At 44.1% G+C, this 58973-nt stretch overlaps 3 protein-coding genes and 1 pseudogene across 5 annotated transcripts in view; 3 read left to right on the top strand and 1 right to left on the bottom strand.

Moving 5' to 3' along the window:
• The first annotated feature begins 883 nt into the window (after positions 1 to 883).
• Positions 884 to 4975, top strand: LOC128444368 (DEP domain-containing protein 7-like; annotated as a pseudogene).
• A 709-nt stretch (positions 4976 to 5684) lies between these two features.
• tcp11l1 (t-complex 11, testis-specific-like 1) lies at positions 5685 to 12269 on the top strand. The gene is made up of 10 exons (XM_053426832.1): positions 5685 to 5958; positions 6574 to 6708; positions 7887 to 8019; positions 8125 to 8245; positions 8408 to 8628; positions 8909 to 9045; positions 9314 to 9492; positions 9618 to 9799; positions 9907 to 10079; positions 10686 to 12269. The coding sequence occupies exons 2-10, from the start codon at positions 6582 to 6584 to the stop codon at positions 10895 to 10897; spliced, it is 1485 nt and encodes a 494-aa protein (XP_053282807.1). The 5' UTR covers positions 5685 to 5958; positions 6574 to 6581; the 3' UTR covers positions 10898 to 12269.
• A 1272-nt stretch (positions 12270 to 13541) lies between these two features.
• Positions 13542 to 41039, top strand: hipk3a (homeodomain interacting protein kinase 3a). 3 transcript variants are annotated; one of them, XM_053426827.1, is made up of 18 exons: positions 13542 to 13923; positions 17126 to 18135; positions 18361 to 18552; positions 18659 to 18840; positions 27181 to 27304; positions 30537 to 30656; positions 31106 to 31192; positions 31410 to 31594; positions 31870 to 32035; positions 32494 to 32617; positions 32738 to 32832; positions 33638 to 33792; positions 33995 to 34156; positions 34245 to 34604; positions 35179 to 35340; positions 35424 to 35698; positions 37309 to 37460; positions 38069 to 41039. In XM_053426827.1, exons 2-18 carry the CDS (start codon positions 17128 to 17130, stop codon positions 38624 to 38626), a joined length of 4107 nt encoding a protein of 1368 aa, XP_053282802.1. In that variant the 5' UTR covers positions 13542 to 13923; positions 17126 to 17127; the 3' UTR covers positions 38627 to 41039. The 3 variants fall into 3 exon arrangements, with proteins under 3 accessions (XP_053282802.1, XP_053282801.1, XP_053282800.1); XM_053426826.1 differs by lacking the exon at positions 13542 to 13923 and adding an exon at positions 15159 to 15300 and having other exon boundaries at positions 33641 to 33792; XM_053426825.1 differs by lacking the exon at positions 13542 to 13923 and adding an exon at positions 15159 to 15300.
• A 3366-nt stretch (positions 41040 to 44405) lies between these two features.
• syt9b (synaptotagmin IXb) overlaps positions 44406 to 58973 on the bottom strand; it is a 33318-nt gene continuing 18750 nt past the window's right edge. The window contains exon 5 of the mRNA XM_053426351.1: positions 44406 to 44699. Coding sequence (XP_053282326.1) covers positions 44406 to 44699 — 294 coding nt within the window. The remainder of the gene's footprint in view (positions 44700 to 58973) is intronic.

Here is a 58973-nt window from a genome sequence, read left to right as displayed (position 1 = left end):
GTACAAACGTCCCTGAGGTAAGAATCTGGAGGGGAGCTGGTTTCCCACAGCGCCCCCTGTGTCCAGGCTGTCAGGTGAACAAGCAGAACAGATCACTGTGTGTTTTAACTATGTGTAAATTAAATTCTATGATAAAAAATAAAAAACTAGACATACAAATTGAATCTAAAGGACCTTTAGCTTGGGAACACCTGTATTATAGGACCATGGTTTTTATATATACGGTGTGTAGTCCATGTGTGTACATTAGATGCTTATCGACTAGCAGACAGGGAAATGGAAATTTGTCCAAAAAAAAACTATTCAATACTCGAAATTACACATTAAATTGTATTCATTGCTTTGTATTATCAATGTGCAGCAGTTATTGCTTTAAAATACAATAGTAATTAGTACAGGATGCAAAAAAACTTTGTGTATTTACTGTTTTAAACCTGTTCAGCACTTATGTCCACAATGGCCCCTTTAAACCCGCTTTATGAATCAACTTTAACTGACTTTTACTTGACTTGACATCTTTACTTTGGGGCTCAGAGGCTGTAAAGCTGGGGAAGATCTTTTTCTGCTTCAATCTCTGAATCTAAGTTTTCCTTGAGCACCTGAAGGCAGGATGACTGACCATGTGTCGTTTTCATCATTCATGAATAATGTACATTTATCATGTGTTCCATCATACGTTCTCATGTGAGGTCAGCACGTGTTTGAGTCAGAACAGTTTGCACCATAAAACTCTGAATAAGACTCCTGTAGCCTGTGAGTTGAATGTGATTTAGTGGTTGCTGCCATCTAGAGGTTCAAATTAAATACAGCACCAAACATAGACAGGAGGCCATTGTGCATCGTCACGGATCCTGCACGTGCGGTCCACCTCCATCTGCCCAACATGGCCTCAATCAAGGAGAGAGCTGCGGCCCTGAACCTCGCAGAGAAACTGTGTGTGCGGCCTCCAGGTGAGTTCATGACTCAGAGAGCTGCAGCACATCAAGGCCTGGTGGCAATAAGATAGTCTCACTGCCTTCTTACTTTGAGAAAGTGTGTTTACCTCCATGCTCCTCTGTGTCCCTCAGGTTGTGGAGTGTCTGGTAGAGCTGCCGGCCTCCAGTCCTCCTCCCTGTGGAGCGGCCTCCTCGCTCACCTCAGGTCCTCTGTGACCGTGAAGCGTCGACGGCTTCACCTCAAGTCCCACAGCGACTGTTTCCTCGGCTCAGAGGCCGTAGATGTGGTGACTGAGCATTTACAAAACATCCAGGGCTTTGATGGTGTGTGTGTGTGGGGCAAGAAACTGGATTCTACTCTGATTTAGATCAGCTAATTGGTGATCTGATAGCTCAGTATGACCCAAAACCATAATCTTAATTTTCTTTCTCTATATCTACAGGTGCAGACGTGTCTCGGAACAAAGTGGTGAGCGTGTGCCAGGCTCTGTTGGAGTGTAACGTGTTTGAGGCGGTGGGAACTAAAGTGTTTGGGAAAGACAAGAAGCAGGATTCATTTCAAGACAGCAAGAGTTCCCTTTACAGGTACAACATCATATATTCCTGTTTGAGTGATGTTCTTTCATTACATCACAGTTATTCATTACTTTTAAAATGTCACACAAAGGTTTTTAAACGTGCTCATGCCTTCAGTTGATGAGCTGGAGGGAGTCTTGCCGGTGAATGGGATTCAGAAACTCTTCTGCAGCGCTGCATCAGACAGGTACAGAGTCCATAACATGTCCTTTCAGCTACATCTGAGCAGATGTGTCAAAACTAGAATTTTTTTTTATTGCTAAGTAGGTTTTCACCTACAAGGAATAAGCTTTGGTGCATAGGAAAGGTAAAGCATATTAAATTAGAAAACTTTACAATTTCTAAATCTCTGAAAGACGTCAAACCTTTATCAACTCGTACCACATCATGTAGTCTAACCTGCACCAGAGTTTTCAGGAAGCTTCCCAACATGTCCCCTCTGAGTCGTCTGGGTTTTGCTCCTCAGGCAGGAGGAGCAGGTGCGTGTCACCGGGTCACATGTCCTCCCGTTAACTCCTGTCAACTTCAATAAGACGTCCACCAGAGCAAAGCAGCCGGATGCTCATGTCACCGGCCGCCTCTCAGTGGAGGCCGTGGTGGACAACCAGAGTGTGAGTCCCAGCAAACTGCAGACGGACTCTGTGTTACCTCAGTCATGTAGGTCACATGTGTTTTATTCACCATGGGAACAACCAGGTCATTGTGTTTTTATTAATCTTATTTCTTGTCTCTCTTCTCTCCTCAGTGGTAGACGAGGTGTGGCATGAGCAGACCCTCCTCAGGCTGCTGAGCCTGGTGGAGCTCCCCCTCCTGGAGGGGGTTCTTCAGAGCAGCCAGAACCTGTCTCCCCCCGCTCCGTCCCACCCGCTGTCCCACAGTAACCCAGACCTGATCTACAGCAGCAACCACCTGGACAGACAGATCTTCAAGGCCTTCAGGGAGACTCAGTGTGTTACAGCTTTGAAGAACATTTTCTGTCTAAATTAAGAGCACATTTTAATTTTGCATACATCTCTTTCTAATAAAATTTTTCTTCCTCTTTTCTTCCTCTTCATCAGGGAGGACAAGTGGCTGTGTGCAGCTCTGGACTGTCTGGACTTCCTGTCTGATCAGCCTGTGGTGGAGCTGAGCCGGGAGCTGCCTCACTGGTTCCCTCAGGACCAGGAGAGCTGTGACCAAGCACCTGCTGGTTCCATCAACCAGGATGGAGGTAACGTTTTCCGATGTGTGTCAGCGTGTGGAATCAGTCATCTCTGCTGAGGATGTAGATCTTCTGTATTAAATCTAATGTGTGTGTGTCCACATCAGGCTACAGCAGTGATGAGCCTCGTCTCTTCCTCAGTGGTCTGGCCCAGTGCAAACTGCTGGTGTACAGGACTCTGGTGAAACACTACAGTCACACAGACCTACCTCCACTGCTGCCACAGCACATGACTGACTTGTACACCGCCGTCACGGACCTGCTGGGTAAGAGTCTCATACCCATGATTGATTGTTTATTGCAAACATTTTATAAACATAAAATATGTATGTAGGAAATTAAAAGATTACACAGAGTAACAGTAAATTTAATCTTTACAAAAGCTGCTTGAGCGATGAAACATTCAATTATTGCACACAAAAAAATATCTATATCAATACATCAATAATTAAATTCATCAAATAAGCAGGGTGCTTCTGTAGGTGTTTCCCCACTCATCTACACAATAATTAAAATATGGTAATACCAGAGAACAGGAAAAGCTTTGTCACTGACTTAAAGCCTGTTTATACCTCACATTAATGAACCTTGGCTGATCCAATCAGTGCTCTCGTTGCTCAGCATCAGTTTCCCTAAAATCAATTTTGTCTTATTTTTGTCCCAGTGAACGCTAAGTTAGACAAGGCCCTGGAGGCTCTGCAGCTGTGCTTGAAACTGCTGCCACCTAGCTGCAGAGACGAGCTGCGCAGGCTGCTCACGTTCATGACTCTGGCTGCTGATCCACAAGCGATAAAACTGGATAAGGAGGTGAGAGCCGGAATCTTATTTTTGATAATGCACAATTAAAAGTGGTTGATGTGACGCAGCCTCTTGAGAAGCAGCAGGAGAAGTGGACTTCCCACCTCAGCTCTTCTTCCTCTTTCCTGTATATTTGTACGTTGAGGTTTAAGATGTGCCGTTGACCCTCAGATGGAAAACAGATTAGCAGTGAAGAAGTCTTTCTCCAGAGCCATCGTCCGCAGCAAAGCTCTTTCAAAGGAGAACGAGGACCTGCTTCTGGTCTTCATGCTCAGCAACATAAAGGAAATCTTCAAGGTAAAACAGGAACACCGTTACTGCACGGACATCTTTAATCGATAAATCATAGGATCCTGTTCCACCAAGACATTTTTTCTTTCTGCTCCAGATACCAGGAGCTCTGCACAAAGGAGTGAGTGAGAAGCTGAGCAGCCTTGTACAGGGGACGCAGCCCGATGTGACGGGTAAATGCACCAGTGTCCATCACCATAAGATAAGATATGATGATCCGTTATTAGTCCCACGAAGAGGGGAGTTGCTGATCCTCAGCATCAAAGAGAACAGTCAAGAAATAGACGTCAGTAAAAGTAATAAAGAAGCAAAACATGTAATATAAACATAAGGAAATATAAATAAAGCAGAAATAGCATTTAAATACTAAATAAACACTTATAGATTAGATCCTCATTCCTCTTTAAACACGAGGATGGGGCTGTTTGCACTTTCACCATAAACTCTAAACTCTAATTATTATCAATATGATCTCTTTAATGATCTGGAACAGCGCCAATCAAACATTGAGTCAATATGGCTTTGTATGTCTTCATTAAATATGAGCTGTTTTCAGACATGAACTCCAGAGAAAGTTCGGACCCATGTTGTCGACGTTCTCCGAAGTTTGCTTTTCACATATGAACAAGGTCAAGTCGCCAACCTGACCGAACCTGATTATCATTTCAGAATTTTGTCAGAATTCACACTCTAATAAAAATTACATAAAATGATAGAAGCCATCTTTGAATGTATTTAATATGCTCTTTATTTTGGTGCATGTGACATCTTCTAACATGGCGGAGGAGGCATGGTTTGTGACTTGTTCTGCAGCCTGCCACCAGTGGGCGATCAAGACCCTTTGGCTTCACTTTCATGTGGTCCATCTTTATTTTAAGTCAATAAATGGACAAACATGTGCAGCATAACGTGACCTCACTGTTAGCCCTGTGTTTTCCCTCTGTGGTGATTCTGTCCTCCAGGCTCCACGTTGTGTCAGCAGGTCACCGGCAGGACCTACACTGACGCCACGAAGGAGACCACCAAGCAGGAGCTGTGGGCTCTGCTGGACGGCATCAACACCAACACAAAGAGCTCAGCCAAGGAGAGGAAGCGTCTCTTCGGACAGTTTTACCGAGCCCACCCGGAGATCTTCAACCAGTTCTTCGGTGACTCTGCTTTGAGCATGCTCTAGATTTATGAGGCCGGTGATAAACTCTGTCTCTAATATTATAGACTGTCAATTCCTTCAGCGGCTGTAAAGTAGTTGGTGACTTTTACATGTTTTGTTAGTTGTTGTCTAGTTAGGTAGAAGCTAACTGACCTAAAAGAAATGTTTACACTTGTATTTGCTTCCTTATCAAACAAAATAAATAAACCGTTGATATATTCTTGGCTCCTCCGGAAATGTCTCATGTCTCACGTCTGTCAAAGGCTTCCTCTGGGGACAGATTTGTAGACCAATTTATTGGGGACAAAATTCGAACATTAACTAGTTATGGTTTGAATTGGTCAAATTGTCCCGAGCATGTCTCCTCCCTTCGTCCACAATGGTTCACCCACCATCCTAAAACAAAGTGACTTGCTTTATTAACCAGAGTCTGTTTTTACCTGTTATTTATTTATTAAATGGAACTAAAACTATTAACTTCAATAAATCTATTTTTATAAAACTAAATATCAACTTAAAACAAAATCGACTAAAATAAAATCAGCACCTTACTTTTATTTTAACTTAATTATTGATTTATCATAGTCATACTGGTTGGGCTTCTTCATTGTACTGGTGAGTCTGTTTACTTGCACGTGACAAATAAAATGTAATATGATCTACATCAAAATAAGTTTGTGTGCGCCCGCGCAGTTGGGGGCTCGCCTGTGACGTCACGGTGACCACTCCCAAACCCGGAAGTGTCGGCCGGTCTGCCGCAGCATCGGAGGAGCGCAACGCAGCAACGTTCGGAATCGAACAATGGCGTCTCTCTGGTGACTGACTGTAAATAAACGTGCGTCAGCGGTGAAGTGGACATGAGGGAGCAGCGGGTCCGTTAGGTTTTGTTGTTGTGTCGTCGTTGTTATTGTTATTGTTATTGTTGTTGACAGTCGGGAACGCGCAGATTTAAGCTAACGTCATAGTTGATCTGACGCAGCTCGATCCTCGGAGCTAACGGACACAAGGTGAGTAACGAACCCGCAGGTCGGGCCTCGGCTTCAGTCACATGACCGTGATGCTTTGTTGTGTTTACATCTGTGGAGCTCTTCATCCTCCATCTTCATCCTCATCCTCCATCGTCACCCCTCACACACCAGTGACATGTGATAGCATCCCTGTGTCGGTACTGTGACCTGAGGTCCACCGACAGGCAGACAGACAGGCAGACAGATAAATAAATACTTTATTGATCCAGTAGCAAACAAAACAGGCAAACACAAGAGGATTAGAACAGTGAGATGAAATTCTCATCACCTGAAACTACTACAAAGCTCGTACTGTAAATAAGTAATATGCTAATGTAGATCCTGACAGTACACATAATTTCAAGTATAAGGGCATGGGAAGCGTGAGTTACTGAGGCAGAGTATCGAAGCCAAATATAAATACAGATATAAAGATAAATTACTGAAGCTAAACAAAGTTATGCATTTGACAACCTGTAAAAATGATGGTATGATGGTGATGATATGAGTGTCAAAACAGTGAAAGAGTAAAACTTAAAATCAAAGACTAGACATTAACCGTTACAGACCAGTACATTGCACTACACAGTATTGACCAGTTGCTTCACCCCACAGACTCAAACATGCCAAAGGAGGCAGATCACCAGGAGGAGGGAGGAGGAGACGACGAGGGGTCGAATGAGGAAAGGACTGAGGAGACGCCGAGGAATAGAGAGCGGGAAAATACAGCCTGCGGTCAAACGCCACCAGGTGAGAAACAGGCTTTAACTGAGAGTACAGAAGGTAAATAAACACACAGACACCCCCACCGTGTGCTCATGAGGACAAACTGAGGATTCACACTCTCAGAAATATCAGTCCCATGAACATGCCGGGTTCTTTTCATCAAGATACACCTGCAGGCTCTTCAGAGTGTGTACAATGTGATGGACGTGTGTACAAATATAGACAGAGTGGTGGTAATGTTGACAACAGAGGATGAAACCTTACACCTCTGTCATGTACAGCTGCTTATCAGTCACTTATATTGTACAGTAACAGTGAGAGCATTGTGTTTTCTAGCTGTGGCCATGGTTTTCAGTGCAGTCACATGGTTGCACACAACACATTTTATGGAATTGAGACAGAGGGCTTCGGATGTCAGGCTAACAAACACATGCAGTCTGTGGCACACCCTCAGTGTTTTGAATGGGGTCCAGATATCAGCTTTCCTAGCCTCAGTTGGGGTCATGTTTAACGGCTTGTGTGTTGGCACATATATCTTTAGATTAGAACAAATGAATAAAGAAACTTATCCCACAGAGACAGAAACCTTTACTTTATTACTCAAAGTTCTCACAGAATGTTTGAAGTGAGATGAATAAGGCAGGAGCAACCCTTTAATCTTAGAAATGCGTTTCATTGTCCTGTTTGTCTAAATGAAGACGTTACAAATGTGGGTTGGAAACTGTGACTTCTTGTTAATGCTCATTTGTAGGAATACAGACTTTGCTCTAAGGCAGGTGGACTGAACAGAGTGTTAGTGGATCTACACAACATTACCACTAAATCTACTTGAACATTTTCTTAACCATAGAATGTAAATAGAGATGGAAGAAAGGAAGACTCCAAAAACTGCAGCCAAAGCATCTTCATTGCCCCCTGGTGGCTCAGTGCAGTACAGGTCATAAACCTCTCTTCCTCTATCTAAACATGGACCAGACTATAAAAGACAGAGTAATCGTTTAACCTTTTTTTCTCGAAGATGGTTTCTGTAATTTTCACACAGTTATTAATCATTAGTTATAATTGACAGGTGAGACTGACTCACGATTGGTCTTGAACGTGTATCGACAGGTCCTGGATACCACGGCTCTGAATGACCTCCCCTGTGCTAGACCTCTCAATACAAATTGATTTTAATAAGATGGTTATTTCCTCCCTCACAGCGAGCGCTGTCAAGTTCGTGTCTGTGGAGCAGCTGATGCACACGGCCAAGGGAGTCTCCAACATGACTCTGGCTCATGAAATAATGGTCAACCAGGCGTTTCAAGTCAAACCTGCAGCGCCACCTGAAGGAAGGTGAGGATAAGACTTTTATATTGTGACTGTCGCATGAGCCCTTGTCCTCGCATGAGGTTATTCACTCCTGGAATAGTAACGGTGCATCCTTTGCCCTCTGCACAGTTTGGAGCAGAGATTGAAGGAGGTTATGCACAAAGCATTCTGGGATACCTTGGAAGAACAGCTGAAGGAGGATCCACCGTCGTACAAACACGCCATCAAACTACTCGCTGAAATCAAAGAGGTGAGGCACGGGATTCAGGAAGTAAACCGGTCCCAAATCCTCAGGGCTAATTCACACTTCAAATATGATCCTGTAGAAATGTGTCACCGGAGCAGGCTTTTCTTCATGTGGACATTATTCATCCCTTTTTACATTGAGTCATCCTCTCTTTCGTCTCAACAGATTCTTCTGTCTTTGTTTCTGCCGAACCACGGCCGTCTGCGCGCCCGCATCGAGGAGGTCCTGGACCTGCCCCTGATCCAGCAGCAGGCGGAGAATGGAGCTCTGGACATAAGTAAACTGTCCCAGTTCGTCACTGGGATGATGGGCTCGCTGTGCGCCCCCTGCAGGGACGAGGACATCAACAAGCTGAAGGAGATCACAGATATTGTGCCGCTGTTCAAGTAAGACCAGAGACCAGAGAGGCAGTGATATCAGCTCTGTGTGTTCCAGGCCGCAGTTTATTTTTAGAGTGTGCAATTTCATTCCAGTCCATTTCCGTGCAGAAGTTAGTTCTGGGGTCGACGTCAGTTTAGACGATGGTAAAAGACGAGGCCGGCGGGTCCCACATATTAATCCAGACTGAATGAGAGTAGATTCACAGTAATAATCATCAGTTGTTATGATTGTTGTGTTTATGTTTTCACAGTGTTGGTTTATTTTCTGTTCTCCCTCTTTTCTAAGGGCGATATTCTCAGTTCTTGACATGATGAAGTACGACATGGCAAACTTCGCCCTGAGCAGCATCAGGCCTCATCTGATGCAGCAGTCGGTTGAGTATGAGAGGGGCAAGTTCCAGGAGTTTCTGGAGAAACAACCAAGTAAGGAGGCTTTTACATTATTTATCATTTATTGTATTATTTATGCTGCCAGCATTTCATAATGGACTGTTTGTAAAATACAGAATTAACCTTCGTAAAATTGAATATCTGAATTAGTACAACTTCCTCTAGCTGCAGTTTTTTACTATTAACAATTTGTTAAATGACAACCTCCAGAAAGACAAAGTTAGCTTCATGCTAGTAAACAGATTCCGACACTTACTTGATTTGGAAACAGTCAGTTGTTAACATGATGGTTGTTCTCCAGATGCCTTAGACTACACTGAGAAGTGGCTGGAGGACACAGTGAAACACCTGAGAGAGGCCGAGCAGGACGGTTCCAGTGCTGCCTCCTCCAACCCCCCCTCCCTCCTCCCTGTTAATGTCCACAATCAGGCCTATCTACGCCTGCTGAGGTGGGACCACGCCTCCGACGCCTTCCCAGAGGTACACACCCTCGATCCCGGAGCTTATTGCTGCACCTCGGTTAATTGTTCATCTCTTTAAAGGTGTTCTTGTTCTTTTTTATTTGCCACCACAAACTGTATTCCTCCTCCTCCTCCTCTCGATAGACGGTGTTGATGGATCAGGCTCGATTCCAGGAGATGCAGCAGAAGGCTGATCAGTTAGTCCTGCTCTCCTCTGTGCTCCTCATCGTCTACACCACAACGGGGGAGGCCATCTCAGGCCTGCCGGGGCTGATGGAGATTCTTAAAACCGCCATCAACGTCATGATTGCAGACATGCACAAACCGTGAGGGCAAATACTTTAGTACTTAACCTTTTAACGCTGCTGGTATATGTAATGAACTGTATTCCAGTGTTTCCCCACTTGCATAACTTCCTCCTGTCTGTCCCAAGGTCTTTCAGCGCTGAGGAGGCCTTAGCCACCATCGGAGAGAAGATGTGTGTTGAGCTGAGTCAGTGTCTGAGCCAACATGGCTACTCTCCTTTCTCCGCTGACAGAAAGAGCATTCTGAAGGGACAGATCTCTGCCATCATCCAGCCAGACAACACAGTCCGCAAGCTGATGGGTAAGAACACGGACACCTTCTGAGAACAGATCAACTCAGCCACAGAAACACCTGGTGCCACACTACTCAGGAGGTTTAGTGCCGATAAAACTGAGAAGTTTGAACTGCTCGATACGTTTTAGTTAGAAAAACTCCGGGGCTGTTTTTTAGTGTAGATGATGGGAAACAATTGCTGTACACACTCACCACTTGCTTATTGGGTCGCTTTGGTCATGATGTACCCTTCGCTGATTTGAGGGCTCCTATCACATGACCCCCTTCCAGAAGAAAACAACCAGTGTAGAACTCAACATGGAGAATCAATTACAAGTGTTGTCTTTGCTAACTGCTGTTGTGCAGATAAATTATGTTTTTTTTGTACTGACAGAGAATTCCTCTTCCTCTCTTCTTCATCTTTCTCTCCTCTCCTCTTCCTCTCCTCTGACTCTCCTCACCTCCTCTGCCTCTGACTCTCATCTTCTCCTCTGTTATTCCTCTTTCTCTCCTCTCCCTCTTTCTCTCTCCTCTCCTCTTCCTCTCATTTCCTTCTTCCTCTTTCTCTCCTCTCCCTCTTTCTCTCTCCTCTCCTCTTCCTCTCATTTCCTTCTTCCTCTCCTCCCCTCTCAGAGTCACGGGTCCAGACCTATCTCCTGGCTTCCCTGGAGTCCAGTCAGCAGAAGACCCCCGTTCATCTCCCAGGAGGTCTGGCTCCGGTCAGCAAGGAGATGAAGGAGCTGGCTGTCCAGTTCAGTTGCCTGGTCAACTTCAACAAGCTGGTCTTCTCCCCGTTCTACCAGAAGATCCTCGCAAATATCCTGACACCCAGCACGGAGACGTAAACACAGACCAGTGGTGAACCCTGGTTTAGTTTTGCAGTTTCTCCCTCACAAGTAAACCTTTCATTCTAAGATAAAAGAGTTCACACCTCAAACTGATGTAATGAAAAATCCCTGACCACCATCTCTGCTGCATTAACTCACAGTGTTGTGTATTTTACAAATCTCATGTACCTACGTGCTTTGTCAAATGGTTACCATCCTTAGGTACGGTATGAAATATCTAATGATATATAATCATTAATAATCGTAACACTATTCAAATATAAAGGCTACAAGTCAAGACCTTTTACATATCAAGTGTTTCAGTAGGACACCAGTCTTCACAGGTCAATCATTTCCAGAGTTAAGTGTTTGTCCTCTTGCTTTTAGACCTGGGAGCTTTCTATCTACGTTCAAACCCAGGAAACCGCCTCTATCTGCCAATAAGTAGTTACTGAGCTTTCTCAGCCTGTTGTGTTCAGACAGAAACACGTGTTTATGTGTAGAAGGAATTTGAGGGGAGAATGCGAGCACCTGTACGACAACGTCATCTACATTCATCGAACCAGCCGCAGTTTAAAACCCCGTTGACCTTTTGAACTGCATGTTGAAAGCCTCTCTGAGGGTCTGGACATTTGCGCTGGCTCATAGGGAATTAAAAGATTTGCTGTGCAGCAGGGGCCAATACCACGCAGTGTCTAAATGTTATCATGACGTTCATACAAAGCCAGGCTATAAATGAATAGAGCGGTACGTACGATGCTGTCACCTTTTTAAAATTCCTCAAACACAAATAGGAGCGTGGAGGGTGTGTGCACTTTTGATATCCACTGGATGTAAATGAATAAGATGCTTTGAGAAGTGAAACCAGACTTTTGTTATGATCGAGCTTGAAGTGTTACTGATCTTTTTTTAGTTTACTTCACTCACACTCACACCTTTCACCTCTGATAGTGTTTAAGATATTTAGAGTATTAATATTTGAAATACACGTTGCTTTGCCTGTAGGTCTGACAAGTTTCTAATGCTGAATTTTAGCTGGTTTTATTATTTCTTTTCTTTTTACAGGTAATAACACATTACCTGTTTGTGTGCTTGCTTGTCTGCAAAAATGAAAACAGTTTTTTCTCAAGTGTGTTGAGTTTAGAGACAGCATTTTAAAAGTAGAGTCCTGTCCTGAATAACAATGATGTATATGTGTCCAACAGCAAATATGATTTTATTTCAAAGCTTCAGCTACTCAGTGTTATAGCCTGTAGCTTGTGATAACACCTGTCTGTCCCCCTGACTCGTTTTGTGTTTGTTTTTGAGTTTTGTTTGTTTATTAAGACACGGTGGAATCGTCATGACCTTTCGTGAATCCCAATTAAAAAGTGAAACTGACCCAGTTCAACCCTGTGTGTGTTTGTCTTTTCACATTGTTAGACATGTTGACATGTCACAGTAGGAAAGTCAGACGGAGTGGTATGTGTAGCTCCAACTTTTCTCTGTGCCAGTTTGTGATATTTAAACAATATTAATCTTTAAATAAACACAATATCATAGAGAGATCTGTATCATGCAGCACAATATAAACACAATTTCCTAAAACTCGTCCTCTAAAAATACACAAACGGAACAGACGCCCCAGCTGCTGTTGAATTTCATCAACGCAAATACTCATGTGTTTGCATTGATGACATTCCTGAGGCCGACTGACACAGTGCGGTGAACCTGCAGTTGTTTTGGGACCTGAGGCCCCGACAACTGTGTGAGTATAATCCTGTGCATGTTTACATACTGATTTACTGGTTAGATTTAACAACTTTTACTTTAAAGATTAGGTTAGACAAAGAATTATGTTTATGTTCTTCCTCTAAGTTCTATATAGTTGATTCTGTTTTGTTTTTATTTATAGTTGTTTAAAATAAGGTTTATTGTTAAATTGTTAAATGTAAAGACTCAATTAAATGTCTTCGTCATGAGGGTTTGATAATAACATTTAAGGAATAATTGCTAATCTTAAAAAATAATATTTGTAATCACTCTATATGATTAGATTTGGTATGAAATATTTTCACGCCCTAATGAGATGTTTGTGATATAATTTATAAGAACAATTATGATGCTATTTTTTAAGCCAGTACAACATCATTATATTTATTACATTACATCTCATTTAGCGGACGCTTTTATCCAAAGCCACGAACAATAAGTGCATTCAACCATTTATGTCATTATCTATTCAAATGCAATGAGCACATAACAATTTTATCTGGAGCATATATTCATTTTGCATTTTGTGGCTGCTGATGAATAGATGTGCACGTGACGAAACACTTTTTATTCTAATCTATAATAAAGAGGAAGAGTAAAAAAACAGAAGGCCGGATAAAGTGTGAAAAACTTTATTTGTTATAAACTTTACACTAATATAGAAGTAGTGTAATGTTTTTACAGTTTGACGTGTGTGGGATGACATTTTATTATTGTGTTTGTTTATGTTTACTCTTCTTCCTTCTTTGAGAAACACTTTGGAACAGCTGTTTTCAAGATGATATATATATACATAAAGTTATTACGGCTCTCTCTCCCTCCCTCCCTCTGTGTGTGTGTGTCTCTCTCTCTCTCTCTCTCTCTCTCTCTCTCTCACATTCCACACATGCGGAGAAGCAACAAGCTAACACCCCGGACCAGCAGCTGCAGTTAGCATTAGCATCCAGTAACTGAGAGAGAGAGAGAGCGAGTGTGTGACGGAGGACGCTGCGATGGTAAAGTTTAGAAACACGGAGCCTCGTCTCGACTAGACGCCGGGGCGACGTCCGCTGAATCCCGGGGCGGTCGTGGAGACCATGAGCCGTGGCTGGAGCCGATAATCCCCCCCCCCCCCGTGGTTCGACTTCTTTTTCGGGGCTTCAGATGTGCGGAAAGTCGCTCGGTGTCTCCTGGTCGTTGAACAACAAGATGGCAGCAGCAGCAGCATCGGTGCAGGATTTGTCGGTGGTGCGGCGCCTCGTTGCTGGTCTGTTCCTCGACTCTCCGGGTGACATTCACTGGTTTTACTGAAGGTGAGTCCCCGGGTCGGACTTCCACACACTGTCAACACGTCCCCTGTTCAACTGGTGGCCGTGGGTTCCACCAGTTTGACGCTGGGAGGACTTCGCTCGGAGCTAGCTTAGTTTGAGCTAACTGTTAAGCTAGCCAACTTCTGCTAAAGCTAGCCACGAAATAGTTCTATTCGAGGGTCTGTTGCTGTTTATTTTAGATTTAACCAACTTTTTTAGCTTTTAGCATTTTTCTCGGACTGTAAAATGCTACGTGGGAAAATCTGTGGACGTGTATTTAATTTAAAGGCTTTGAAGAAAACGACCAACTCACCACAATAAGTATAATTGTATTGTTTATTGTTTATTATGACTATTAAAACACAGGTATAGTGAAGCACAGGCATTACTCTGCTGCCTGTCACTTACATGAGTTTCAACAGGTGTCAAGGCAGCAGTTGCCCTTCCCCCAAACACACAGACACACAAACACACACGCAGACAGACACACACAGACACACACACACGCCACCACTCCCACACCACATACGTTAACTGTCTCCTAGATTGATAAGTAACAAGTTGTGTGTACAGCTTGCATTCTGGTGCAACATTGAAACACACCACAGAGACACACACACACACTATAGATGAGAGGACACACATTATGGCATAATGCATAACCAGCTCCTCTAACCTTAACCATCACAACTTAAATGCCTAAACTAATTCTAAACCTAAAACCAGGTCCTAAATTAACTCATTATCTACTCACCATTCCTGGTGGGGGAGGGGGGGTGAAGTGTTTGAGTACACAAAACACTTGTGGAGTCTCTGAACTAAACAGTGTTGCAGCCAAATCCAATACACAATTGAAGGAAAGGGTGACCACTTATCCAAACTTAAATAAACAACATAAAACTGCTGTGGTGTCATCAAACTCAAAATGGCATAATTTACTCCCAAGTTTTAAGCTCAAATGTCTGCTGTTCTCAGACCAGTCTGTAATCTAACTGTACGCTGTTTAACCCTGAAAGTGTTTTGTGGACTCAAACACATTCAGCACAGTGGTATCTAGATCATGAGTGAGTTTTCATTTTTGGATGAACTACACCTTTAAACCCCCAAACAGCCCTTTGAATTTGTCAGCACCTCACAATGAATGCATTGGTCTAAAATTGGCCTCTCGTAACCATAGAAAGACGAACACACACACACACACACACACACACACACACACACACACACACACACACACTCGCACACACCTTGTCATGACTCTCCATTTCAGGCTTGGATCTCATTGCCCTGTGAGATATCCGGAGACTGGGTTTGGCAGTGGGAGGCGACAGAGCAGGAGGCATCACAGCTGTGTCTGTGCGAGCACCCCTTTTAAGAGCGGTGGGTATGGCACCTTGGCAGGCAGACACACCGAGGAACCAGATCACACCGGCCATATGGTGCTGATGGATCTGGTAATTTGCACTTACATTTTTGTGAGTTGCATCACCAAGTTGTTTAATATATCCATGAGGATCTCGGCTGTGGATATCGAGCGAAGAAAGTAGTTTCTGCCAACACCAAACTTTACTCCTGGCTTTATTTTAATTCCAGCCTCCAAATGTCTGTTTATTTATTTACCACTTCACGCAGTAGTCGTCAGATTAGTTTTGAACCTTGTTCCCACTAAGTTAAAATCCATATTCTATCATAATCAGAATTGCCCCCCTGTTCAAAAGAACCGTTTGGGTCATAACACAGATTGTTATCTGTTGTCATCCCCAGTCCTGCTTGTCATGAACAGTGCAGCGTGTTATATTGTAATGTTGAAGCCGGGGCACACCCCTCGGCCTGTCTGAGCCTGTATGTGACAGCTCGACTGGTGAGGCCGACACTTGTTCTCTGTTCAACAGAAGTTAGTGGTGAAACTTCCATGGGTGTGTGTTTTGTGATGAAGCCTTAAATCCGGATTAATCTGACTCGGAACGTAAACCCAGGGAGGAATATTCAGGAAGTGGGGCTGACACATCTTGCCTCTGCCTGTTTTCTGCCTGTTGTCACAGGGTCATGACTCGCTGCAGGGAAAGGAATGTTCCACCATCAAATACACCTAAAATGATTTGTGGTTTAAAAGGGTGTTAAATCTGTGAGCAGGGAAAGACCACGTCGAGTTATAACATATTTAGCACAGGTCTGTCATCTTTAAACAACATGTACATTAAATAAAGCACAAATTAGAATCCATCCCCTTTAAAAATAGATCCCCTTTAAAAATAGATGTGAACATACTGAGTTTACTGATTACAGCAATAAATTCAACTTTTTCCTGTAGAAAGTGAATTTCATGACTATCTCACAAAATGTAGGAGCAGAGACAAACTTGCCTCAGACGGTTTAATCCGAGTGTTCACAGGATGATAACAGTTGAACTTTGCACAGGCTGTAACGGGTTATTTCATGCCCAGTCATCACGCAGCAGCCAGCCGAGTTTACAGCTTCCTCGTTTGGATCATTCTGTTCAAAGCACATCAGAAATGAGGATATGTTGGTGTCAACGACATGAAGTGACATTAACGATATGAAAGTGTTTGGTTCATAAAACCACACGTCGGATTGCTTCTCAGAGAGGAAGCGTCCATCGACAGTTATATCTGTGTAAAAGATGCATCTATATATAAAGTCAGAGTTACAGGACACCCCTCATGCCGCGTGGTGTATCATCCCCCCCCCCCCCCTGAGGTCCTGCTTGCTTTGCTGTTCTACTTTGTGTGAAACTGACCCTCCAGTGTAGCGTGCAGGGACAGGCCCGCAGTGCGACGGGCTTCCCCCTTCTCCCATTGCAGATAACCAGTTCCCCTTTCAAGTCAGGGTGACATGATGGCTTAGATATATATTCACTTTGGCTGCGGTTCTTTTATCGAGACTGTAACGTTGCACAAACACCCGGTTTCTCCGTGTGTAGAAGTTTATTTCCAGTGTACAGTAAAGTCTCGTTTTAACATTTACACGTTAGCGTCAGCCTGCTTAGCATCTTAAATATGTAATAATAATGTTAATAATAACTTTATTTGCATAGCAATTATTTAAACGAGGTTTCAAAGTGCTTCACACAGAAGTCCATGAAAAAAAAAAACATACTTTAGTGTAAACACCTCATAAAAGGTGTCAGCCTTGTGGTGTGCTTTACTTAATTGATTGTGTTGTTTTTTTAATCTCTTGTTTTTAGGCATGGCCTCACAAGTCTTGGTTTACCCACCACACCTGCACTCCGCTCATACAAGTGCCTTAGGAACCAGCAGAAGTGCTACCAGCAGAGACACAGGCGAAGGCCACCACCGTAATAACACCAGCAGAACCTTTCAGCAGCGACCCCCACCCAAGACCTACGTGATAGGGGTCAACTACGGAATTGCCTATCCCAACAACGTTCTCCCGTCCGCAGCCGGTGCTGCTTCAGGAAGACGACACAGGGGAGTGCAGCTCGAAGCACGAGAGGAGTGGACAGGATTACAAAGAGAGGAGAGTTTTGAGAGACAAGGAGCAGGTCCAGCTGGGATCCATAGCAGAGGCCCACAGGAAGGGAGGCCTTGGGGGGACAGTGGTGGAACTCCCTCAGCAGGAGTAGGTCTGGATTGTGGGCTACTGAGGAGGGGGTGTATCAGAGCAGAGGAGGAAGCGGGCGGAAACAGGAGAGTACGAACCAGAGGGGGGTATGTTAGTCTTGTAGACACTGCCCATGGATGTGAACAATACAAGGCAGGTGTAAGTGGAGAACAACCGCAGGAGAACAGCTGCACTGGAACGATGCAGATAGTGGAGGAGGTATCTGCTCTACCTTCCCATCCTCCCACTGTGGCAATGTTGCAAACCAGCACTGGGAATAATGGCGACAGTGTCAGAGTAGGGGGCAAAGGCACAATGCCTCCCCAACACAGCAAGGTGGATGGAGTGGCAGACATGGGAATCGGGGTAAACAAGGCCGAAGTGAAGCCTAACGCTGGTACTGAGGCGGTGGCAGGAGCGACAGTGACCAGAACTGGATCCGGAGACGGGGACTATCAGTTAGTCCAGCACGAGGTCCTGTGCTCCTTGAAGAACAGCTATGAGGTGTTGGAGTTTCTCGGACGTGGCACCTTCGGTCAGGTGGTGAAGGGCTGGAAGAGGGGAACGAATGAAGTGGTGGCTATAAAAATACTGAAGAACCATCCCTCCTATGCACGTCAGGGACAGATCGAGGTAAGAGTCTGTGAGGTTTTGTTGTGCTGGTGTACCATTGTTATAGTTGAAACTGTAAAGTGTGGCAATGGTGCCCTAGATACATTGTTGGTTCTGTTTTGGCAGCACTCCAACACATGCCATTGTCATTTATGAGGGAGGCAGCATTTGTTGTCTCTGTACTTTTTACACTTGATGCTCTGAACCTTCCCCTGTTCATTTTCCTCTGTGTTTCTGAATCCCTAGGTGGAGATCCTGGCCCGGTTGAGCAACGAGAATGCAGATGAGCATAACGTGGTGCGTGCTCTGGAGTGCTTTCAGCACCGCAGCCACACCTGCCTGGTGTTTGAGATGCTGGAGCAGAATCTCTACGACTTCCTCAAACAGAACAAGTTCAGCCCACTGCCGCTTAAAATCATCAGGCCTATTCTGCAGCAGGTAAATAACCACTGGCTGCAGTCAGACTCAGATACAACACACACATGTTGTTTGTAATCAATCACACTTGCTCACATTCTGTATTTATTGATGTCATTTTCTGCAGGTGGCAACAGCCTTAAAGAAGCTGAAGTCCCTGGGTTTGATCCACGCTGACCTGAAGCCAGAGAACATCATGTTAGTGGATCCCACCAGGCAACCTTACAGAGTGAAGGTCATCGACTTCGGCTCAGCCAGCCACGTCTCCAAGGCTGTGTGCTCCACTTACCTGCAGTCCAGATACTACAGGTGAGCCCCGTCACCTTAACTCAAATCTCTGGAGGCTCCATTTTTCTTTATTATTATTATTCTTTCCAAAACCAGCTTTGCGTCAGTATATTTGACTTCTCTCATTCTCCTTGAAAGCAGCACCAGAGAGTCACAGTTTTATGAGCACTTTCATATGAGAGAAACTCCCCAAAAAAAAAAAAAAAGCTGCTCTCCTCAGTAGAAACTCGGCTGGTTTCAGTAGAACAAAATGTTCAGAAGGGAAATTAACAGCGTAGAGTATTTTTCTGAGGAAGATCAGATGTCTGGAGGTGAAATGTTGTCATTTGTCATCTTGATGCCGACACAGCGAGCTGACCCGGTCCCAGGGGCATCGTGTGTTTCCCACAGGGCTTAGCAAAGTCTTGCCCCAGCTTAATATGTTAAGGCCTCGTCTGTTCTTATGTAATGTGAAGTGCTAACCTGTGCACTCAATGCCAGCCTGGCAGAGAACACACTCTGCCCCCTTCGCCTGCTGTCCTTCTCTTTGCCTTGTGTGTCATTCTTTTATGCACATATGCATTTTTTTTGGGCGCAGCTCTGCAAGCTTATGTGTCTGATCCGTGTTCAGTGTCACGCCCAAAGCTCTGCCGGTGTTGCATAACATTCAGAGGAACTGAGATGTGTTTATGAGGAACGGTGTAATGAAAGAGTTGGTACGTGTCTTAGGCAAGCCTTAGAAAGAGAACATGCTTTTTGAAACGCGGCCAAGGTTATAAAGATATTGCAAATATTTGTGAGCACAGTAAGTCGGCGGCTGGTGACACATTTCATGACATCCAAGATCGTTTCCAAAGCAAAGTATTTACTACAGGACAACGCGCCTTTTATTCTTAATGCAAGTTGCAGCAGGTTGGTTGATCCGGTCGGGTTAACTATTAACTATTCTTCAAACATTGTGCAATCATTAAAAAAAACGCTGTGGAGTTTCTGTGTATGTGAGCAACTCATGCACTGCACACACCCACCTCTCCACTCTCTGACGGATCGCTTATGTTGATTGACATTTCTTTGGCAGAAGAAAAAACTATTGTGCAACTTTCGATGTCTTATCTTGGATAAAAAAAATGTTTTAGAGATGTAATCAGTGAAAGAGAATGGTTGGGTACCTGTCATCATCATTCTTCTGGTTTTGGTGGAACATTTGCATGTTGGGGGGGGGGATCACAGCTATTCACCAATTAATGCCTTTGGTCGCAAATCAAAATTTACCCCAAATCTAAGCATTGAAAACGAACCCCTTCAACCAGAGGGGTTTTCTGAAGAACTTACAAAAACCTCTCAGCAGATAGATATGAAATACAAAATATTTGATAGCCTAAACATTTGGCTTTCATTTAAATCATGGCCTTTCCTTTCCTTTCCAAACCGATGACGATCACCTCGTATAAAACACGCATTGATCTCATCCGGCTCTAAAGGGAGAAGCACGCTAACCTCGGCCCACGTCTTAAAGGTACATGCACGCACGTGTTGCATCCGATCTAAATGGGTTAAACCAGTCATGAAGTGTCAGTCATCATGGTTTGGTGTAAGGTTTTAATGTGGAGAGGGATCTAGGAAATTAAAGCGCTTATTTCCTGTAAAGTACCTCATCAAAAACTGCAATAGATGAATATCTGCAATGTGACGGCAAGATCCAAGTCTTTGTCAAAAGGTCGGTCGCTAGTTCGAAGGTTTTTTGACAAATGTAACAGACAGGAAGTGGAGGAAGAGGCTCAGTAGACACAAAGCCACCGGCGGGGTTTATACCCATTGTCTACATCCAGTGTTTCCGATTAACCCTGGATGCAATGTCTCTACTTCAGTAAAAAAACAGCCACCAGAGCTGTAGCTGTTGCATAACACGAACTCTGCTCTCAGTTGACCCGGTTAAGTGTGTACGGATGTGCGTTCATTTGTGCGTGTGTGTGATTTGTCTTTTGAGTCCGTGTCGACATGGCTGAGATCATAGCGCAGATAAAAAAGGGTCGAGCGCTAAATTTCAGGAAGGTCGCTCGGGCCACTGAAGGCCAGGGAAGAATGTGGTATGTGAAAATCCACATTTAGATCCAGGAAAAAACATTCAGACATTCCTGTGTGTTTCTGGGTGTGCTCCTGTGTGCGTGTGTGTGTGGGTCTCTGTGTGTGTTTGTGTGCGTGTTCCCCTGTCCATGCAGCAGCTGCCAAGGCTGGATCCTTCATGTACGTTACACCGTGTACCAGAACGTGCTCCACAATACGTTCAATTCAGATGTGGAAAAAAGGGCTTCGCTGGTGAAATATAACTGGGGTTGGAAACTTCACAAAACTCTCTGTGGCCAGTTTTACTCTCCCCAAACAATTGAAGGCCATCGAGTTGAAAGTTGATTCAAAGACATTGTAACTTCACAACTTGATATTTCGTGACAACTTCCCAGCTCCTCTGAGCATCTCTCTGTATTTGTTTCCCATCTTATCTCCCTTTCCACTGTGTTTGTTTGAGTGGGAGTTGGTTTTGCTCATGACGTCAGCTGGTATTACTTACGCATTTGTAGCTTAATAGGTCCGTGAGCATCGGTGGGCCCGGACATGTGCTCGGTTAGGTAAACATTTGTGTTCATAGGGAGAAGTCACCACACTCACACACAAACACACAAGGATTATACTATAGTTTAATTAAAGTTTAATTGAAAAGAAAACACAACAGTTAGTTACAACCGCTAATTCATATCTGTGGTATCTGAGCAGGAAGACGTTTAATACAATACAGGGCAATGCAAACACTTAAAAGCAATGCAAATAGCAGAATTTACAAATGGTACATCATGTACAGATGCAATTTCGGCTCCCAGAGCTTTACGTGAGTGTGTGTGAGTGTGTGTGTGTGTGGCAATTTGTTTGAACAGCAGGTTATCACGAGAGTGGTTTGCAGGACATAGTGTCTCCTCATCTCCAGAGCTCAAATTGCATAATGGCTGCACTGTATTGTTACCATAGTGAAACTGCTCAGAAATGCTGGCCTCACCACAGTTTGGGGAGGAGGAGATTTCTTTTTTTTTTTTTTTGCAGCTCTGGGGTTTTCCCTGGATTTTCCATAACGCACAGTCGGTGGCACTGCCAGCGTTGTGGCTTTGGTGCAAATGTAAGTTAAATGTATGTTTTTAAAAACAATAAAAAGTTCACATAAAGGTACAATTTGAGATGTAAATGATATTATAAATACAGGTTTTTACTTGTCACGCCCACATGAGGAGGAGCTGACCTTGTTTCAGTACACACACCAACACTAGGCAACATTGGAAGTTCTCAGTGTTTGTTGATGCTGGTGAAGGTTTTGTTTTGAAGCACGGGAACGTTGGTGAGCAACACGTGTCTCTATTTTTAAATGATCAGATGAGAGACGAACATAAAACAGACTGAGCTTATTAAATTAAAGGATATAACAAACACTGACAACACAACATGTTTACATGGATGCCAATGAACCGAAATTAACACAATTAAGAGATTGCATGCGTGTCCCGGTGGACGTGATGCTGGCGTGTGTCATGATCAAACTCTGCCACATGTTAACAGGGATATGAATGGAATATTCTATTAGCAACTCATGTAAACATCATGATCAAAATAATCTGTCTTCAGTTGAGGAATCTGTAGAAACTATCTGATGCAGTCATGTCAACAAAAAAATCAATAACATGAGGAAATGAGGCTTTTTAGTAAACAAAGCCTAATTTGTTTTCTTAACCAAAAAGCCCAGTGAGTTAATTTCCCAGGCGGTTGATTCAATCTAGATTTAATTGCTTAGTGTTGTTTCTGTGTCAGAGTAAACATGGGAGTTTTCAGATCTAGATAAACTCAGGAAGTTGTAAATGAAACAACGTGTGGTTTCATTTATAAACTTTGACCGAGATGAGTTGCAGGGTGTCGTGCTGCTGGAGTAACGATGTACGTTTTCATAGACCACACAGGAAATATAGATTTTTCCCTTTTGGCAGTAGTAATCATTTTTTAAAGTGAGTCATCACTGACGTTGGTTTGAATTTGTGTTTGCATGTGGATGCAGCCACGTCTCTGACTCACTGGGTTGCTGCTGACTCATTCATTAGCATGTCCAGTTAATGCAGGCTGGTGTTTTGATTCCTAGAGCCACCTGTTTACACGTTAAAGTGTCTTTATGTAAATGATTGATTTAAATTTGTTGTGCGTTAATGTCAGAAATCTTTATCTTCTGTTGATTCTTTTAAATAAGGGTTTTAAGTAATACCTGTCCCTATGTTTGTTGGTTTGTTTGTGAGCAGCTACTGAACGGATTTCCACAAAACTTGGTGGAACGATGGGGCAACTGGGACAAAACCAGTACTTAACACCAACGTGTAGCTGAGATAATGTTGAGTCAGGAGTACAATCAACAGTTTATTCATATTTTTTAATAGTTGTAGAAATATGTCTAAACAAACACCAGGGATTTGGTGGATATACACAACTGTCAGACAGGGCGTTGCTCTGTTGGCTCAGGGATGAGGCTTGATTGACTTTAAGGGGACAGCTGGGACTAGATGGAGACATGTGCTCTGCAAAGGGCCAAGTGGTTTGTCTTGAAACATCTATAATGTTCAACACCCTATTTGGCCTTGAATGGACCTTATCAGGCTATAAATAAAAAAGTATTTCATCAAGGTGCGAAACTAAAGCTGAATTCTCTCTTAGTCATCTTCACCTGTTTTATATCTAAAATAATATGAAGTTGTTTATGAAGTTAAACTCTGGAATGCTCCTCATGCTGTGGTGTGTTGTTACACAGCAGGGCCGGGTGAGGTGACCGCTCCGTCCTGTGGGGGGGGGGGGGGGGGGGGGACGCTAAGCCACCTCCCACAATGAAAGTGGAGCACTGGGCTATGTGAATAATTCAGCTTAGCAGATCAGGTGGAAGGATTCGATCAGGCTGCGTCAGGCCTCCTTCCTGTACTGTAGGTGTGATTTCACATACAGTGGGTGTTCTCTTACGCCAGCACCTGGTGGCTTGGAGTAAGAACACACGTTGTACACATTTTGTTCAACAAGAAGGAACCGCAAAGTCTGACCCTGAGCAGACGCACTCTGTCAGCACAGTGTATAAAAAAAACTGGACTAGAACGTGAATATCAACACAACTGGACACTTTTGGGAAGTAAAACAGGGGGACACACGTTTGTGTATGTGCTGTGTTTGTGTATTTAATGTTGTCAGTCCTAGTTTGTGATGTGTGAGGCCCGTTTCACACCTGAAGTTTGGGTTTGGACTGAATTGAAAAGTCAGAAGGTCCCGACCAAACGAAGTAGGTGTGAAAACGGCCTCGGTCCCTGCTGGTTGCTGCACATGCATATTCTCCTGTAACTGGATCTGTTGTTGCAGCACCGAGCCTTATTAGAGCAGATGGATGTTTTTGATGTGTGATCATCGTGGATTAGCTTTGCATACATGTTTAAAAACACGATGAGTCCTGTCTCATCGTGTTTAACATCACTCACAGTAACAGAAAGACTCTTCCTCACTGTCTGAGTAGTTTCTGTTGCACTGCTGTGTGTGTGTGTGTGTGTGTTGCCTTACAGTCTGTGCTGCTCTCTAGTGTGCCTGGTTAGTTCTGGAACCTGGACGCGATGCCAACCACCTGTGGGTGTGTGTGTGTGTGTGCCTGCGGGGGGGTTAGATGTGTGCTATGTGATGAGCTGTTACCGCTCTGGAAGGCTGGGGCCATCGCTGCAGCTTTGATGAGTCGGGCCGTGTCGCTGGGCACAGCTTTTATTTTGAACCCATTTATTTTTGTCCCCTTTAATCCACATTTCCCACAACAATGTTTATTTTTGCCATAGGTCTGTAATGGACAGCTATACCCTGTGGAGATTAAAGATTCATTTATTTATCCAGAATAATCTCACTGAGGTTAACAACCTCTCTTTCAAAGGAAACCTGGCTCTTACGGCAGCATCACACGTTCCAGGGTCGACAATACACACACACACACAAATACACAACAATGAAAATCTGGTAACAATGACGGATGGAAAATAATGTTTAACTGTTCGTCACCTGCAGTTTACGCTCTTCTCTTGGAGAAATGTGCTAAAGCTAAAACAAGTAGGGAGTTAGAACCCTTTTAAGGTTAACTTTATATTAGATAAAGACCTCACTTTAGAAAAAGGAACTTTCTGAGTAATACAAATTTCATTTAGCGATTTTGATAGTTAAGAGTAAATTAATAGTTTTAGTCAAACAATTATTGTCCTTACTTTCTGTCAATTAATGGTAATAAGAAGGTTATAGAGAAAAAAACTGACTTCTAATGCTTGAAGAATGTTCTCATGAATAACTTAATGTAAATAACTTCTTTATGACTAGTAAACGCTAATTTAAAGTGCCACCCTGTTTTAATCTTAATTATTTAGTAGACTTTTGCAGCTTTAAGATTATATTTTGAAGATGTAGCTCGGTTAAAATGAACAGGCCTAAATACCAGTTAAACCAGAAGCTTCCTGTCTGTGTTTCCTCAGCTTCATTACATTGTTTTTAGGTTTCTGTAATCTTTGGCAGCTGCTTAATGTGTGTTGCTTTGTTTTTGGCTTTAGTTCAAGTTTGTGCAGCGAGAGTTAAGTGGAGCTGACGGCTGTTTACATGTGTAATGCCACTGTGTTCATTGTTTACTTAGGTCATTGCATTAATGTTGAACAAATGAATCACATCTTGTGTTACTTTCCATCGATAAAGACTTTAAATGTGTCTCAAATGCCCCATGTTCTTGCTTAACTCTCCTAATGGTGTGTCAGTTGCTGTTTCTTTTCCTTCCCGTCTAAGTTATTGTTTGGTCTCACGTTTTCCTCTCGGGGGGGGGGGGGCAAAACAATCTGTGGTGATCGGTAGCACTTAAAAACCAGGAAAACCAGAATCATCGGTGTCTCCATTCTGCAGAATCGTTCTGTAAATATTTGAGGCCGTCCCTTTCCCCCTAAGGCGCTTTCTATTTCTTCTTTTATTTTTTTTTTTGGTGCTGTTGTCATAACTTGACTTCTTCCTCTTGACGGAGCAATAGGAAATGTCAAAGTGAAGTTTCCTCCTCGGGGCCGGCGAGGGGCAGAGAGAGCGAGAGGACAGCCTGTACTGTAAACGTGATTGACTTGACATCTGCACATAGAGAACCGCACATTCGCTCACGGTCATAAACACGCAGCTCGTTGAGCGACGGTTCCATTTATCACCAAATATAACACCGTCACATTATGGTCATGTGTCCGGCAGTTGCTTGGCGACTGTCGTTTCCCTTGTGGTCGTCACAGCGGCGGTTGCTATTTGCAGCGCGGTTGCTCAGCTGCTGGGTCCAGGTCTAACAGCCCATTGTTTTCAAGTGCGGCCTCACAATGCTGCTGTAAGATTAACCAGGCTCCATTTGAAACGGCAGAGTCCCTTCTTTGAAAGAGATTTACTTGTTGCTGGAAACAGTGTGTGTGCACGTCATGTGGGTTTAATGTTCACTTTGAGTTCCCAGAGTAACGTGGTGTTGATGAGATCGTTACTGTCATGAACTGTGCTTCTCTGATTCGTGAATTTGTTTTAAATCACATTTTATTAAAGACGTGGAATAGAGTGAGATAAAGAATGAAACATACCCTGAGATGAGTGGAACTTTGAGGCCTTCTGTAGTTTTCAAAAATTATGGCACAGTCAGAATCAGAATCAGGTTTATTGGCCAAGTAAGTTTGCACAAACAGGGAATTTGACTCGGTAAAGTGACTCTCAGTTGCTTACAAAGAATATCACAAAACAAACATAACAAAACAAAACAATGCAAAACAATACAAACAGTCCAAACAGTGCGACGGTCTAAGAAAAGAAGTGCAGGTGTGCATATTACCGTACTACCGTAAACATGACAGTTATATGTTAGACAATGATTTCATTTTTGAAGTTAAACAATTCCCTCTGTTACATGAATGCCTTTCACAACAGATTATTTTCAGTGTTGTGCTTAAAGTGTAAACTTCAGTAACAGGAAACACAGAAACATAATTTTTGGCAAACACAACATCTTTGCAATATGTTCTTACTTTACTTCTGTTGAGAAAGGTGCTGTTGACTAATGTTGTGATATTGCATTGCATCAAAATTGCCACAAAATACCAAATATTTAGCTTTAACTTTCTCTGCAGATAATTGTGGGGTTTTAACAGCATTTCTTTTTATACCTGGACTCACTCCCAGTTTTGATTTTTATATGGTTGACCAGTAACCAGTCACGTTGCCCGCTGGGCTGTGACAACGTGACTGGTTTCTGATCACACAAGGTGACGAGCTCCAGACGTAACCTTTCTCTCTCTTTTCTCTCTGCAGGGCTCCGGAGATTATTTTGGGGCTGCCGTTCTGTGAGGCCATTGACATGTGGTCACTGGGCTGTGTGATAGCCGAGCTCTTCTTGGGTTGGCCTCTCTACCCCGGAGCGCTGGAGTATGACCAGGTAACATTCCTCTCACACATACTCACAATGAAGCACACACATGCACCCCCCCCGCTGTCTTAAATGCCTTATCCCAACGTTTACCCTCATCTGGACCTTTAAGCCAAGTTGTAATCCTCGTAGAGCCCCTTGAAGTTGTGAGGACCGGTGTCACTGTCCCTTAAAATAACCTGACTTCGAAAGGTCTATAACTCAAACTGGGCCGCACAAAAATAGGAGAACACGCTGTCAGTGGGAGAGAGGGAAGGAGATTTATCACCTCGCTGAGGGTGAGACGGTGCAGAGGACAAAATAAACAAGAATGGCACTCGGGGATCACACGGCCCTGCCAAGGCCCAAAGGTCCCCTTAAATCGAATTAGGCTCCTCCACATTTCACACCAGAAATATCAATCATCGGAGTTTTTCTGATTTCTTAAATCCAGGAATTATTCAAGGGGAAAACGGCAATTGAAAACTCTAAAGTCTGTGTTATCCCAGTGTCACTCGGTTCATTCAGTCTAGTTAAGCCTTTATTTGTTGATGCTCCTCCTGATCTCTCTGCTGCTGTATGACCGAGGTCGACAAATCCAGCATGAAATCCACCTAATATTCATCTGGGCAGAGTGAATCAGGAAATTGCTCTTGGCGATGTGTGATTATCTTCCCACAGGGTTGTGTGGGTTGAACTCCACGGCTGGGACTGGAGCTGGAGTCCCCCGGCGAGGGAGAGGGAGCATGAGAACAGGCCCGCCACACATTCACAGACCAGCCCAGGATTATTCTCCAGGCTGCTCTGTGAAGGAGCCGAATCCAACCCTTCATGTTTTTAATTTACGAGTTCAGAAATTTGGACAAATGAAAAACATAGACATCCTGGTATTGTAACACCATCCTGCAGCCTGTGGGGCAAAGATTGTTTCTGACCTTTTTATGGGTTCGGAGACATTTCTCTCCAAACCTCTTTGGCCATCTTTGCCAATTTAAATGTTTGAACTCCCAAACTACACAATACTACCAAACATTCCTGGACATTAACATGTTTCACCTCCACCAAGGAGGTTTAGTCTTCGCCCCTGTCCTGCACCCTGACACTTGGAACATGGGCCAAGGAGGTAACTCCCGTTCTTAAAAAATTGAGATTTTTTTGGACATTTTCATCAATTCCCCAGTGAATAATTCATGGATCTTAATGAAAAAAAATCAGGCATATTTGGACAACGCACATCTATGTTTTTGTGCAGTTTGCTGCAGCCTGATAGAATTGAAGGGAACTTTTAGACCTTGGCAGAGGAGGTGCTGCGCTCCGAGTGCCATTCTAGATTAAACCTGTTTGGTGAAGCCTGGTCTAAATCCTCGGCTTGCATTTGTTTTTGGAAGTTTTTTTTGGCAGCTTGTCACTTGTGCGTCCAGCAGCAGCAAGCAGTTTCAACAATCATCGCTCAGAGATTGTGACGGATAGAGCCTTGCTGAGCAGTGACAGCTCTGTTGTATCAATGGACACACACACACACACACACACACACACACACTCACACTCGCACACTCCGGCGTACACATTGATCCCCCAAAAGCATGCAGTGCCGTGCCAAGGCTCACTGCAGTTCCACTCTACACAGCAAAATGTATTTATAAACATAAGCCTGATGGTAGACATGTGCACACACACACACACACACACACACACACACTGGTGAGCTTTCAGTGCACCATCAGCAGGTTCTGGCCTGTCAATGTGTTTGTTCTGGGCTGTATTCGTGCATGTGCGGAGCTCACATGCTGTAAAAACTGTGGTATTTCATTGATCACAGTTTCTGGAGTATTATTCTGAGAGTGGTACTCATGAGGGAGCAGAGCATCCAGTGAATTCCAGGAAAATCCGGCACATAACTGGAAATTATTACAGATGACTCACTTCAAAAGAATATGGATAGTTATAGTTGTTTTTAAGAACTGGCATGTCAAACTGCTGGATGGGCCGTAAACTTTGAAATTAAAAAAATACTTGTTTGAATTGTTTAGTTATAACTTGTTTTAGGTTAAAACAACAAAGTCTCCTCTGTGTGTGTGTGTGTGTGTGTGTGTGTGTGTGTGTTTGTGTGTTTCTTTCTCTTCTGTCGGGCTGTGAAGCTGATTTAATACATAAAGATGGATACGATAAATGTTTTTCTTTCAACATCCTGATTTCATTCCAATTGTGCATGTGAACATCTGGATTTTTTTGTGCGTGTGTCTTCTCTGGTGTGATGCAGCTGCTGTAGTCATGAGATTTACATTACAGTTCATCCTCGAGACACGAGACTCTGAGGGAACTCGTCTCGGGTTAGGGTTAGCTGTTGTGAAAGATTTATGAAGGCAGATTTAAAGAAGGATGTGTTAAGCCCATGATTATTGAGTATAGGTGTTATAATCGGGTAATAACTAGTGACTAATTATGTAACTAACTACTATGCACCCATGTAATAATTGAATAGTAATAATGACAGTGTTCTCAGCCTGTTGAGAGCCTCAGCTGCTGGTGTGGTCTCATCCCATGATGGTCTCCAGTTCATTAATCATGTCAGAATCTGCTGATAACTGTGGGTGACCTCTGGTTCCCGATCCGTCTCTCTGGTGTTTGGCTTCTTCGCTGCCGAGGCCTCGAGCCTGTGGAGCGTTACCACCGTGTCAGTTTGGAAGAGCAGTGAAGGTTAAAGTGCAGACGTTTCAAGTGTTGTGTTAGATAACAGACGACTCAGAGCTGGTGGACAAACTCCAGGTCTCCCTGATTAACATCGAACATATGTGGACATGGTGTAGAATAGATAATCTAATGAGCAAGGCAGGACATGATTTATAACTATTTTAGAATATTATATATGTAATATTCAGAGAAGGCAGCTTCGTATTCTTGTCTGAACTGGCTGAAACCTGAAGACACTGATCAGCTTTAAAAACTAAATGAATGTACCTTGACGCTACCAAGCCGTTGACGTAAAGCTAGATAATGTTCATGTCTGGACTGCGTCAGCTGATCTGAAGCCTGTAGATTCAGTAATTGGGTAAAATTAATTGAATTACAACCAAGTCAATGATCTTGTTTCCAGCGAAGTGGTTGCCCTGTGTTCTCTCTCTCTCTCCACCTCCTCATTCCTCTGTCGTTTCTTCCCATAATAACTGAGTTTGTTAATTACTTTTCTTGTTCATTTCCTCCTCCCCCCTCCCCCCCTCTCTTTCCCTTCCTCCACCCTTTCCCTTCTGTTTCCTGTTTCCAGATCCGGTACATCTCTCAGACTCAGGGCCTGCCTGCCGAGCAGCTGCTCAACAAGGGAACCAAGACGTCTCGCTTCTTCTCCAAAGAGTCGGACTCTCCCTACGCCTCCTGGAGACTCAAAGTACATGCACACAAATCACACAATCACACAAACGTGCAGACACAATGCACGCACATCCTGCTGCCAACCGCACATCCTAGTGATGGGGACACGCAATGAGTTTTGAACTGAAAAGAGCACACAATGTACTTGTTGCATGGCATTAATGCAGTCAGAAGAAAGCTTAGTGTAGCAGAACGTTCTCGACGGGGAAACAGCTGCGTGAGATTTGCAAAACAGGACAAAGCCTGCTCACCCTGAAGAAACCTCGGGGGAGTGAGATACTGTGTTTAGACTACCTGCCAAGCTCAGGCCAAATGAATAACAAATGGATGTGAGCCTAATATTTCATATCAACCTTCCTCTGTTTATTGGATCTAATAATTTGACCTTTTTTATTTCTTATGAATTTCCACACTCCACCAACATACTTGAAATTCTTCAACCTAATACTGGTGTTCTCCTTTCAGACGACAGAGCAGCACGAGAAAGAGACGGGACTCAAATCCAAAGAGGCCAGGAAGTACATCTTCAGCTGCCTGGACGACGTGGCACATGTGAGTTCAACCAGTTCACGTTCAGGGCTACGGGTTTGAGCGCCATTTTGAAAACTCAAATTTCAAACCACGCTAAACAAATACAAATTAACATCCTGATAATAACGTTTACTGAAAACCTTGTATTTAAAATATCAGCTGTTCATGTGCTCCTGTGTGGTTCTCATAAGCAGCGTGTGTCTCCCCCCCCCCCCCCCCCTGTGCTTCCATCCCTCAGGTGAACCTGGTGCTGAGTCCTGACAACTGTGACATGCAGGCGGACAAGGTGGACCGGAGGGAGTTTGTGTCCCTGCTGAAGAGCATGCTGCTGATAGATGCTGAGAACAGGACTGTTCCCACCGCTGTTCTCAATCACCCGTTCCTCACGATGACACATCTGCTGGACTACCCACACAGTAACCAGTAAGGATCCCATAGCTGCAGCTTTCTACAGTAACACAACTGCTAAGCTATACAATAACTGCAAAAAAACGAAAGCAACTTAAAGAATCTCAAGACCTAATCACAGAATTTGTTACTACAAGGAAAAAAAAGCAGCAGCAATAACATAATCAACACCCTCTTTGTTCCTAATGAATGAAAACACTTTCATTTATGATGTTTTGGGCAAAATTGAGTTTAACAAATCATATAGATTTCCATCCTCACTCGATGCCAACTCCTCTGTCTTCCTCCAGTGTGCAGTCGTCTTTCCGCATCATGGACATGTGCCACGGCGGCCCCACCAACGCAGTCTTCGACGCTCTCAACCAGAACACCATTCATTTCTCCAGACCTCCTGTGGTGCCCGCCGGCTCCTCTGGCCTCCCACTGGGCTACAGCAACATACCAGTCCACCCTCAGGTCAGACACCGGAGCTGGGAGAGCGTATACTTTACCTCTATTTTAGCCAGTGCCTCAGTAAACTTTTATATCTGTGTCACAAAGATGCCAGCGTCAGTTCTTTTTTTAAACATTGAGCCTTTCATCCAACACGACTGTGTTAATTGAATTATGCTACTTCACATTGTCTCTTGGTGTCGCATCATTTTTCTCAGAACAGAGAACATAAATAAATACCTATAAATATGTCAAGTCCTTGGTTACACCATGTTTGTGTGACCTGTTTCTATAACGTTGACCTCTTCTGGAGAGAAGCGTCAACAACCCGCCACCTCGAAAATGTTTGTGCTCAACTGCCATGTTTGTGTTTTTCTTTTCATCTCCTGACGTTTCTTCTTTCCCGTTTATTTCTCTTTTCTGCCTCCGACCTCATCTCGTCCTGCCACCGGCTCCCTCTGCTCTTTCCTGATCTAATTCAGGCGCTAACCCAGTCGGGTCCCTCAGTGATGCATCCTGGGATCGCTCTGACAGCTGGGAACGGGCAGTTTGGCTGCAGCGACTCGTTCCCACCCGCCCTCCTCCTGTGTCCCCCCCCCATGCAAGGTATTCAGCCTGCAGGCCAAACATCTCACATTTTAAATTACTGTGGTTATTGTAGCCTCACCAAAGATGCATTTCAATTTATGAATAACATATTGATTGTTTATGCTTTTGTTTTTAAAGGTAACCTTAATCAACAAGCAGGGTATTCTGTTCCAATGGTAACTCAGGCCCCTCCCATACAGCCCCTACCAGTGAGGCCTGGTGTCATAGCTCAGGTAAGACAAATAGGAAGTGATGTGTAGTGACTGTGGTACTTTGAAGTAAACAATTAATCCAGTGTTTCTGTGTATTATGTTATGTACTAGGTCTTACTTGTGTTGATGATACTTCACCTTATCTTTAATTAGGGGGAAGTGTTAGTAAATCTTGGACTCTGGTATGGCTTCATATCTGTTGTACTTGACAGAGATCTAAAATTTGATTCAGTATTCTAAATGTCTGACGGGTAGCAGCAGCGAGCTAACCCTAGCCGGGGAGCCCGGGACCCGTAGGGACTTCCGCCGGCTAAGGTAGCCCGGCCCCCCGGCTAGCGTTAGCTCGCAAGCTAACCGGGCCGGTGGAGCCCAGCTAGCGTTAGCTCGCTCGTCCAAGGCCACGTAGCGAGTCTCCCTACATGGGCATGGTGTGACTATGACGTTTATTTCGGTCGTAATCCCATTCGACGCACTCTAGCGTATCGTTTCTGACATAGAGGAACCACAGCAAATCGCGGGAGTTGTTTTTTTCCAGAGTTTTAGGGACGGTAGACATGCCAGATACCCAAATTAACGTGTAGAAGCACTACAAAAGTGGAATTTTCATAATATGTCCCCTTTAAGTAAACTTGTAACCCTGTAGAGTAAAAGATTCTGTATTTTATTAAGTTCTACCTGCAGTACACAGTCCTGGTTTTAGGGTGATGAACTTAACCTCTGACCCCGGGTGTCAGGCCCAGATCCACGAGAGCTAATGAAGCTCATAGTCATGTGGCTCAGTAGATGATCACACACCATCTCTGATTTTCCTCCCCTGTCCCTGCAGCAGGCCTGGTCCAGCCGGGGGCAGCAGCTCCTTGTCCCAGCAGCCTGGCAGCAGATGACTCCCGTGGGTCCTCCTCCCTCTCACCCGCCTCCACCACCTCCTTCCTCCTTAACCAACGACGCCACAGCCGGCCATCAGAGGATCAGCGACTGGGGGTGAGTCACCAGACTCAGCCATGCAGACTTCAAGTCTGGGCATTTCTTTATTTATACATTTGACTGGAGAATGAAATGTTTTTGATGCATTCAAATTGGTGACCACAAGGGAGCCTGGGGTAAAATGGGCCCCGAGTCAAAGCTGTTATAATGTTTATTTGTTTTTTTACTCAAATATAAAAGTTTTATTTTTGTCTTGCAGGAAAGTACGTCCCCACGGCAACCACTACAGTTCAGTGATTCAACAGCCTCTCCTGACCAATCAGATGACAGCTCTCTCTGCCCATCAGCCAATCAACATCGGCATAGCTCATGTTGTGTGGCCCCAGCCGGCCAGTAAGAGGAACAGACACAGTCACAACAGGTGAGATTCTGCATCTTAGTCATGTCTTTACATTTAAACTGCTCTTCCATTTTAATTACAGCTAACATGAAAACGGTTGTGTTAATAGGAACCTGTCCCACCACAATAACCACATGGCAGCGAGTCGGACCTCCAAGATGGCTGATGTTGTTGGACACGCAGTCTCAGGGAGAGGGCCGCCTCAGAGAGCGCCGCCTCGGGTGGAGACCAGGAAAGTGGAGGTTCAGAACACCGACGAGGAGGAAGAGGAGGCCGAGGAGGAAGTGAGCTGCTTCAGAGAGGTGGTGCCGGAAGGTAACAGACAGATAGACCTGTCCAGTCAACAGCAGAGAGATGTGGCCGTGCTGATGGGTGACACGCCGAGTCCCGTGCACAGCGTGGTCAGCATTCGCAGTGAGCTGACTGACGGAGAGGAGGAGGATGAAGACCCACAGAGGTGCCTGAGAGAGTGAGTTACATAACAGATAATGCATGTAGATTATAATCAGTACATGTTAGTTTTCAGTAGCTGGATGAGCCTTTGCAACAGGAAGTGTCTGCTGCAATCAAGTACTCTTCTTTTAACTTTGTTTGAGCCTTTGGATCTTTTCAGATCTGTTATTCACATCTGCCCTCAGGAATCTGATCAAAATTTGTCCTTTCACAACTGAAAATAAAACGTGTACAAAGTAATATAAATTAAAAATATCAAATTATGTTGACGTGAGAGGTACAAGCTAGAGCTGTGTGATTCTATGTTTAGAATTTTACAAGATTTTACACATTTGAAAGAAAGAAAACAGGAAGCCTACATTTGTCTGTCAGTGTCGGTCGCCTCAAATAAATCAATGCATGTGAAACACTGAGAAGGTTAAAAATAGTTTGGTTCATTGTGCACAGAACGTTTCTGAGAAAGTGGTCAGAGTGATCGTATCTCAAGTTTCTCAGAGCTGTGCACTGGAGATCAGATCACTCAGACCGGATGTGAACACCAGGTTCGAACGAGGCCTTAGAAACTCTAACCTGCTCCTCTCTGTGTGTAGGTGCAAAGCGGAGTGTGCGTGTGAGGCCTGCAGAAACACCAGTGTGTCCATGGAGAGAGTGTGTTCTCTGAGCAGCCCTGACAGCAGCCTGAGCACCAACTCCTACAACTCCAACTCCCTTCACTCCAGCCCCTCTGTCTCTCCCTGCAAGAGACCCAACAGGTTTGTGGATGCGTGTCCTCTTGTCCAAATAACAGATTCTTAAACTCCAGCTCAACTCAGCTCATTGTTTGTTTTCTTCTCAGCATGTCTGAGGACGACGGACATGAGAGTGGCTGTGACACAGTGGAAGGTTCCCCCACCTCCGACACATCCATCTCCCCACGTGGCAACAGCCACTACCGGTACCTTGATAATGGCAATCACATCAACCGCCCGGCTTTGACTTCCATGGTAGCACCGCTGCCTACCCCTGCAGTGCAGGGCAGGAGTCCCCACGGTGTCCGGACCATGGTGGTTCCACCAATGAGAGTGCAGAACAACAACAGCTATGGAACAGAGCAGCGTGTCCTGAGAACGGGTCAGTGGAAATGTATATTTATATATATTGAGCAGACACACATTTAAGGAGTGTGTTGTATTTGTAAACTAACACCAAGAGAGTTTATTTTCCACAAATGTGTGTCCTCTTGCTACTTGTCCTGTGGTCACCATCTGCTTTGGTGGTGTCTGCTTTGCAGGTCATAGGGAAGCAGTAGGGCCTTACTGCCCCCTAGTGGGTGATAGAGGCTGTAACAGGTGATCATGAGACATAAGCAGAGAACTGGCCACTGCAGTCTAATACCTCAGAAATGCATCCACAGCAGGGAACCCTCACATGTCTTGTGATTATTCTTTCAAGGTTTTCCCTCCACCAAAGCCGCAAGGAAAATGTCCAAAGAAGAAAGTGAAAAATCTCTGGACATATAACTCAGAACTTTGAGTTATATGTAAACCATAAAAAGTGTTATTTGTCGTCTTCTGGTAAAACCTCAGTGAGTTTTTGAATTTGGATTTTGTACAAAACAAAGTAAAACGATGGAAGCTCTTCTCATCTGTGCAGCCGTGTTTGCTGATGAAGGATTTTGAGCGCCCATAGAAATCATCCAGTGTTTATTCTTGTTATTTCCTTTGGCCTTAAACCTTATTTATTTTACAGTAGAGGAAGCAGGGGAAGGTTTTCTTCAACAACAGGATAGTAACCATGAGGCTTCTAGTGGATTGGGGGGAAAGGTGGATGCATTTCATTGGGTATTAGGTCAGAGGTCATGTTTTCTCCTCCGGTTCTTGCCACACAGCAAAAGTTGCCCTCAGGCACTGACCTGAGATCAGTTTCACTTTATCTGGACTCCCCAGACTTTAATTTGTTGTTAATGGTCTTGTGAATTTCAAACTGACTCAGATCAGAGTCCAAGGATCAACTTTGCTGCTCAGGCGTCTGTTTTGAGTGTCAACAAACTCTCTGTCCTTCTTCTTCCTCAACTTTATGGATGTTATTGTCTCAGTGCAGAGTTTTATAGGAGATTCACAACTGTTGATACGTGACCGACGGGTTTGATCTTTTAATGACAGCAGTTACACCGCGGCTATAAAATGCTGAATCAACATTCCTCTTAGACGTAATTTAAAGTCCACACAGACTGTTGCCCAGAGGGTGTGGCACGGTTCAGCAGGAGAAAGTGGTGCTGCACTGGTCTGTGGCCAGTGTGTAGTCCATCCTCCCTTTTAATGGTTGAAACCAAGCTGCACCTCAACATGTAAAACCCTTTATTAGGTTTTTACCTCTTTAACCCTTTAAATGTTAAGGAAATATCCAATTGTATAAGCTCTGACATCATACCTGAAACTCTTCTCAGAAGGTTTCATTTCAGCCACATTTACAGCTTCATGTAATGCATAGTATCATTGTAAACAAACAATAGAAACAAAAGGAAACATTGCAGTAATATATTAAATGTGAACAAGTTGCACATATAAGATATTGAAATAATAAAATTTCCAGTGGGTTCGAATGCTGAAACAAGGACCTGAATTCTGTCTGAAGTCACTTTTGCCTGTTTTATTCTCTGGTGTGTTCTAGTTTGTGATTTGAAGTCATTGCTGCTCCGCTGCCTCTGTTCCCGACTCACTTCTGTCTTCTCTCTGTTCCAGTCTCAGAGTCCTGGTCCCGGTCCAAAGGGCGCTGCAGTCTCATAGGACAACACAACAGTCCCTCTTCTGCCCCCCTCCTCCCAGCCGGCCCCCTCCTGTCCAGGCAGCAAGCGGCCGCAGGGCAGCACCTGCCCCCTCTGGCCTTTGGACAGGTTTGGTTATTTCCCTTCCTCTTATTTAACATTCTGTATGGGGGACTGGGCAGTAGCTGAACCTCACATATCTACTGGGTCATTTTAATGGGACGAGCTTTGCTACCGAGCTCCAGGACATTTTCGTTTGAGTAACGGGCTTAAAGTTGAATAACAGAAAGATGAAACTGGTCTCTCACGTAAATCCGCAGATATATTTTAGATTTGAAAATAATTGGAGCTGTGTTGATATTTCAATGAGCTTACACAACCAACCTTTGGTTACCTAAAGATAAGTGAAGCCAGGTGTGCGAACCAGATGTTTTATAATACAAACTCCATTCTATAGCTGGTGTGATGCAATCTTCCTCTCAGGCCCCGACACTGAGGCTAGCAGCTGGTTAGCTTAGCATAAAGACTAGGAGCGGGGGGGATTCTTCAATACAGCATGATGCTCATTTAGTAAATTATGATCCCATTTAAAACCAAATGGATGATAAATCTCTTTATGTGTGTTTGAGCTCCGTCAAGCTCCTCCCCCTGCTCCTCCAAATATGGTCACATCTGGTTTTTGAACGCGAGGTTTCAAAATGGCCGCTCCCACAACCAAACGTCTGTGTGTCTTCCAGGTGCAGCCGTACGGTTCAAACCACAGCAGCAAAGAGTGGAACGGCAACTATGGGCCTCTGCGACCTCATGCCTACATTCCCCCCACGGTCCACACACACACCTTCACTCACCTGCCGCACAGCAGCCCCACGCACAACTCCGCCGGCCCACACAACCACACCCAGGGCATGGCCACACACACCCTGCTGTCCTACGGCCCTGGTGGGCCCCTCACCACCGCCCACCACCCCCATCCCATCCTGCCCTCTCGCCCTCCTCCCCCTCTCCTCCAGCACAGCTATGGTCTCTCCCACCCACAAGGAGGCACTATAGTTCACCAGGTAACCCTGGGCATCAGCGCCCACCCCCACCACCATGGACATCCCGGGCACAGGCTCCTGCCCTCCCCGACCATCCACCCGCACCACCAGCCCAGCTACGCCCACCTCCCCCACCAGTTCAAGCCTCCCTTTCCCCCTCCCCCTCCTCACCCCTACATGGCCTCGCCAGCTGCCTACACCGGCTTCCCTCTGAGCCCCACCAAGCTCAGCCACCACCCACAGTTCTCCTATATCTGAGGTCCAGGGCGGGGCCGCAGCAGTTCCCCCTCGGGAGGAGGGGCCACGCAAAATGGAGTGGGGCTGCGACCTGGGCAGGTAGAGCGAGCAGCCGAGCACAAAACGGACACTTTTGATGACGAAGATGAGAATATGGTTAAGAAGAAGAGGATGGAAAATTATGTATTTCAAAGGATTTGGAGATAAAAGATGTTTTGTGAAGCCTCCTTCACGTGGAGGTTCACGTCACGAGTCCCAGACGACAGCGGATCTGATGGACTTCCTGCGAAATCAGCAGATTTCAGCCATCGGAGGAAAACCGATTTAAAACTGCAAAGCTTTATAAAAGAGAACATTACACGAGTGAAACGATTCACACGTGATGATGATGATGATGATAAGGACCTGTTCATTAAGAATGTCCTTTGCACATTACCTCCTGTCTTTGAGTGTTGCGTTGTGTTGTGATCTAATTAGAGGCTGGAATTGGCTTGTTGTTGTCGTCGTGGGTGTGGGATCGCTCCGCCCCCCCCCCCTTCCCTTTATCTTTGTTGCCTTGTAGCACGTGCTCGCCGGTCAGATCTGTTCGCCCTCCCAGTCGGTGTTAACCAGGACCCAACGCTCCTGTCTCTGTTTCAGGCAGACTTAGCTGCTGCCGCCTCCTAGTGCCTTAAAACCAGAGTCTACACGTGACTTCAGGAGCATTTATAGATTGTACATTTAAATGGGCTTGCAGCACTAGGCTTGTGGTTGTTTATTTTTAAATATTGGACTTTTGCTTTCTAACTCAAGAGTATGGATTTACTTTAGCTAGAGGCTGCACATTTAGGGCTTTGACTGAATGAGCTTTTTAATGTACATAGAGAGTGATTTGATATTTTGATAATCGATTTCTATTCACTATAGTACTTAATTCATAACAGTATTGTCACTGTTTACTGTAACTGCAATACAATCTAGATAGCCTCTGGGTTGCTGTGTTTTTATTATTTTATGCATTTTAAGGTTAGACTTGCAGTAATGCATCCTATGTGTTAGAGTGTTTTCTTTGGGAGTGGCATAGACTTAAAGATAATTAAGTTTTTATCTTTTAAATGCTTGTCAGTGTTTGAAATAATCAGCTTACAGTGTCACTGCTGGGCTATTGAGTGTTAGAGGTGTATTGGTAATTGTTTAAAAATATTTGTGTGAGATGAATTTTGTCCATGTATTGAAGCCTGTTGTCAGTTTTGATACATTCCTTCAGGGTGGATGCATAGCCTTGATTTGTGTGAGTGTGTGTGTGAGTGCGTGTGTGTTTGATTTCTCGTGTGTAGTAGAGCTGCGTCTTTACCTGTCCTCATATCAACTGGTATTTTACTCCAATCAGCACCAAAGACTGTTCATGAATCATTTCTGAAGCATGGTCGATACGATTTCTCCCTGTCACCTCCGGCGTACTGTCGCAGTTTAATCCACATCGGATTCTATATATTGTGAGATCTCTATTTTACGAAGAAACCAATGAGGTTGAGGTTTTTATTTTTCTGAGCTATGTTTGGCTAATTGTATTTGGAATGTATAGTTATAGTATAATAAGCTGCTATGTACTGATTATCCGCCACTTTTCGTAGCTGTGAATTTAGAGGACTAATCTCATTCTAGCCTGCAACTCTCTCTCTTCTGCATCGTAGTTCACGCGACTATATGAGATGGAAGTGGGTTTTATTTTGATCCTAGAGTATATTGAATGCTATTCCTATATGCTAGTGCCTCTGTATATTGGCTTTGTTGTTTTGAAGTGATTGTAAACTGCTGTAATGGAAGTTATGAGTTTTCTTTTTCTTTTTTATTATTCTGTTGCTTTTTGGTGTGTGTGTGTGTGTGTGTTAATGTGTGTTTTTTTGTGTGTGTGTGTGTGTGTGTATTTAGCATCAGTATTTCAAACGTAGGCTGGGTTTCATTCTTTGATTCTGTAACCGGTGTGTCGTTGACGTATTATTGTGTTTCACATGTTGTCGTCCTCTGATGACGCAGCTTTTTGTTTCTCCGTTATCGGACTGTGATGGCGACTCCTCGTACTGTACTGAACTTAGTGCCTTCCTTCGAGCCAGTGGCTGACGAGGGCGACGTCTCGCGTGGATATCAAAGCGGTTTCTGAAATTCATTGACTCAATTCCTCCTGAAGGGGAATCAGCTCCTGTTCTCACATCAACAACAAAAACCCCAAAGTTGTTTGTTTGACAAAGATGAGGAGGGAAAACAAACCTAAGAAAGTCAGGGATTGTTTTTCTGTGCTCGACACCGACACCGTGCAGGGCTAAGAAACCCGGGGCCTGAAAAAAACACACAAGTACAGAGCTTTACTCTCACAACGTGAATGTACTTGTGGACGTCGACACATCTGCTTTTGGTTCCGCGGGTGAGTTGTTTGCATTTCTAGTGGCTACACAACTATTTGATGGTTTGGAGTCTGCAGCTAGATGTCGCCATGTGTTTCCGTCAGGGCTTCTTTCAAAATGCTTTATCAATCGTACTCAAAGTGTCGGTCCAAAGCTGCCATCGACTCCTCCTACTACCTGGTAATTGTTTGGCTATATGGCTTATTAAGTAATGGGTTTTATTTTGTGTACTCGTCTGAATATTCTACTGTGTTGACGAATCCTTAAACGAGAGGATGTGCTCTGCTCAGCTTGGAGTGCAGTCTATTATAACTGATTGGTGTGTGTGTGTGTGTGTGTGTCACACAATCGTGATCTGTACTTAAAGTGCTGTGCAGCCTCGCTCCTCGATATTCTCTCCGTCAGCTAGCTGCCTCTGATGAGATGTGCCCACCACCACCACCACTCTGGGTTGATTGTTTATGACAGATAATCCCGTCTCACTGCAGCTTTACCCCCAATGGCGTCAAAGTCACCAGAGGGTCACCCCCCCCCCCCCCCCCCCGTTCAAATATTCAAACAAGCACCCGGAGCCTTAGATTGACAGAGCAGGGACTCTTCAGATACTTAAACTAACCCTGAAACATTGGGGGGAGATTCTGCGTTAATTAGTCATTAAATAATAAAAGTAGAACACACCTCTGCCGAGACCCAACAGTCTATTTAAACTCTATCGAGCTGAACACACTCACAAGCTGAGTCTCGACTGCAGGAACCTTTCACCCTGGAACGAGGAACCTTCTCTGGAACCTTTCACTCTCGGGTCCAGGATCTAAATCAATTCTTTCTGACCCATAACAAGTGATATATAGAAATCAGTACCATAGATTTGACCTCATGTAGAGGACTGATCATGAGTTAATCCCTGGAAGATTGATGACCGTTAACAATGCTCGATACGATACACACCAAAACTTAATGTACTGTTTCTTGGCCTGTGTTTCATCTAAACACAAAGTTTAGTGGAAATGGGTAGTTGTTGTGTAATCTAGGTCACAAAGGAACAACAAGAATTCAATGCTCTATTTTGGTTTCAAGGGTTCTGGTCCCTGTTCTGCTTCTACCGGTTCCCTCATGTCTGAACCACGTCCCCTATAAACACGGCTCATCTCATTTGGGTCCAGGGCGGAAAAACAGAAAGTGTGGAATTCGACTCCTCAGACGTTCTCGGTAGATTTTTTTTTTTTTTACCACAGTTATAATTGTGTTGACATTTATTGTATTTAGACACAAATATGTAGACTTGATTGCTAAATTGAAACTGTTACTGTTCTGAATATGTGTAGGTTTGTGTGGCTTTATGAGTTAATTTGTTTTCCTTTTGATTTGTTGTTATTTTCCTTTTTAATGCTACACTAGATTGACATGTAGCAACTGCACTGTGCAATATAAAACAATACGAGGACTGGGGAAATGATTATTTGGATGTAATAACGTGTCTTACCAGTTTGCAGTCGTTTTTCTCCCCCCCCCCCCCCCCCCCCTTCTAGTTCTCAGTGAGTTCAATGTGACCAAGCCTTATGTACTTTGTCACAAAAAGCGGGTCCTTCTTGGTGACTCTTATTGGTGAGTGTCAAATTATGAATTGATGGTTGTACTATGTCAAGATTCACTTTGAATTAAAAAAATATCTTTTGCTTCACTCGCTGTTTGTCGTCGTTGTTGATTCAGAGTTCATGTGTTGCAGCGTTTGACGAAGGCTCCACAGAGAGAGGTGCTCCTTCAGGCGTTTGATATTTATGTTTTTCAATTTTTCCTTTAGCCTTCAATGAGTCGGACACATCAGCCATTAGTCTGTGGCTATAACAAAGGAACTGTTGCCTCCTAAAGTTTTGTAAAATGAATTGTGCAGAATATGAATCTTTTGTAGCCAAAGATACAAACAGCGTAAACACACCTGGATCCTAACTCTTAGATAATTTCTCAATAAATATTGCTCAGACAAATTTGATCAATAATAAAAAAAATTGATAAAGTTTTCTCTGGCATGGCAGAACAGACTCATTGTTGTAATATAATAATATAATCTGTTGTTGAATTCATTTTTTTTTCTACATTTATACAAACTATAAAAACATTCATAATAAAAATAAAGACGAATGGAAACTTATTCATTCACAAACTTTCCTGTTGGTTTTACACGTTTCTCTCTTTTTGTAATTTGAAATTTGTGCAAACGAGCCGTTAATAACTTCTCCCAGAATCCTCCCTGTGTGCGGCTTTAAGCTAATTAAATACATTTAGACGACATAACGCTGTGTTTACAGATGATTGCTCCTGCGGGCTGATTTCACAATTACCTCTTTTACACTAAATTGGGCACAATGGGAACAGGTCTAATGATGTTTTTCCCAGTGGTGTCTGTCAGTGCACTCAGCTGCCACCAGGGGTCGCCTGCCTCCTGCAGATCTTCCATTAACACATGTTCCAGCAGCAGATTCTGTGGATGTCTGGATTTTAAATGAAGCAGAAGCTTCACATTTTGAATATAAGAAGAAACAAAGACACATTAGTGAGTGTTGTTGTCTCACATCTCTGTTTTTAAAGGTTCGACAGAGATGATCAGACATTTTAAACCAATATTATAACTACTACAACTAAAGTTAGACACAAGACAGGAAGTTGCCCAATTTGGCCTTAAAAACTAAACCTATGGATTTAACTGAACAAAAGAAAAAGCATTATTCTAATAAAAATAATATAGTAATAATAATTCCTTTCATTGATATAGTGTTTTTAACAGTTCTTGAATATAATGAGCAATGACAGAAACCCCCAAAATGTATTTAATGTATACATTGATGTTTTTGTTTGGTCAATGTCCCATCCACTAACATGGAAGAAGCAGGAAGTGTAATTTATGCTGTTGAATATGAATGTTATGGTTTACGGACACTTGGGCGACACCACAGGAGCCGTATTGTGTCGTGTTATGTTTTTTTCACGTAGTTTATATTACCTTTTGAAGACGTGATCCCTATCTACTTAAATTGCCCCCCCCCCTACCCCTCCATCGCCAGTCAGTGTCGAGTAGATAAAGGCTGAAGTCTCATCATTTGGGTGAACTTTCCCTTTAGCAGCAGAAACCCGAGGCTCTTATTGTGAAGGCGCCTCCGCAGCGCCCCTGCTGGATGCTGCGGGTTGACGCACGGATGGAGCGCGCGCTGCGGACGCAGTAGAACATCTCACATCACGGAGACGCATCCGGGAGAATCTGAGAGAATCCGCTCGTGTCCTGCTCGAGCCCCGCAGCCTCCACAGGCCCATGGAGAGCGGAGCCGCGCTTGTCCGCACCGGGGGCGCGTTGATCGGATGCCTTTCGCCTCAGCTGCGCCGTGAGGTGTTCTCCATTCTGGATTAATTGGTTGACCGATGGCTCCTCAACATGCGCTCCTCTGCCCCGGGGTCGCAGGGCTAACTGGGGAAGGAGACCCCCGCTCCTCTTCCTCCTCCTGTTCCTCCTCCTCCTCATGGATCCTGGACGCGGGGATGCTGGTCGTCCGCACGCCGAGGACCGCGCACAGGAGCCGGGCGCTGGGGGGGATGACGGCCCGGTGCTTTGTGCTGGTCGGCGCGGTGCTGATGCTGATGATGCAGAGCTGCTTGGCCGCTGACGGTAAGACGAGGCTGCTGCTGGTCTCCGGTCTGTGATGGTGGCTCTTCATTCTGTGTGTCTGCTCAGATCACAAGCAGGAGGATCTGATGATGTGTGGATGTGTCTCCTTAATGCAGATGTTCGTTAGTGCAGATGTGCATTCATCACACTTTCAGATGTGTTGTCGTTTCGATGCGTCTGGAGCTGCTGTGCCGATCTGAGGGCTGTGTTTAATCCTAAATCCTGATAAAGGTTAATTACTGACCTTTGATTTGTCTGAATACATTTTAAATATGTTTATTTTCTGTGTAAAACCATCGGTGTTGGCGCGCGCAGGCCCTAACGAGTATCACGTACCCATACAAGCAGCCAGGGCGCACGGTGGACCGCAGCGCTGCGCTACGACGCACCGCACCGCACCGCACCGCACCGCAAACCCTCACCCACCGCGGCAGCTCCTCTGCATTAAAGAGGAAACTTTTCATTTATTCAGAGCTGAGGCTCGAGGTCGTCAAACTCCATCGCGATCCACAGGAGACGTGTTCACATCAGCATCACAGATAAATAATGAACCATCTCCACGTCCTCATGAGCCAAACTGAGAAAACACAGAAACAGCAGAAAGGGTTCGAGTCCAGATCTCTGACAGAAGAGAGAATCATAATTTAGATTCAGTTCATCACCATCAGACCATTTACAGCTGATTTTACCAATGTTTCGATATTTTTATCGAAGAGACAGGTTTTAACAAGGGAACATATTTCAGGTTATATGTATAGTTAATATATTTGATGTGTTTTTAAGCTCTGAAGGTTCTGAAGGTTCCTGACTGGACCAGTTTACTGGACTGGTTCTGTTTGTCATTTACATTTCATTCAGAACTGATCCCACCTTGGACGAAGCCTCCACATCGATCAAATCCACGTGGAAACATTTGCACTAAAAGTGTTAAAATGTGACCAATAATCACTAAATGACAAGGAATCATTCTTCATACTTTAATAATTGGACCTGATCAAATCTACTGACTTTTTGTAGATATCAAACATTTTATTTGACTGAATAACAAACCAAAAAAGATGCATATTTATTTTTTTAATTCAAATTCTATATATTTGGTTGTATTTGTGTTTTCCTTTGATTTTGTAGTTTTCCAGTTTATGGTTAAACTTTAAAATATCAAGTTTCAATAACATTTGTTTGTCGTAAGTGTTTGAAAACAACATCTTTGAAATCATTGCCTCATATTTAAAAACACATATCAGCTAATATCAGTGTTGACATTGACCCCACGATTCATATTGGTCAGAATCTAATCATAATTGATAGAAACAACATGTTTCAAGTCGTCCTTTCTACTTTTGTTAAAATTCATTGATTGAAGCACAAACCAGTTGAAAAGCTCTTCTTCCTGTTTCTGTCTCCTGTGGACTGGTTGTGTCACATTCTGCTGATCGACCGGCCGGAGACTCGCTGCCACCTCCAGACTCATGAACTTTCAAATGAGCGAGTGATGAAACACTGGCTCCACTTCTGATACCAGCCGGGAGGTCGTGGAATCGAGACTCGGACGATAATCACACATAAAGTATTAAAAAAAGAAGATTTGAGAATGAAAGTATTTTGGAGATTTTTGAGTGTGATCTGGTTTATATCGTCCTGCTGTGGAGCCTAAAAGCAAAGTGTATCTATAGCGTGTGTGTGTGTGGGGGGGGGGGGGGGGGGGTCTCTCTTACCTGGTTCCTGAGGCATTCGTCCTTTTAGGTCATTTTACAGAGAAAAGGTTTCATTTGTACGATTGTGTTAAAACAACAACAACAGATGTTTTGGGTGCTGGTGGTTTCGCTGGAGTGTGTGTGTGTGTGTGTGTGTGTGTGTGTGTGTGTGTGTGTGTGTGTGTGTGTGTGTGTGTGTGTGTGTGTGTGTGTGTGTGTGTGTGTGTGTGTGTGTGTGTGTGTGTGTGTGTGTGTGTGTGTGTGTGTGTGTGTGTGTGTGTGACAAATATAGAGAGTGGTCAAAGAGTCACATTGATGGGAAGTGATCCTGTGTGTGTCTCTGTGAGTGTAGTTGTGTGTGTGTAGGTGTTTGTCTTTAAGAGATCTTCATCCCCAGTCAATAGCTGACATCTAATAGTCCACGTTGCCATGGGAACTGGTTCTGCATCCAGCACTGGTTCTCTCCCAGTGCGTCTGGCTTCAGTCCGTCAGGGATGGAAATAGCCTCTGAGTCAGAGTCGGGTTCGAGTCCCTCGCCTGATGACACATGAAACCTGCGGGAAGTCAAACCTCCTGCTTCTCTGCTCTTCACCGTCCAGTGCTCTGCTCGTGTGTGACTCCCCCCCCCCACCCCCACCCCCCCCACCCCCGCACGCTGTTGTTGGAATTAATCATCATTTGTGTATGTGACCCCCCCCCCCCCTCTGTAGCAGACACAGTTTTACAAACAGGTCAGGGAGGCTGGAGCTCCGGGGACAAGAGGACGATTGAACTGGACCGAAGCCACGAGTCTAATTTGTTCCTAATTAACTGAAGGAAATTGAAAAGATGGTAGATTGTCTTTTGTTTTTTATATCTGTTAGCAGAACAGAAAAACAACAAATACTTCTAACTTTAAAACTAACACACTCCAAAGTTCAGTGGTTGGAGGTTTAATGAATCGTGTCGCTGTCTTGTTTTGACATTTCTAAACGAGTCCGGCTGCTGTGATGCAGTCGCACTAATTAACATAAAGGTGAATGTTTTCAAAAAGCAGAAATGAATCACGACTTAATGATTCCTGTGATATTTAGAAGAAGCATCGGTCTCGTTCCAGGCTGAGCACCAGACCACGTGTTCACTCGAGGCCGACCCCCTGCGGTGTAACGACCTGGGCGGGACTGGGAGTAACTGGGAGGAGATTGAACGTCCAGCCGCTGCATCGTTGATAAATCATCTGCTGCCGTCAGGTGCAGCGATCGATCGTGCTGATTGGCTGCAGTGAAGCCCGGCTCCTCTCGGCCTCCTGTGGTTTCCTGGGGGCCGAGGATCCGAGAGTCTGATTCAAATGTATCTGTTTCAGAGCTTCATGAAACCAGTTGTGTCCACATTGTGGTGAGTTCCACCAGGTCCCCGGTGCCCTGAAGCTCGGCGCTCCTGTTTAATGCAGGCAGAGCGTCGGGGGGGGGGGGGGGGGGGATGCCTCTGGAAGCTGTGATGATGGCTGACAGATGTTGAGAGCACTTGCTCCCCAACGAACCGACTCCATTGGACGTCACTTCTCGAGGATCCTCGCTCGGGCGCTCAGCTCATCGGTTCGGGAAACTCTGACAAATCGAGCGAATGGCCGCCGCCGTGTTCAGACTCAACAAATCACATTTCCCCCCCGAGATCCGAGCCAAAAGGTTCCAGAAGCCACAGTTCACTTCTGCTCGATTTCTCTCACGTCACAACGAGTCTATTAAAAACCAGTTGTCGCCCAAAACTCTGGTGGATGAGTCACAGAGCGACGTGAGATCTGTAAATTATCAATTTATCAGTAATCATTGAAGTCTGGTCTCAGGATTAACGAGCATGTGTTTCCCGTGCTGGTTTTTCTCTTCCAGCACAAACTCGATGATTACCAGTTGTGACTATATTTCTATATTTAGTTGGAACATTCTGTGTAGCTCCGAGCATCAGGGTTGTTGCCATGGTTACCTGCAGCATGGCTCAGGCTGAGAACTGATTGAAAATAAAAGAGACGCACGAGGCCGGTTCAAGGTTTTCAGTTCTCCAGTGTGATCATAAAGGTTTCTCTTTGAATTTAAAAGTTCTGCAAAGTTAAAAAAGCCCAAATAATAAGAGAACAACACTTCTGGGTTATCGTGATGTCATGTGAGGGGTCGAGTACCGAAACACGACCGGTTCCTTCCGGACTGAATCACAACACAGATTGTTATTCTGAGCGCACAACTCCAGTTATTGTTACACAAAGTCGGGAGGCAACACACTCTCCACACGGCTCTGGTGTGGCTGCATTTCACCTGAGAGGAAATGTTGCTCTGTGTGCTCCTCTACATGCCACGACTCTAGAAACAGAGAATCTTCCAGTCCTGCAATGACAATAAAAAAAACACTAAAACCAAATTAATGAATTAAGTCAACAGATATGCTTTTACTGTGAAACAGCTACAGGAAGTGATACAAATATTTAATTTCCACTGACACTGAGTTGAAAGATCATTAGGAGAATAGGAAAGTTGTGACTCTGCATATTAAAGTTAAGTATACTTTAAACTGTTAAGTTAAATTTCTAATTCCAATTTGCCTCAGCAATAAAATAGCTTCTCATTTCTATCTTCTATTCGTCAAACTGTGGCTTTGTGCTTTTTTTGAGTTCTAGGCACCGAAGCCGATTTTAAGTATGATTCAAACAGACACCTATTTATCCATCTATATTATTTCATCTTCTAACCACAGATCAGATGATTCAAACACAGTAGAGCGTCAGCACTCCTTCTCTATTGTACAAAGTTAGAGCGTCAGCAGCTGCTCGTTCTCTGACATCAGCTGTTTGCTTCGTCACATTGTTGTTCTGTTGTTTTCTCCGGTGCCTGAAGAGCTCAGGTGATCAGAGGGTCGAGCTACGTCCGAGGCCAAAGACATAGCTCGTGGTCCCAGAGGACGGCTGTGGAGGGCGTGGGGGGGGGGGGGGGGGGGGGGGGGTCGAGCACTGCATCATTGCCTCACATGCTCTCTGCATTAAAGTGGCAGCGGCACGTTTTGAAAGGCTCAGCGTCTCTGTGCTGCTTTAATGGTGCAGCAGCAAACTGAATCTGGTGGAAGTTTGGTGAATCTGACAATAGAAAGTATTTAAGTCACATAAAGGAGGTGGGTGAGGATCTAATGAGCTGTGGTGAAGACATGTGTCACAATAAAAGCCTCATTGCTTTTTTACAACACCCCCGCTCTTTAATGGCGCTGTCGGTCCTCTCGGTGTTCGTGGTTCACCGCGGAGACGGGTGTCCCACCGCGGTCGACTGGGGGACGACGCCGGCTGTCATGGTGAACCAGTCCACTGGCCCGCCCACTGTTACCAGGCAGAAACACAGAGGAGCAGCTTGTTGTATGAGTAAGAGAAACCAGAGTGATATGATCGAGCCAACTCCCAGTCCGACTGTGAACACACAGACACACACACACACACACATACACACACGCACACAGACACACACATACACACACACACACGCAAAACCACACACACACACGTCTCCATGACTTCAGAGGACACAACATTGACTTACATTGATTTCAAGGAGAGCTACTCAAACCTTATTGTAGTTAATACTTGTCTAACTCTAACCTTGACCTTAACCTAACCTTAACTTTAACCTTATCTTAACCTGGTCTCCACCCTAAAATGTTGTCATCATAAAGGTGACTTGGTTTTTGTCCCCATAAGGAAGACAAGTCCCCAAAATGTGTAAAAAAGGTTTAGGTCCCCACAACACCATAATACCTGGAACACATGCACACACACAAACCTTCCAGAAATAGATGACTATCTCTAGAGTGCAGCAGAAAGAATCTGAGTGTAGCATTAAGCGTGTGTGTGTGTCTCTGTGAGTGTGTTTGTGTGTGTGTGTGTCTGTGTCTGTGTGTGTGTGTGTGTGTGTCTCTGTGAGTGTCTCTGTGTGTGTGTGTGTGTGTCTGTGTGTGTGTGTGTGTGTGTCTCTGTGAGTGTCTCTGTGTGTCTCTGTGAGTGTGTGTCTCTGTGTGTGTGTGTGTACATTTGAGTGAGGCAGATTGAGAAAGACTTGAACTCATCCAGGGAGCGGGACTCATCTGAAGAACTGTATCTCCTCAGCTTCAGCAGGTTCCTTGGTACAAACCACTGCAGTAGCTCCTCTGGATAAATGGATCTCATGATCTTAATTAAAAACACTTTGTATTTCTCTAACGTGCCGCGGCTCCGAGAGGTTGCGTGTTTTTCGGAAGGTTAATTATAATCCGACGGTCCCTGTTAGAGAAGTGCTTTGATGTGCGGAGCTTCTTTAACATGAGAACACGTCTCGTGTTCAAAGCTCAGTCATGTGTGTGCACGTGGTTCACCGTCTGTTTCATGCAATGTGCAGTGTGTAGTGTGTAGTGTGTACATCTTAATGTGTCCACGGGCAATTCACAGCCCGGACCTTTACATGCAGGACGGCACTGAGCAGCAGGCGTTCAGCTTGTATGTGTAGCATGTGTGTGCGTTTGTGTTCATCGTGTTCACCTCCAGATGTGTAATGTGAGAAAGCATTTTAATCACTGTGTCCACCGATGAAGCTTTTCCTCCATTAACGAGGGGAAAGAGTGGAATTGATATTTCCTGACGGGTGAATCAGCCTAATTACACAATCTAAAAATATCATTTCTCACGTGCTTCAATAATGTCACGAGAATAATAATAAACTTTATGATACAGCACTTTTTAAAACACAGCTATAAAGTGCTTCACATGGTTGAAACAGGATTAAAGCATTTCAGGGCTGAGGCAAAGAACATCAGGGAATAAAATAACATTAACATACAGTATCAAAACAAATAATAATAATAACACATGTTATTTAGTGATGCCTTTCAAGGTCACCTTACAAGGTAAAGATTTAAACAGAACCAAAAATAGCAATGCAGATAAATTAGAGTCCCTGTAGTCGATGTGTTTCGGTCGATGAGCTCCGCCTCCTTTGTTCTCCACATGTTTACCTGCAGGCAGCCACAGCCTGCTCAAACGTGATTGGTCAAACCAGAAACCAGCTGCTTGTCTCTCACCCACAGATTTCACACACTCACGTGTAGAATCTGAATAAAAACAATAAATGAAATGGAGATAAAACCCTTTTCATCCACCTGATCAAAAGCTGACATGTTTCAAATGTTAAGATAATTGGATAACGAGCAGAGGGTCAATACACTGGTCTTGTTTGCCTGATTCATTTTTGCAGAATCTCAGAAACATGAACGAATCCTCGGACAGCAGCAGCGATGATGTAAAAGTAGCTGATGAACCAAATGTGAAACGTCAGTCACATTAAATCACAGCTGAAATCACACTAATGGAAAAAATACACATCCCGATGCTGTTAATGGTTTTTCAAGGTCACGAAATCGATTTCATATCAGAGAGTGGAGAGGAGTGTTCGATGGCTGCCGGGGGTTTGAGCTTTTAGTTCCGTGTCGCTGCTCGATCCAGTGGATGTGAAAAGGTTTGACGAGGGGACGTCCCTGAACGGCCAGCAGGTGATAGATCCTCGATCCTCGTGATGGAGAGAGCCCCCCTGGTGATGAGAACTGTGGGGGGGAAGTGTCAAACCTGGAAGTGGAGATCATGTGTTTGTGTTCCCAGCTTCAACACCAGTCGACCTGCATCTCTATTTTAATCCTGAGATGTTTGATTCCTTTTGGTTTTTCATATTTGCGACGGTCACGTGTTAGAAACCCAGAACCTCCTGCTGTAACCTCAGAGTCTCGCACTCGGACGTTTGTGTTCTCAGGTCCAGTTGCTCTGGAGAATGTCTGAAAGCAGCTTATGAAAAGTAATGTACGACACACTTTCCCCTGTAATTAGTTGTTTTGAATTGTGTTGAAAAACCCTCAACAAACAGAAATGGTTGATCTATTCAGAGACTTTAAAAACCACAGATTTCAGACGGAAGCAGAAGATGAAGCTGAAGAAAGACTCGTCTTCTTCTTCTTGTCTTCAGACTGAGATGTTTGCTTTTCACTCAGCGACGTCTTTGTTGAATCTGAGAAGAGAAGAAGAAGACGCCTCGAGTGATTCATCTCGTTCTGTCGCCTTCAGCCTCAGGACCCGGGAACAGACAGATTTATTTTCTCTTCTGTCACTTAAGTGAAGTGAGATAGAAAAATGAGGTGCATTGTTTTTGTGTGAACTCTTTCTTCTTCTTCTTCTTCTTCTTCTTCTTCTTCTTCTTCTTCTTCTTCTTCTTCTTCTTCTTCTTCTTCTTCTTCTTCTTCTTCTTCTTCTTCTTCTTCTTCTTCTTCTTCTTCTTCTTCTTCTTCTTCCTCCAAGAACCTCCTGGACACGGAAAACGAAAGCCGGACTGAAATGGATATTTAGTGGTTTATATGTTTATATAACTAAAGAATAATTTGGAGATAATTCCTAAAACGTTGTTATCAAACACTAAGGCTCGATATTTTAAAGTTTAACCCCGAACCTTGTCATAAATAACTATAAATCACAGACTGTACATCAAGATGGACGACATGACAGTTCTTCTGAAGTGAAGCCAAAGCGTCTCGATCGCCCCCTGGTGGCTGGCTGCAGTACAGGTCATAAACCTCCTGCCTCCTCCATGTTAGCAGATATATGGGTCACATAGAAGATGTAATTTGTCATCTGTCATTTTAGGTCGTTGTTATCACAATGGTGTTTCTTTAATTGTTTGTTGTAGGAAGTTATCTTGTTGTGTTCTTCTATCTGGATGAGTTCCTGGCTCCCCACAGGAGGTTGTTTCAGGCTTCACACGGGCCAACAGGCCGACAGCGGGGAGTTAACGCCGCTGTAGCATCCGAGAAAAGAAAAGCAGGGGAAGAGGAAAAGAAGCAGCGAGAGACAGAATGAAAATGTAATCAGCCTTCGACTGGGAGAGAGAGAGGGAAGGATTTATATCTGCTCGGCCTCCTCTCCTTCAACTTAGCATGTATCACTGCAGCTGCTCACCTCTCTCCTGTGTCCCATCACTCACGCCTCTCTGTGTGTGTGTGTGTCTGTGTGTGTGTGTGTGTGCCTGTCTGTCCAAGTGTCTTTCTATTTGTCTGATTTGTCATGTGGCCTTGAAGTCACAGTTGTGTAACAGCCACATTTATGTCCCTTCCTGTGTGAGGATGCTGTTGCTGTAGTAATCGTCACTCACTGCTGTTTGTGGGCGAAGCCGCAGTGAGAACAAAAGATCAGTTCAGTTTTTATTGTTGTCGTTTTGAATGTAGAAATAAATTAAGATTAACATCAGTGATGCTACAAGAACAAACTGCACCAGCTGCTCTGGATGTGATGGTGCAAGTCTCTTCTCTCCTGATGGCGGCTGAGCACAACAACGGAAAACACGACCTCAAAACGCCACAACACAAATGTTAAAGAGACAACACGACCGCAAAAGCAACAACTCGACTACAAACGCCAAGATGCTAATTTAAAAGCCACACAACAGAAATAAAACCACAACGGAGGCAGCGTCACAACCAGAACAAATCAGTCTCCCCTGAGAACTTGAGGCTTGTCTATTTGAGTGTAATGTTACAGGTCCAAGCGATTGTGTTTCTGTTGTGCTTTGGTTGTGCGTTGGTGATTGTGGCTTTTGCAGACACATGAGATATGAGACTGAGAACCTCGTGCTCGGCACCAAGCTGCAGACAAAGTGAGAACTAGCTCCTGAACATATTTAAAGACACAGATACTTTACTTGTACATTAAATGTCAGTGCTTCTTTCCACCCCCCCCCCCCACACACACACATCAGCAGTGCAGATTTGACTGCATCATATGATGCATGTGTCTCCTGTGAAGCTTTTAAAACAGCTGCATTCACACACTCCTCACATCTGTCCCCTCTACATAGTCAACACACGACTTCCTGTTGTACACAATCTGCCTAAATCATAATTTTGCTATCAAAACAGGAAATGGACAAAAGCCAAAGTTGTAACAAACCAGAATCAGCCTTTAAATCAGTGAACTTGTTTACAGGAACATGGTTATTAATATTATTTAAACCATCTTAATGTGTTGATAGAGCAGCTGCAGTGCTGCTCTCCTCATGTCACCAGAGCAGCTCCTGTTTAGCTCTCCTCTGTTTCCATAGAGATGTTTGAAATGTTCTCTTTGCTCATTTGTGATGGAAAATATGAAATTAGAAATAAACAGCTTATCCCGGGTTTGACCTCAGCCGGGATTTTTGGGTTATTATCCTGTGAACTCGCTGCGTGTAAATAGCAACTAAACCAAAGTGCCCACAGGAGCAGGGTGATTCAGGCCACGGGACAAACGTCCTGAATGACACTGAGTTGTCTCTAAAATGTATAAAACATTAATCTGCTTGTGATTCATGGATCTGGACTCGTAGTTGAAATCTGAGTCAAGGAGACATATGATGTTTCTGTCCTCTACTGTGTTATGTGGGTTTTTAGCGAGGAGGTTGTATTTTAACCTTGCGTATGTTTGTTAGCTCCCAGGATCACCCACAAATAAATTCATAAATATTAATAAATTCATTTTAGAGCGGATTGGGGGATTTGTTCTTCACTGTATTGGACATGGAGAGATCGGGGAAGAATTCTTTAACGTTCCTGTGAAATAACTCTGTGATGTGGATGACATGAGATTAAATACTTATTATATTTAATGACTTCATGATAAAATACTGCAGCGATCGATGAGCCTGTCTCTGATTGGACAGCATGGATGAAAGGCTCATGGGACCTTTAAGCGTCCTCGTTAAATGTCGCTGTTTAAGTCGTTATGTTAGAAATAATGTGTCAAGTGTTTTTTTTATCTTTATGTGTTCAGGATAAACTTGTGAAATCCGTGGTTTTTGATTGGCTCCAGCATCTGTTCATGGGAATAATGTCAACGTCCTTAAATCCTCCCGTTGGCTTCTGTGTGAAATGTGGTGCAGGTATCGAACCCAACTCTTTGTCTCATTCTTCTAAATCTACACGAGCTCGCCACAATACTTAGAACAAACATGTCTTCAAACTAATCCTTAAGTCGATGTGAACATCTGGGGGCAGCTGCTGAATTTGCAGTGAAAGTTTTTATAACGTCTTTGCTTTAAGAGATTTGATTTCCCTGCTCCTCGTCAGCGTCTCTCTGCGTAAACGGATCTGGTTGGTTTTTTCTTGGTTTTGACGGGGAGGTAATTGTTTGCTTACACACAGATCTGACCCCCCCCCCCCCCCCCCCCCACACACACACTGTGAAGTGTATTAACCAGCCCAGAGAGGAGGGAAAAAAAAGAACATCAAATATTCATAGCTTTGCATAATCACGCTGTTCGAGACCTAGTTAAGGTGTCAGGGAGCTGAGAGCTGCTTCCCGGCTTTAAACCACTGTAGGTTCAGACGTCTGGATGAAGCTCAGTGTGGAGACCAGAGCTGTCAGAGGCTCGATGAAGCCGGAGTCTAACCCTAAAGATGGAGAGAGATGAAAGATGTGTGTCTGGTTTGTGTTCTTCATATTGTAGGAAGGAGGTGTTGCCGTCCCCTCCACTTCCTAAAGCTGTGGCTGAAGATATTGATCTGTTTGTGTATTTGTGATGTGATTTTTATGGTTCAGACGGTTACACAACGATTAGATTCCATCGACTTCACTGCAGTTTAGAGACTTAATTGTCGTCGTCTCATCACCACAGTGATCGATGTGCGGCAGGTTCAGGTTTATGAGGACCACGGTAAATCTGATTGATGACTGGTACATACTCACACTGAGTATATCTTACAAACACACACACACACACACACAGACACACACACACACACACAACACACACACACACACACACACACACACACACACCACAGGGGACACAGTAAAGGGCAAACACAAACCTGGACCAATCACATTCACTCAGTTCACTCATTGGCTGATGCACAGTCACATGATTTTTTACTAGAAGATCAATACACACACACACACACACATACACACACACACACACACACACACACACACACATTATTTAAAAGTCATCAGTCAAAGTGCCAGAATAATTCATTGTGATTATGCTTTCGTACGAGGATGTGTGTGTGTGTGTGTGTGTGTGTGTGTGTGTGTGTGTGTGTGTGTGTGTGTGTTTGTGTGTGTGTGAATGTCTGAGTGTGTGTGTGAGTTTGCACTTGTGTTATGACATGAGTGTGTGATGTGTTCTCTTTTTGAGGGTGTACTTGAGTTAATTGGAATTCATAAGTGAATTAGGGCTTTGAACTTGTTCTGTTTTCATGTGTACTGTGTGTGTGTGTGTGTGTGTGTGTGTGTGTGTGTGTGTGTGTGTGTGTGTGTGTGTGTGTGTGTGTGTGTGTGTGTGTGGCATGTTTGTGTGTCACACTACAAAGAGACCTGTCCTCTTTCCTCACATCCTCCAGAGGAAAATGTCTGTCTTCAATAATTTGAAGTCCTAAGAGAAATGTGTCAGTTTCCGACAAACAACACAAACACAATTCAAACCTTCAGTGTTTGTGGATACTCGACATACAGAAGTTTAACCTTACACTAGTAAGTTAGTTATTGAATTATTCATCACTCGTATGAGAATCATCATCCGTTGTCAAACCTGTTAATCTCTAATCTCTAAAGTTACACTTGTGTTTTGGACCTTGAAACAAACACAAATGTTTGAATTAAAGCTTCTTCCCTCAATTATTAGTTAATTGTGTTAATTCTCTGTGATGCTCACGTCTCTTCATATGAGGAAGTTTTTCTGTTCCTAATCTTCTGACTCCTATCACCTCCTCAGATGATGAGAACAAAGCATCTACACTTCAGGGGGCGTTTTGGTTTCTCCTGCAGTGAAGCGCTCCCCCCCGACAGATTGTACTTGTTATTTCTGTGTGGGTGGAAAACTTCTCCCACCAGTGACCAGACCCAGTAAGAGACTTTCATTCGGGAAACACAGTCGGAAGTCGTACACACAGATATATCTCCAAACTGGGAAATCTTGCCAGTAATATTATTTCAGAAACATTAGCTTTTAGCATCTTTAACCAGAGTCTGGTTAATTTCTGTGAACCCACACGTGCTGGTACTGGACCCGACCCGATTAACACCCGAGTCAGAGCCGGACCTGGTGACACATGTACCACGACCCGACCTCTCACCAGCGGTTAATCCCACAGCCACTGATATCAGACGGGTCAGGTCCTCCTGGTCCGGGTGTGGAGCTGGGGTCAGGAGTCAGAGCTGGTGTCATGGCCTCTCACTGACATTCATATAAACTGAATTAGATGTTAAAATACAGAACAATCATTTTAATTTGTGATTTCTCCAGAAGAAAAACACACTTCTCCCCCTCTGCTGTTTGTTAGCTCTGCAAGAGGAAGCTTTGTTTTCACCTCCGTCCATTTGTCTGTTGATGAAAGGATAATATTATTCATAATAAACTTTATTTGTAGAGCACAATTCATGCAGGATATAAAAATAGAAGCAAATAATCACATCAATTCTAATTAAACAGTATAAACAAGGAAGATTGAATTTATATTAACATCTAGGTATATACATATAGATCAATACGTTTATATAACTCCAGTTACAGCATCTTTAAAATATAAAACTCTAGAAAAATAAACTTAACAGCAACATCTAAAAGTTTTTTCTTATTTCCTCAGGGAACAAACATTCATGACCAAATCTACAAACTCCCAGAGACACACAACCATCTGAATATGACGCAAACTATATTTCATAGCTGTACATCCAGTTCTTATTTCCCATTTAAAAACTGAACCCACTAACTGACCAGAGCTGCAGAAAAGGTTTCTGGTCACGGCTGAAACTCTGGAAAGATTCTTTCTCTCTTTTTGAATTTTAAACTTTCCGAGTCGACACATGAATCCTACGAGGTTTCACCAGAGACTTGGAGAAACCTTCCAGACGTGTTTCCTTCCTCCAGCGGGGGCCTGGAGCTCGAGCAGAACCTCCAGTGGCTCTGCTGATCCTCGGGGATTCGACCCAATGCTGGAAAATACAGATTCAGAGGTTTAAACAGAAGTGACCCAGGATCCTCGGAGCTTCTCTCTGCTGCTCGGCTTCAAGAGCTGCTCCACTTTCCTCCGTCCTCTTTTCTCTAATGTGAAACTGCAGAGACGGCTCGTTAGGAAGCCCCCCCCCCCCCCCCCCCGCTCGACTGCGAGTTAATATCCTCAACCTTTCTCACTCGGCTCCTGTCTTCTGCTTTAATTATGTTTACACTGTGCTCGCTGCATTTGCTCAAATCCATTTAGTCTCATTTAAATCTCATCCTGCTGGGGCTGTGATACATTCTGTCTGTAGTGTGAGGTTCCACTGTGTCTGTGCAGCTTCAGGTTGTGTTCTTGTGTGTCTGTCGTATGAAGGCAGGATGACAGGGAATGTGTAGCTGGTGCACATCCAGTAAATTAACACGGAGGAGAAAATAGAAACATGTCTGAGACGAGGTGATAAAGGCTAAAAAAGGACGAAATCCTCTGAGATCAATTCACACAAACGCTGTAAACTTCACGTACACGGAGATGAACGCCTCCATCGAGGAGCAGCAGGTTGTCTGTGGGAAATGAGGCGAGAGATGAGATCTGAGTCAACACAAGTGTGTGTGTGTGCGTGTGTGTGTGTGTGTGTGTGTGTGTGTGTGTGTGTG

Source organism: Pleuronectes platessa, chromosome 7 (assembly GCF_947347685.1).
Source record: "Pleuronectes platessa chromosome 7, fPlePla1.1, whole genome shotgun sequence".
NCBI classification, from domain to species: Eukaryota; Metazoa; Chordata; class Actinopteri; order Pleuronectiformes; family Pleuronectidae; genus Pleuronectes; species Pleuronectes platessa.
Note: the sequence above shows the minus strand (reverse complement) of the source record. Positions and strands in the feature narration are given on the sequence as shown.

Bases quoted from the DNA above. Each gene is read 5' to 3' on its own strand.
- tcp11l1 (XM_053426832.1), top strand. From the start codon at position 6,582: ATGCCAAAGGAGGCAGATCACCAGGAGGAGGGAGGAGGAGACGACGAG. The intron at 6,709-7,886 runs GTGAGAAACAGG...CCTCCCTCACAG, and splicing joins CTGCGGTCAAACGCCACCAG to CGAGCGCTGTCAAGTTCGTG. The intron at 9,046-9,313 runs GTAAGGAGGCTT...GTTGTTCTCCAG, and splicing joins GTTTCTGGAGAAACAACCAA to ATGCCTTAGACTACACTGAG.
- hipk3a (XM_053426825.1), top strand. From the start codon at position 15,174: ATGACTCTCCATTTCAGGCTTGGATCTCATTGCCCTGTGAGATATCCG. The intron at 31,595-31,869 runs GTAAGGATCCCA...GTCTTCCTCCAG, and splicing joins GACTACCCACACAGTAACCA to TGTGCAGTCGTCTTTCCGCA. The intron at 32,618-32,737 runs GTATTCAGCCTG...TTGTTTTTAAAG, and splicing joins GTGTCCCCCCCCCATGCAAG to GTAACCTTAATCAACAAGCA.